The sequence below is a fragment of the Excalfactoria chinensis genome, chromosome 6, assembly GCF_039878825.1.
Source record: "Excalfactoria chinensis isolate bCotChi1 chromosome 6, bCotChi1.hap2, whole genome shotgun sequence".
NCBI classification, from domain to species: Eukaryota; Metazoa; Chordata; class Aves; order Galliformes; family Phasianidae; genus Excalfactoria; species Excalfactoria chinensis.
Genome location: NC_092830.1, coordinates 20,595,302 through 20,665,208, shown reverse-complemented (window position 1 = coordinate 20,665,208; position 69,907 = coordinate 20,595,302). Strand labels below are relative to the sequence as shown.

At 45.5% G+C, this 69,907-nt stretch overlaps 4 protein-coding genes across 7 annotated transcripts in view; 2 read left to right on the top strand and 2 right to left on the bottom strand.

The window, feature by feature from the left end:
* WNT8B (Wnt family member 8B) overlaps positions 1–6,057 on the top strand; it is a 12,479-nt gene extending 6,422 nt beyond the window's left edge. Inside the window, exons 2-6 of one of the 2 annotated variants that reach the window (XM_072340021.1) lie at positions 265–298; positions 1,188–1,326; positions 1,861–1,986; positions 3,670–3,812; positions 4,241–6,057. In XM_072340021.1, the coding sequence (XP_072196122.1) occupies positions 265–298; positions 1,188–1,326; positions 1,861–1,986; positions 3,670–3,812; positions 4,241–4,798 (1,000 nt within the window). In that variant the 3' untranslated portion in view covers positions 4,799–6,057. Of the gene's footprint in view, positions 1–22; positions 299–1,187; positions 1,327–1,860; positions 1,987–3,669; positions 3,813–4,240 lie in introns of those variants that run through there. The other variant, XM_072340020.1, reaches the window with a different exon arrangement.
* A 3,364-nt stretch (positions 6,058–9,421) lies between these two features.
* On the bottom strand, positions 9,422–41,640 carry SEC31B (SEC31 homolog B, COPII coat complex component). 3 transcript variants are annotated; one of them, XM_072340018.1, is made up of 27 exons: positions 41,545–41,640; positions 37,640–37,728; positions 35,992–36,115; positions 35,561–35,756; positions 34,666–34,761; positions 33,657–33,797; positions 33,019–33,161; positions 32,669–32,768; positions 30,600–30,761; positions 29,548–29,700; positions 28,607–28,837; positions 27,535–27,609; positions 26,523–26,606; positions 25,476–25,581; positions 24,875–25,053; positions 24,129–24,255; positions 23,151–23,296; positions 21,470–21,643; positions 20,680–20,868; positions 19,713–19,926; positions 18,978–19,304; positions 17,864–17,902; positions 14,970–15,025; positions 13,619–13,765; positions 13,092–13,208; positions 11,925–11,996; positions 9,422–11,170 (listed from the first exon to the last, which is right to left on the bottom strand). In XM_072340018.1, the coding sequence occupies exons 2-27, from the start codon at positions 37,716–37,718 to the stop codon at positions 10,991–10,993; spliced, it is 3,657 nt and encodes a 1,218-aa protein (XP_072196119.1). In that variant the 5' UTR covers positions 37,719–37,728; positions 41,545–41,640; the 3' UTR covers positions 9,422–10,990. The 3 variants fall into 3 exon arrangements, with proteins under 3 accessions (XP_072196119.1, XP_072196118.1, XP_072196120.1); XM_072340017.1 differs by having other exon boundaries at positions 9,430–11,170; positions 17,798–17,902; XM_072340019.1 differs by lacking the exon at positions 17,864–17,902 and having other exon boundaries at positions 9,430–11,170.
* Positions 41,641–42,538: 898 nt separating this feature from the next.
* NDUFB8 (NADH:ubiquinone oxidoreductase subunit B8) lies at positions 42,539–45,512 on the bottom strand. Its single transcript, XM_072340023.1, has 5 exons — positions 45,269–45,512; positions 44,996–45,122; positions 44,667–44,766; positions 43,464–43,619; positions 42,539–42,768 (listed from the first exon to the last, which is right to left on the bottom strand). The coding sequence occupies exons 1-5, from the start codon at positions 45,366–45,368 to the stop codon at positions 42,676–42,678; spliced, it is 576 nt and encodes a 191-aa protein (XP_072196124.1). The 5' UTR covers positions 45,369–45,512; the 3' UTR covers positions 42,539–42,675.
* A 22-nt stretch (positions 45,513–45,534) lies between these two features.
* On the top strand, positions 45,535–58,161 carry HIF1AN (hypoxia inducible factor 1 subunit alpha inhibitor). The gene is made up of 8 exons (XM_072340022.1): positions 45,535–45,767; positions 46,824–47,074; positions 52,071–52,219; positions 53,204–53,349; positions 53,851–53,957; positions 54,347–54,410; positions 54,647–54,757; positions 55,779–58,161. The coding sequence occupies exons 1-8, from the start codon at positions 45,603–45,605 to the stop codon at positions 55,821–55,823; spliced, it is 1,038 nt and encodes a 345-aa protein (XP_072196123.1). The 5' UTR covers positions 45,535–45,602; the 3' UTR covers positions 55,824–58,161.
* The last annotated feature ends 11,746 nt before the right edge of the window (positions 58,162–69,907 follow it).

Below are 69,907 nucleotides of genomic sequence, written 5' to 3'. Positions count from 1 at the left end.
AGGAAGGAGCAGTGAGTGAGGTCAATGGGAGGGAAGAAGGGGTGCTAGGAGCAGCTGTGGAGAAGATGGAGAGCACAGCCATGGGGAACAGGGGGCCATGGGGTGGGCAGGCAAACAGGACCCCAGCAGGTGTGGACAGGAGAAGCTGCTGAGGGACCAGAGGTGCCTGCAGCCAGGGAGGATGAGAGGAGAGCCCTGGGATGCCAGGCATTCTCCAGGCCCCTCCATCACCCCCTCCCTGCTGACACTGTCTCTGTCTTCCAGGTCAGTGAATAATTTCCTGATGACGGGCCCCAAGGTAAGAGAAATTTCTTTGATCTCGGTCCCTGATCCCACTATACCCAGGGGAGGGAAGGGGGGCTCCTCCTTCCCACTCCTCTCCAACCAGCTTTGGCCAGAGACCCCATCAACCCCATGCAAACAGCAACAAGGCAGGGGAGGGGGCCAGGGATGCCCTCCTGAGAGCTCTGCAGGCTGCAGCAGCCCTCAGCAAAGGGGCCTGGGACCCTCCTAAACTGATTGGGTCAGATTGTGGAAATGTGTCTATTGACCCCAGCTGCCAATCTCACCTGTCATCCATTGTTTCCTTCTGACCAGCTCAGCATTAGGACTCATGTTCATCCAGTTGAAAGAGTATTTGCTTCAGGCCCTGCAGAACACACATTCCCCAAGGAGCACAGCTGGAATTGCCAGGGTTTCGTTCAATGGTTTTGATTTCTTTCCTCCTTGTGCCCCTTTTTCAGAGCCTTTATTTCCTAACCAGGACCAGCTGTGAAATTCACCTCATATTTGTTTGTCTTGAATAAAACATCTTCAAAAACCAAATCCTCTTACATTGGAGAGACAAGAGGTTCCCTCACTGTAGGGCTGGATTCCACACAGCTCCTCACATGGCTGTCAGCCCACAGCTCCACTTGGCCTTCTCTCTCCAGAGCCAGCACAGCAGAAAATGCACTTCCTGCTGCTGTTGGCAACCAGTAGACTTCACAGAACTAAGCTCAGGCCAACCCCTCAGCTCTGCACATCTTGTCTCCATAGATGGTACACAAGTCCTTTGCAGCTGACTGCCAGCCTCCTGGCAAAACTGGGGCTATGCTTCTCAGCACACCTAGACCCCAACACAGCAGGACCCTCAGTGCCAGGCTGATTCTGTCCCCACCTTGATCCACTGCCTTGCTTCTTCCCAGGCCTACCTCATCTACTCCAGCAGTGTGGCTGCTGGGGCACAGAGTGGCATCGAGGAATGCAAGTTCCAGTTCGCCTGGGATCGCTGGAACTGCCCTGAGCGGGCACTGCAGCTCTCCAGCCATGGCGGGCTGCGCAGCGGTAAGGAAAGCATTGGATACCACTACTGGGACACACTTGCTGCAGCTTGGGGCCCAGCAGCCCCTCTTCTCTTCCCAAGTGCCTCCTTTTCTGTCTCATCCCCACCCGGGCATCATCTTTTGGGGCAGGCTGGGCTGAGGTCTGGCAGAAGGCAAGGCTCAGGGGGGCTGTGGGGAAGACCTTTGACCCTTGGAGTGGGCTCCCTCCTCTCTGAGATGTATCGGTAAGATGTGGGTACATTTAGGCATCTATGCTATATGACCACTGGTGAGCACTACAGTGTGGTGCAAAACTCATTCTCACCCTTAGAAATGCCATTGGTTGGTCTGGATCAAAACCAGAACTTCCATTTTCATGCGGTTCAATCCAAAACTAAGCCAATCTGACCTGTAGGGCCTCTTTTCCACCCAACACAACCCTGCTCACTGCAAACGTCATCTGACTCAGTCTCATGCGTGGCAGGAGCAATTCTTAACACCAGTCTTGCCATGAAATCTTTAACATGTTTGCTCTCCTTGTGTTTCTGCTTGACAGCAAACCGAGAAACTGCCTTTGTCCACGCCATCAGCTCTGCAGGTGTCATGTACACACTGACCCGGAACTGCAGCCTGGGGGATTTTGACAACTGTGGCTGTGATGACTCCCGCAATGGGCAGCTTGGTAAGGAAAGACAGCTATCATCCCTCTGTCAAACCCTGGGCTGCTGGAGGAAGCTCTCCTCCACCAAGATTATTGTTGGGGAAAGCAGGATGGCATCTGTAAACCCTTTGAGTATTCATCGGCATGTTGGGTACACAAGAGCAGAGTCATGATAACTGCTGTGGCAGTGCCCAGCATGCATGTCACCCCATCCCTGCTGTCCCCAGCCTGCGGCCACTGGACAGCCTTGGTGGGGAATTCCAGGGCTTCACCACTTTGGCTCTCCCCTCAGATCTCGTACAACAGTGAAGTCTGGGTGTTTTGAAAGGAAAGAAGTCAAATTTCAAATTACCAAAATCTTTTAAAAGCCTCTCCTTACTCAGCTGTACTTGGCAGGCTGTAGGTGGCAATTTGTCACAAATTCCATTGGAGTGCTCACTATTGAGTAATTTGCTTATTGGCTAACAGTTTTTACAACAGCCATTGCTTTGTAGGTGTCTGAGGCCTGGGACGGACCATCTCTCAGACCAAGACTTTGGGGGCAATGACACACCAAATTTTATTTGGGCTAGTCATGCTACAGCTTCTTTCCTCAAAACATGATTGTTTTTCATGAAAATTTTCCAGTGTGAACTTAAAGCCTTGATGGGCAAAGGAAACTTGTCTATGTCCAAAACATTATGGTTCCATTCCAGATATCACTGCACTGACTCTGAGCTGCTGTAGCTGCACATTTCTATTCTCCCTTTGTTATCCACTGCAATCACCCAACCTCCCATCAGATGCACCGCTGCCTTTCCCTGCAAGAGGCAATAGCATGGCCTTGCAGGGACTAAAGGCACAAGACCAGTTAAACCACAATGCCCACGATACACCACCGAGGCACACGAGGCTCAGAATATTTCAGATTTCAATTCTTCCCAGAGCATTTGGTATTTTTCTCAAGGAAGAAAAGAAGAAACCGCATGATGTGTTTCCAGGCAGCTGTGCTAAATTATCAAGCCCACGCTAGGTTAGAAAAAGTACTTTCCACACTTTCCTGCATAGTTTCCCAATCTATGCTGACTTCCTTGTTTCTTTATGATAACTGGAAAATCAGAGTCTTCTGAGATGCCCAACATCAGCCTGAGATTTTGTGTATATCAAAAAGAGGGCTTCCTTCATACAAGTGTACCAGGGCTGGGCTGTTTTTCTGGTGGAAGGGACTCTGTTCCCACTAACCAGGATATACACTCAGGACATCCCTTTCAGCTGTAAGGATTCAGATTCTATGCACACAAGTTGGCTAATCCGTCTCACGAACCTGTTCTGAACAGGCAAGTTGTCCCTGCAACCCAGACCGGACCAGATAAAGTCATGGTTGGAGGGGAGGTGATTAAAATCCAAAGTTCCATCACTGCGGGAGTGCTAACGCATGAATTCTGCATCCTGCTCTATAGAAAGCTGAAAATCCTTGGCATTATCACATAGGTGTGGCATATACTCCTTCACTGCCCGCATGGACCACTTGTCGCCTAAGCCTGAGTAGAAATGGCACAAGCCCAAGGGGAGGGAATCTGGGAGTACCTCTAGGCAAAGGGCTGGCTTCATCTCCCAGCCTTCATTCCTTCCATCACTGCTGGCAATCACCCTTACCCACCCTGGGAGCCACATAACAGCGAGGGGCTGGTTCCCTAGCAGTACATCTCTTATCTCCTTTCCTAGGTGGGCAAGGTTGGCTGTGGGGAGGCTGCAGTGATAACGTGGGCTTTGGGGAAGCCATCTCCAAGCAGTTTGTGGATGCCTTGGAGACTGGACAAGATGCCAGAGCTGCTATGAACCTGCACAACAATGAGGCAGGAAGAAAGGTGAGCCCCTTTCCTCCTTCCAGACCTGGAAGCACTCATCTGATCCATTCTGCCCATTCACTATCAAGTCTCACTACTTGCCGTGACTAAAATTGCATGCAGAGTAGAAGCAACTATTTTGCTGAGGAGGGGGGGAGCAGGGTAACAATACTGATGGTGTTTGTCCTAATGTAGCAAACTTTCCACGCTTACCCTGCTAACTCCTTCGTGTTGCTCTCTTTCTCCCTCTTCAAGAAGTAAAACACGTTGGAGAAACCAATGTGGACCTTCAACCAACCCTCCCTGGGCAGGGCTATTGAACAAGGAGGGGTCATGGCAGACCCCTCCACAATTATAAGCCAGACTTATCCATAAGCTGCACTACAGAAATGACCCTAGTGAACCCTCTGGGCTTTTTCCTGCATCCCCTCTCTTTCCTCACCTCACAGGCTGTCAAAGGGACCATGAAGCGGACTTGCAAATGCCATGGTGTGTCTGGAAGTTGTACCACACAGACCTGCTGGCTGCAGCTGCCCGAGTTCCGCGAGGTGGGCACTTACCTCAAGGAGAGGTACCACAAGGCCTTGAAGGTGGACTTGCTGCAGGGGGTGGGGAACAGCGCTGCCAGCCGGGGGGCCATTGCTGAGACCTTCAGCTCCATCTCCAAGAAGGAGCTGGTCCATCTAGAAGACTCTCCTGACTACTGCCTGGAGAACAAGACGCTGGGGCTGCTGGGCACGGAGGGCCGGGAGTGCCTGAAGAGAGGCAAGGCGCTCAGCAAGTGGGAGAAGCGGAGCTGCCGGCGGCTGTGTGGGGACTGTGGGTTGGCGGTGGAGGAGAGACGGGCTGAGATGGTGTCCAGCTGTAACTGCAAGTTCCACTGGTGCTGTGCCGTGCGGTGTGAGCAGTGCCGCAAACGGGTCACCAAGTACTTCTGTGTCCGCAAAGAGAAGCGGGAGCGGAGCGGGGGTGGTGGGGCCAGCCGCAAGCTCAAGAAGAAGCTCTAACTGCCCCCTGCTCCCACATGGTCCCATCTGCCCCTCCTCTCTTCTCCTTCCTTCCCTTCCTTCTTTTGAGTTAGTTTTATCTCATTTCCAAGCAAGGCTCCTTCACCCAACATCACCTCACTGTGTGGCTTGGACAAGGCTGGGAAGGCACTTAGGTGCTGGCAAAACCAGGTGAGATTTAGTCCCGTCAGCCTAGGATCACTCTATCCAGTGACTATAGTTTTACAGCTGAAAAAGCAGCTGCCCTCTGTTGCTCCTGCTCTTTTCAGCCTGCCTGGTCCCCAGACAAGTACAGCTCACACTGCTCCAGGCCTTTGAGCAATAAGATCAACACTCAGGAAAGCACAAGGAAGCTTAGATGGCATTGCCAGACCACTCAGGGTGGTAGTCCCTAAAAAAAGGTTTCTCATGCCGTAAAAAATAGAGCCCCTTGAAGAAAAATGGTGCCACCTTTTATCAAACCCCGCACTATGAGGAAAATGTATGCAACTGCTTCCTGCAATAAGCCAGTTACCTGGGCATCACCTCCCATCTTTCACAGCTTAATTTGGCTCTTCAGTGCTGCAAGATTCCAGCTCATTAAATATTTATCCTAGGAAGGAGTCACATCAGTTGCCTTTTTACACACTTGTTTTGGATCCTCTACGCCTCCAGGCCTGCCCCCCCACTTCATTCCCACCTCTTTGAGTGATGCCATAGCAATGCCTTCACACTTGTAGAGTCCACCTTCCCTCCCCAATCTCTCCCAGAGAGGAGCTGGCATCTGAGCCCATTCCCCTCCTGGTGTACTTGCTGAGCACTCACCTGTCAGCTAACTGACATAACTATATACTTCCCCCTAGTCTGAGAAAAAGTCAGTTACTATTTAATGGTGTTGTAAATAAGAAAGTGAAGCACTTTGAAGTTTAATTTATTGCACAATTACTGTGATGTACACATAACAGTTTTTCCTCTACATCTTATTGTATATATTCTATAGGCTAAGCAAGCAGCAGGTTAAGATTTGGTTGATGCATCTCTTTTCCCTTGCTGTGGCTGAGGCAGGGTGGGAGGAGGCTGTCAGTTGCAGACCCAGGGGAAGCTCACTGCACCCTCAGTGATCTCCTCAGGGCTGTCAATTTATATTCAACTTTGCTGTTTGAAGTATCTTTGGACAGATAAGAAGCCAGCAGAGTTAAGTTACTGGCCCTTAGACCTGTCTTGTAGCCAATATTTGTAAAGGAATAGCCAATGCAATAAATCAGTAGCCAAGTGCTTGCAAAATTCTGTCGTGTCCAAGTAACTGGGTGTTTTGTCTGTCCAACTGCATGTATGGATGTGCATAGCTACAGCTCTGGAAACTACAACCATGCTGTTCATCTGTTCAGAACAAGAAGAGCTGAGCAGTTTGCCCACCCTGGCCCCTACCAACGTAAGACAGGGCCTGCTGTCTCCTGGAGCTTACCTGAGCCTAGAGGAAAAGAAGGTGGGAGGGAGGCAGAAGGGCACTTGCCCATTTCAGACACATGGAAGGCACTCAGCAGTCTGTATGAATCTCAGTTATCAACTATCCCCTTCATCTCTGGGCTACGTTGCTGGGGATGGACATTCAGACCTGAGGTCTCACCAGAGAAAGAAACCCCACACCATGCAGGAATCTGGCAGATTCCAAGAAACCATCTCAGCCCATTCTCGGGGTAAAGCTGAACACTCCTGCTCCATGCACAACCCCCCAGCTGTGTGCACAAAGGTTCCTATTAAGTCACGGCCCACCACCCTGTCCTCAGCCTCCCCATGCTGGGACTGCATCCCTTGGCAGGAGGGCAAAGAGCCTGACAGAGCTGGCCTGAGGACAGCTGCAAGGCACAGAGCAGAGCTTCCACTCCCTGCTCTCTGTGTCCCCACTGCTGCAGTGTGCCATACCCCACACAGGCACCCCGTGCAGCCCGCAGCCTAGGCTGGGATGCACCCACTGGACACGGCGATGCCTGTCGGCAAAGGGGAACGGGTTTCCATCCCCGCATTGCTGTAGCGAGGAGCACGCAGGCGGCACCGCAAGCAGCCCTGCAAGCAGGGCCCCACCGGCACGCCTGCTTCCTGCGGGACAAAATGGCGACGGCGCAGCTGCAAAATGTGCTGACCTCAGCAGCGGGTCGGGGCCCGGAGAGGTCCCCCTCCCCGGTGAGAGCGGCCCTGAGCAGTAAAGGCACTGCGGCCATTGTGCGGTGGGATTGGATGCTTCCATGTATTCATTTCGGTTTAATGAAGGCGCATTCCTCAGAGGAGAAATATTTACATTCAGCTTCCCAGGTGGTCACCTTCGCCCAGATGACACACAAACACGCACCCCCCGCTCCCTTTTCCAATCCAAACCTCTTTAGAGGTCTCCGGGAGGAGGGGGGGCTGCCGGGGAGCAGAACAGAAAAGGGAACAAAATGCTAATAAATCAGCCAGCCGGCCCTTTTCCCCTCCCCTCTGCGGAGTCAATGGAAAGTGTCATTTCACATGCTAATCCCCCTCCGCTCTCTTCACAACACCTTTTCCGCAAAGTGTTTGGGAAAAGTCCTTGTGGCCCGCTTACAGCTCCCTGCCGCTTCGGATTCCTTCTTGTCTAAGGCCGCGGCCCCCGTGTGGGTCTCTCCCTCCAGCAGGGCTCCATACAAAAAAAATCCCAACAAAGACTTTGGAGTTCATCAGCCTCCCACTGAAATTCACAGCTGCTGAACAAACTAATCCCCTCTCTTGGCCTTTCTTCCTTTCAATGGGTTCTTGGCTTCAAAGACACTTTGGGAAAGGACTTTGTAGGGACTCACACTGCTCCCTCAATAGAAGTTAGTGCAAGCATTATCTTCAGAGCAAGTGGCTTTACAAACAAATACTGCCTAACAATCTCTGCCCCTGCAGCTCCCCCAAACACACACAAGCCTAGCCCGCAGACATGATGTTATCTGCAACAGGATTAGAGCCCTGTTCTCCATGCCCAGGGATCCCTTCCTCCTACCTCCCCCCACACCCCCCCTCCATATTCTTTGTCAACCCAAAGGCCTTCTTCTCACCCAACAGAAAATGCTTTTTCCATGCTGAGCCGCACAGGGATGCTGCGGCAACATGTGCCCGTGTGGGGGAAAGCATGGCTGCGTACTGGTACCAACTGAAGCAGTGCTTTCCAGCAGCATCTGCAATGCAGCAGAAAGCCCCAGAGCCACAGAGACGGAGGTCTGGCCACCAGTCTCCCAAAGAACCCTGAGCGGGTCACCTTGCTGTCTGATTTCCCTAATAAATTTTAAGGATGGAGCTCACCTGAAGCAGAACTGAGCAACAGTGAGACAGAGGGGACAAGAAAGGACTCACAGCAAAGGAAGGATAAACAGCTGGTCTCTGCATGAACCCATGGGTAGCGCATGCAGAAGGAAACTGAAGTCCAGGGCATCCAAGAAACACTTGGAAAAGAAATCCTTACTTCTCAGTGTTACAAGTAGCCTGAGTCAAAGAAGCAAAAGGGCTGGGCTGCACAGGTGCTACAACAAAGTCCAGAATGACAGAGTCTACCAACCATTGGGTTTGTTAAATTACCTCAGAATGCCTAAGGACTTTCCTTATATACTCACTAAACAAATGGATGTCACTGGCTACTTGTGCAGTCCTTAATCATCAGCCTGCAACTCCCTGAGAGCTGGGAGGCCACACTAGCTGCTAACTGCTCCCACTTGGCTGCTTCACCTCTGTAAAGTCTCCCTGACACTTGCCATTTACCTCTGGGTGCAGAAATAACAAAGGCTGGTTTTCCCTGAATGCATGTACTGTCACTCTATAACCTTAAGAGTCTCATAAGCTCTGCTCCTTTCCCTGCAATGAGTCTTTTTATTTTCCCCATCCAATGTTTTTCAACCTTTACTACCTTGCAAGTCCTCCAACCACAATCTGCGTAATACAGCCCTGCATGTTTCAGAGTTTTCTGTCTGCTGATGGCTGGCCCGTACAAGCATACTAGCTAGCCACCTGGCAGCAGAGAGAGAGAGATTATAGCGTTCTCCCCACTTTATCTTAGTACTGATGTTCCACTTCAGCCTTCTTACATCCTTAAAAGATTACCTGAAATCAGCCAACAGATTTAGATGTTATTAACTAGAGGCAAGGACTGACAATTCAGTGGATACATTTGATTTCTGCAGAGGAGGTCAGATCAGCATACTAGTTTAAGCATAACTGCTTCAGCGGCATAACACTGTCTTCCAACAAGAGAGGATCTTATCAAGGGCTCTTTACTTACTGACACCTTTCCAACTCCTAAAGTGAAGTATAAAATCTCCAACACCACTGTGATTCCCCTGGGGAACTCCAGCCATCTCATGAACCCTCCTGTGCCCGATGCAGACGGACAGTCACAGCTAAGGATGATGACTGAAGAACAGATCTCTGGCCCTGCAGACCTGGGAGCAAGTAAGGCCCGAGGTCTCACCACACCAGGATATTAGCTGCCCACACCAGCAGAGCCCATGGATCTGGCTTGCCCCATACCATTCAAAATCTGCTCCCTCAACCCAAGCAGAGAACTCTGTGGGTGACCCTGAAAACCGAGAGGAACAACCCTTTAGTCAGACATGACAGGCAACTGCCTTCAGATCAACGCTATGAAAAAAAGCTAGCACCATCACAAAACACAGCTTTTATTTCACTGTTCTGTAATCTCTCAGTGCATCAAACTGCAGTAATAGAAACAGAACAAAGCAGCAACAAGGAGGCACTTTGACCTGGAAAGGAGAGAATGAGATGTACCCTCTCCCTCCCTTCTCTGATCCCCCTCCCTCCTAAGTCTTATAGTAGAGCAGGCTGAATTGTGTAAGTCACTGAACCACAGACCCACGATGGCATTATCACTCAAGCAGCAAGCAGAGGAAGCAGGGGCTGGCTGCAGCCGAACACTGAGAAGAAGCCTCACTCCCAGCTGGGGTCCAAGGACTGCACTGCCTGGTTAGAGGGCAAGGAGGGAGGAACAGAAGGAAAGATGCACATGGAAGTGCTCTAAAATCCCATCTGCTTTCCCAGACTTCTTCCATAGGACAGGCATGCTTCATTCACTTATTTTACCTCAGAGGAAATGCCACTGTAATGGAAAGCATCAGTACAGCCATGTCCCTGGTACCTGACAATGCCACCTACTGCAGCACATTTCTACTATCGTGTCAGGAGGCTTCTCCTTCTGCTCAAGCCTGGGCTGGTCTTTAAGGGACCTGTACAATCCCTGTTGCTTCTAAAGCCATTAGACTGCCTGGAAATCCCAAGGTAGAAAGCCTTTAGACATCAGCTGGCAATAAGCCCACTGTGCTAAAGAAAGTGAAAAAGGCCAGCCAGCCAGTGCAGCTTTTAGCCTAAACACAAGGCTGCTGGCTCTGGGGAGGAGTATACAGAGCATCCCAACCTGCTATTATTCCTGAATGGGAGAATTCCAGGAGAAGGGGGAGAAATAAGCTTTGGCCTAAAACAAAGGCTCAAGCCTTCAGCTTATGGGAGGGAAAAAGGATACTGGAGGATGCAGGGGATAGCTGTCTTCTGTTTACTTTCTATGAAAAGAGAGCTGGGTGAAGAAGAAAGAGAGAACCAAAGTCAGCCCAGAGTAGGCTGGCAGGTAACCTTAGTTGTAGCATGTATGGGAGCAGAGGGGCAAGAGATGAGTTGAAAATTAGAATGAAGATAAAGGTGGAACCAGAGGAGAGACCCTGACTGCAGCCCAATGGAGCAGAGGCACCCCAGCTTAGGACCCAAAACAGGCAGCTGTGACTGATGCACAGCAGGGAGTAGAGCCCAAGGTGTCAGCTATTTGTCTCCTACACGAAAGCATTATCAACCTGGAAGGGGTTTCCCCTTTGTCTTAGGGGAACAGGGAAAAGGAGTCTAACAGAGAGCAGTCCTTGGGGATTTCTGTGCTACCTGGGCACCTGAAACTGAGAGCCCTGGGCTCGGAAGTGGACTTGAGGGGAATGTGAGGGGATAGAGAAAGAGAAAAGGAGGGACAGACAGACAGAGAGCAGTCTCCAGGATATCCAGACTTCTGGTTGTCTGGAGAGTAGAAGGGGCCAGGTATGCTGGTCCAGCACGGTTCCAGGCACAGACTTATTTCTTCAGAGTAAGAAGAAAAGTCCGCAACCAGCAGCACAACGACAGGTGAGGGAGTCCACCAGCTCAGTATGTGCACTGTACCAGCTGTTCCACATGTTACACATTCAGCTTGCCAGCAATGGTCATTAGAACTTTCAGAACAGGCATGAAACCGGACACTTCACTGAAACTGCTGCTGCTCACCACTTGGGTGTGAACCACGAGACCCTGTTGGTAGTTCCTAGCTTCAATGCAGCGGGCAATTTCATGGAGACCCATGAGGATAGCTGGAGAGAGCTGTGGGGAGAAGCAGAAATGAGTCAGCATCCTTAGTGCTGTGACACAGGACCCCAACTCCCTCCATGCCCTCCCCTCCTGCTCTCTACCTGATCCTCAAATGCAGCACCTACAAAGCCAGGCATTGACAGGAGGTGCAGACTGCCCCATCCCTCAGTTTCCTAGCCCATAGCAAACATTAATCCAATACCTAGGTTAAGTTATAGTTAACACAGGTCCTATGTAATGACACTTCAACATTAAATGAATATTCAATGTATTTGAGGAGATTAAAGGTCCATCTAGCACAGAATCTCATCTCTATTCAGACATAAAATAGACACTCACAGAAAATATATCATAGAGGTCCTTCCCTTAATTGATAACCCTCCAGCAACTGACATCAGCAGCATCCCCTTAGCTGGAAGATACATTCAGTTCATAACCACCCCCAGAACATTCCTTTACAAATGCCCCTCCCCATCTAGAACCTGTGTATGTACACACACATATGTATCAGTGTACTTCCTGGGAGGAAAACCACCCTACAAATAGCCCCTAACAGCTCTTCCTTACTCTATTTCTGGACCAAGGTTAAGGAAGAATAGTTAAAGTTGGCTAGACTCAAAGAGAATTATAAGGTTTTGCAATCCCTTTGCTTTCTTAAGAGGGTATGTACTGGAAATACTGGAACAGACACAAGGGCCCACAGCACAGTTCAGAAATGGGATCAAGAAACCAGCCTGATAACAAGGATTGCAGGCAATACACTTACTGCCTGCTCACGGAGTTTGTCATACAAGGTCTCCAGCCGCTGCAGTGCATCCTCTAGCTTCCTTCGGGTTTTCTAAAGTAAAACAGACATTACTAGCTCAGACAGGGCTTCAAACACACTATTCCCTGTATCACATTGCTCTTGCTCAGATCTCCCCTCAGCACCTTGCAATTTCAGTGGCATCTCAACCTCTACCAAACAGTTTACAGCCAGAGACTGCGATATAAACTGGCCGTGCCCTTGCTGTGCACATATACATGCATACATTGTGTCCAAGACAGGAAGCTAGATTTGTCCCATTTTCTGCCTCACAGCCTAAACATTTGTCCCTTCTAACAGTGCCTTCAGGCTACTGGACAGAACAATTACTTTCAAAGCTGGGAAAATGTTCATCAACTGACCCACTGGACATTCACATAACCTCACCGTGGTTCACCTAAGCAGAAGCTTTGACGCAGAAGCCCTTGTCCCCTTGAGGACGGGAGGAAACATTCTTCCTACTCTAGGTAACCACCAAGAGAAGGATCTCAGTACTTCAGATCTGGTTGCCCCACTTTGGGTAATCCACTCAAAAGTACTTAACATTGTGGATAGAAATGCCTAGCTCTGGGCAATGCTGGGACAGGGCTGGCAGGCTTAGGAACTCAGGTGTATTGCATTGCTCTACCAGTCCAGCCTCTCAAATTCCACATCAGCTTACAGCTTCAGACTATTAAGTCCAAACTACAGGTCTTTCCATCCCTAGGGGGAACACTTTCCAGGAGATGGGCTGGAAAGTTACAGTGACTCAAACACAATGCTCATATGGCTTTCTCTTTCAGCATATCTCAGCCTTTCCCTCTGAAAAGCTCGTACTGCCAGCCATTCTGCAGTAACTACCTAAGCATCAAAACCACGGAAAAGGAAGTTAAATTAGTTGGGTCATTTCTTCTGCTTTCCTCAAAGAGTTCGGAATACAGAACCATTGCCCCAGAGAGGCAATAAGAGGTAGTGGATAACTTAGAGAATGCATCTCAGATCCCATGAGATGGACAAGCCCACAGCCTAAAGGAGGGAAGCAAATGGAAAATAGCCTGGTTATGCCTCTTCCTCTCTGTAGCTGACAGAAACATCAGTCAAACATCAGTGAGGACAAGAAAGCCAAAGACCAGAGAAGGGAGGACTTACTGGATCGGTGGCAACAGCAGAGCAGCGTTGCACCAACCCTTCAAGTGTGGTCTTCAGACCCTGGTGTTCAGGAGGCACCTCCTTCTTCTCAACTCTCTCTGCAGGTAGCTGGTGATACTGACAGAGAGAGAAATAGATGAATAAATACAACAGGAGCACAAAAGGTGGGAGTAGGTAAACTCCCTTCCTGCAACTACCAACAGGAAGAATTTCACCCTTTGGCAAACTCAGAGAATACCTGGAAGCAAAGACTGCAGTATAGCTTCAGGTCTCTGTGGATTCCCATCTTTCAGAAAGCTGATAGCCTGTCTGGCCTGTCTCCCTTCTAGTCACAGACAAGTGTCATTTTCCACCCTGCTAGCAATTCTAGCAATTCCTCTAGCACTCAGGTAGAAATGTTTTGTAAGGGCTGAGAAGCAGGCACATAAGCCCTGCAGCTGCCAAGAAATAAGTATCTCAAAAGCCAAGATGATTTTCTATTTGACAAGGAGCTGATGGCTGGGGAATATCACACTTTCCCTTGATACCTGCAGGCTGCCTTCCTTGGGTGCTCCTGGGGGTGACTGGCCAGATTCTTGCAACCTGGAGAGCTGAGGATGGATCCCTTGGGGCTCAGTCGGCAGGTTCATTACTGGAGCTGTGATAGGAGCTAGAGGAGCAAATTTCTCAGGCAGCTGTCAGAAAAATAAAAGAAAGAAAGAAAGAAAAAAAAAACTGCGCTGAAAACAAACAAAAATACAAGTCTGAGGAAAGAGGGCTGGTTACTCTCTCCACAATCAAATGCAACTTCCTTTATAACTTTCAGAGAGCTTAGTTCTCAAGATGTGTAACGCATCTCTGTTCTTTCAAGCCCTCTCAAGAGCATGGGGCCCTTCCTCTTGCATCCTAGATGAACAGTCAAAGCAACAGCAAAAAAAACCACTCTGGAATTGTTCAGACAAAGAGATCCGTTGCCCCCGAAAGCATTGGTCCTCAGAAAGCCGCCTTGGCTCTGCAACGGCACGAGTCCTGAATGTAGAGATTAGCAGCAGTAAAGTGTCCAGCAGAGCAAGTGCTGGGGAAAATCCCACGACATGGGGGGAGAATCCTCTTGCAAACACTTCATCGCGCCCCTGCTAAGCCAGAGAGTCAGGATAGATTCACTTTGACAGGGCTAGATCAAAAGGAGATGGCTTTAACAAGAGGCTAATCCTGTTGTAGTGAGCACAGCCTGAAGCAGGTTCCCAGCTATGCTGCCAGAAAAAGGGTGAGAAGTCTCTTCCAAGCTAAAGAAGAGGAGTGGGGGGTAGGAATGGTGCCAAAGAAGCTTCTTGTCACACCTGCAAGCAGGCATCAGTTACAGAAATGGGGTATTGAGAGCATTTGTTGCAAAATTGCTCATCTTACAGGCCCTCCAACGCATTGACTACAAAGCAGGGAGCAGCAGGGCCAACATGGTGCCATATCAGCCCGTATCAAGCTTCTGAGGAAAATCACTGTAGCTCTCACTGTGCTGAGGGGAAATGCTGCCCCCAGCTGTCAGGTGTGAATTGACCACGATCTTCTAATCCAAAAAACGTATGTGTGCACAGGAGTAAGGTTAATCTGTATTTCAAGCAATAGGTGGCTACAGTCAGTCTGAGAAGTAATGAGAGAGTATGCTACATCACAGATGATAACCACATTATAAAAAAAGCCACCTTGGATAACGGTATATAAGTTTGGATGGCAGAGTTGAGATGATTCAGATTGCAGTCCTAGTGTTGCACATCATGTAGAACTGGAAAGGGTCAACATGAGAGCAGCTGAGTGTGACGATAAGCATTTAAAGGAACATATCTTCTGCATGCAGTTCCCTAGCTAAAAGACAACCAGCAAATATTCCAGCCCAAAGCTTACCTTTTTCTTCTGATGGCCTCCTCTTGCAGCAGAGGGATCAGTCCACGAGTCCTGAGCTGCCAGGAGAACAAACAAGACACAGATGTCAGGCTTTAAGAACATGGCCACAGCAGCAGTTCATGGCTTGACATTCCCCTTAGCTAAAGGGCTCACAGCTCCAGTTCCCCCACCACTGTACCTTCATACCATTTCAGCTGAGGAATTTAAAGTCCAGTTGGCAGACCAGAAACTGTTCTTTCTTCCTTTTCTTTCTTAATTACATTCTCAGCACCTGAGTACATACACATGCTTCACGAGGCAACGTCTGATCAGACTGTCCTGGCACACCCTCAGTCCCACACAGAAAGCCTTTTCTGCAGCTACCTGAAGCTTTCCACATATTGCATAGGCTGAACAAGTCAGTCTCAGAGTCAGGGTGGAACCTTGCATGCATGTGTGTTCAGGGACTTCCCTGGGGTTCCCTAGACAGAAAAATCTAATGCTGTGATACTGCTACAAAAGCTGTGCTATTTTAAGCTGTTAGTGAGAAGTTTTCTCACTAATGCTTGCACAAGTACCTCACTGGGAAATTCCACAGTGGTAGAGGTTGCTGTGATGGAAGGAGGAAGGGTTTAGGGGTGGGTTGAATTTTTCCCCTTTCAAAAGGATGTTTGGGACCAAAGCTTAGGAAAATTCGCTGGCTTCCCACCTAGAAAGGAACAGACTTGGCCAATTAATACCTTGGGATCAGAGGGGCTTCTCAGCAGACATTTTTGTGGTGCATAGCCTCAAACCTCACTCCAGGTAATTAAAAATCCATCAGGTCACATGACATCAAAAGACCTGCAACCACACTTCATTCAGCTAAGGTCAAATTCCAACTACCTTGTCTGCTGCTGTGTTGTAAGAGTATCTGGATCTCTACAGAAAATCTCAGTGCTTTTTTTGTCATGTCGATCTTAATAACCTCAGTCCATGAGATGGGAAGAATCTGCGAGAAAGCAGCATAATTCTAAGGGGCAATATCAAAATTGCTGGAGCTCAGTGCCACACTTAATGAGCCACTGATCCTCAGCTGAGCTTTAAAAAAATCACAGAGGAAAGATGCTAAAGGTGCTTCATTACTTTAATTACCATTATTATTAAAATTCTGGCAGCCTCTTTTTGCCTTCCCTTTTCCCATGATTTCAAGACTCGCTCTCTGATGAGTTTGGATCAGCAGTTTAATTAAATTGGCACTTATTTGTAGCTTGGGGATTCTGTGCCCTAGAACTCTGCTGGCCCCCACCAAGCTTGTGGTCTAGCAGTCCCTGGCACTCTTCCAGTCCAGTGGCACTTTGAATCCTCACAGGAAACAGCTATTTAAATTATAGTCTTTAAGCCAGGCACTCAATCAGCAGACACGAGATGACAGGACTCTGCTTCATTTTACTGGGATAAAACCCTGACTGCCTGGACTATGCTACTTAGGAAAGACAATTCCTCATCAACTCTGAACGGAATGCTCCATGGCAGCAGTTTCTGGCAATGCTTAAGCTAGAAAACCCACAACTGTCACAAGATGGAATCAGGGATTATCCTAGCCAGAAATGAGATCAGCCAACATATTATTATCCTTTACCCTATCTTTGGTGCTCTCTGAGAGCATGGGATTTCTACAAGTGAAGAACCTCCTTCAGCATACCAGTGAGAACTTCTCCACGAGCCTGCATTCAGGAGTTTACAAAGCTCTAAGTTTGGCTAGATTGCAAGATCTTACAGTTTTTTAAGGTTGGGAAAAAAAACGTACCTATCAAAACCAGGACAGCAGCAGGCAAGAAAGCACTCTCAAGGAAACTTATCTGCACTGCTCATCCATATGAGCATGCCATACTGTCCCATCAGTACTTACTGGGGCTAAATGCTGCCAGGAGAAGGGAACTTCTTAGCAGTAAATTATCACAGAGCATCTTCAGCCCAAGAAAGTGTTTGCTGTCCTTGCCTTGGAACCACCTTTCCTTTAACAGGGAATCATCAAGCCCTTTGTTTCCCTGTTGAAAGGACAATTCCCTTTCTGGACTCCCTGTTCTACAAAGCAAGGACAGTGAGGATTGCTGAGTGCTGTAAGCTTGTACTCAATGTTCAGATTTCCTACACAAAGCTGAGACTCTCTAGATAATCTTTTGTGCCTGGCAGATGGTCTCTAGTACAATCAATCACTGCACAGAGCCACACCAATAAGACATTGATTCTTACCCTACTGATAGTATAGATTGGGAGATATCTATTTTCCATCATCAGTGAATTCCAAAGAGTTTAATCAGTACCAAGCACCAGTCTAAAAAGCTCTGCAGTTTGACTTTACCCCAAAAGATGGAGATTCAGACCCCAGCTTTATCCAATAACTAAAGCCAAGAGGACTTTTCCCTTGGAAGAGGGTCCTCAGATTCTGCTTGGGAAGCTCTACTTCATCATTGTCTATGTTAGACCTCCTTTCTTTCAGTCTAGCCAGGGAAAGCACAAACAAAGCCATGCATGAGTCTGAAAGTGTAACAGGGAGAAAACGAGGTGAGTTACGGCCACTGGACTGTTCATTGTCTGGAGAACCAAGAAAGGAGCAGGCTGTGCCCCACTGGCCCAGTATCTGACACAGATCTTCCAAAACTGGAGGCAAATAGAGAAGTCCCAGTCTTCTGTACTCAGACTCATGAGTAACAGTAGTTTTTTCATTTTACTTGCAGCACCCACAACTGTTGCTTACCAGTCCCCTGAACAAGTATATTCTCTACCTTGGTTGTATAGCTCCACAGTCATGCAGTGAATAACAATGAACATGCATGCATGCACGCACACTAAACATGCACACACACCCCACGTTTCACTGGAAGCAGCAACACTGCCTCCCCAACAGGTCTGGAAGCTTCTCTGTGTACTACCTGCATGATCCACGTGGGGATCTAGCCAAGGGAAGAAACCTGAAAATCAAGGCAGGGTGGGACAGTCATCATCACCAACAGCTTTTACTCAGCAAGTAATGCCCCTGGACTACCATCCATTAGCTTTTCAGAAGAAATGTGAACAGCCTTAGACTCTTTGTGTTTAGTCCCCATAGGCTCTACAGAGCGGGATTTGCTATCTTTGGTTAAACCAGCAAACGATTCCAGGCAGAGGCAAACCTCAAAACCACAATTCGTTCATTTAACAGAATATGTGTAGCTTGAAAAAGCATCTGCTCAAAGATCTAAGGACTGTCAGCTTTGTTGTTAGGGGTTGAGAACAGACTGGCTAAACCCACCCCTTAGAGAGCAAGCAAAGAACTATCAAGCACCAGCTTGGCTGATGGTGTGGGAAACAGAGTGAATGCCCATTCACTAGGAACTAGGACCAACACTATGCTGCTTCCTCATCATGCTTGTAAGGACTTCACACATCTCACAGGCTGGGCTGGACACAACCCACAAACCCAGAGGGGACAGGCTCCAGATTTAGTGCACTGCATAGAGGAAACCAGAAGAGAATTCTAGGGCAAGGACTTATGGCAACAGGAAACAATGAGGAGAGTTGTAGCACAGTGCACAAGAACTTTCATCTTGAAGCTAGGCAAGGCGTATCCCACGTACAGAGAAGAACCACCTTTCTATCCCAGCATTTCAACTGCACTTCTTATTTAAGTTACAGGAAGAAGAAGCAGGGATAAGATCAGCAAGCCTTCCACCATGCATTTCCTGGGAACTACCATCCTTTCAGTCAAACCAGATGCCTCTGGAGTAAACCACTGCTCAAAGGCGCACTGGGAACCTGAAAAGACAGCATCTTGTGACCATAGCCAGAGGGACAGAGTGGCTGAACAGCCTGAATAAAATGTAATTACTGCTGTATTTCACGACCACAGTAGAACTCAGCACAATGTGTCTATTAGGTTGGCCTCAGATAACATCACATCCGGCCCCTAAGGTGGCAGACCAGAGCTCAAAAGGCCCACATCCACTACTTACAGCAAACAGTATCCAGGAGCATCCTGCACACACAGGTCACACAGGAAGTACTTACCTATGGGAGGAGGAGGAAGGCTGGCTGCTGGCAGAGGCTTAGCAGATGGAGCTCCAGGACCTCCCTGAGGGTAGCCCAAATTCACAGGGCTGCTGAACTGTGTTGATGAAAAACCTAGAGGAGACTGGCTTGCCACTGGGAGAGGACAGGCTGCAGGAAGCTGAGATGATGGGATCGAGGCCGGAGTGAGCAGAGCAGGTCCAGATGGTAGAACACCAGGAGATGCCATGGGCATGGACTGTCCTGACAGAGGTGGCTGGCTGGGGAAGACAGCAGGACCAACAGGTCTGGCTCCTACTGGGCTGAATGGCTGAGACTGTGACAGAACTACAAAACAAGAAAAAGAGTACATCTGCATCATTTGTTCTATGTCTAAAGTACTAATGATACTCTCATTCATGCCAGTAAGCCCCTTCTTCTTCAAGTCATGCCCTAGATGATCCACATCAGGAGTATTCCCCGTAGCTCAAGCAACATCAGTCAAATAGTGCTGCAAGGTTAGCAGGGCCTTCTCCATTCCTACATGTGCTTAACAACAGTAGAAGGACAACAACAGTTTCTAGAAAACTAGATATGGCAGAAGTGCTGAGAAACTTCTCTGTCTGCTAATTTGTTTTTTGCAAGTAAAACAGACCTGTGAGAAAGAGGCAAAGCAGTCACTTGTGCCTACGGCCTTGGTCTAAGAAAATCTAAGGAATTTCTGGATGATGGAAACAGCTATCAGGAAACGCTTACCTGTCCCTGAAGCTGTTGCTGGAACCATGCCCACGTTGTACTGTGGGTATGGCGGTCCTCTGGAATAGAGGCTTGTTTGTGGACTAGTGCTGGTCTGAGGAGGGACATTATGGTGAGGTGCTGCAGACATGGCTGGCACTGGCTGAGGTGGGAAGAAGGAAGGCACTGAAGGCTGAGAGGGTGCTGAAGGGGCAAATGATGGCTGATAATTGGGCTGCAATTAAAAAACAAAGAAATTTGAAATGGTCAGAGACATATAGGACACATGTGAGCACATGCACACAAAACAGCCTCACTTTCTATCTGTCACTTCTCAGATAAGAGAAGATACTGCTTTTTATCAGTGCTCTCAGTGGATTGGATCAGAGGCCTCACTGCTATCAGGAGCACAGTGGACCTCTCTCCACCCCTAAGTGTGGCTGGCAGGACAAGGCAAAGAGCAGAAGGCTGGGTGCTGTCCTCCCTGCTGTTACGAGGCTTGATGACCCTTCTTTTCACACCACATAGCTTTTCCATGAAGCTGGGAACCACACTTCATAGTATACTCAAGCTTTCACAGGGATTAGCCTTTAGGAACCAGTTCCCATGCTGTGATTTCCCAGAAGCATAACCAGAGGAAATAACAAAGGAGTAATAATGAAATAATGGTAGCAAAACCTTCTGAACATAAATTTCTTGTGCAAGAACTGAAATGAAGCAGAAGTGCACTAATTTTACTGAGATCCAAGGGTGAGGTGGATATAAAAGAGCAATTCCTTTCCTTATCATGTGGGTAAGAGCTTTGTGAAAAGAAGCCATCTAGCCCACTTCTGAATCATCAAAGAACTTGTGTTTAATTCAGGAATGGATGTATCACTGATGAGTTCCTCGACGCCTGCAGTCTGCATCATCTCATAGCTCTTCATACATTTTCCCCAACCCAGTAGCCTTCCTCCTTCTCCCACAAGGGCTTGAATTTCAGGTTTACCTTCTCTGGATGTCTGTGATCTGTTTTGTGCACTGCTCCTTCAGGGGTGGAACCCCTCTGGGCTGCTGGAGATGTGTGCTTCATGACACCTACATTGACACGAGTGTAGGGGAAAGGTGGTGGTGGCTGATCTCCCACATTCTCTCCTTGAGCGTGGAAGAGCCGGTCTCGGAGCTGCTCGATCAGGAGCTGAAACAAACCATACATCAGAATTGCCGCAAGAGTCTCAAATGGAGGATACAAGGGGGGTGGGGGCATTCAAAGCAGACTGATCCAGAGCACTGGGCATCAGTTTGCAAAACAAGCACTTACACAATAGTCAGCAGTAAAGAAAGAACCTGTAGGTGACAGAACCTAGGACATATTTCCTTGCAGATGAAGTCTCACCGATCCTTCCTCCAACATTTACAGTATACTTTCTCCAGATCCCGCTTGCATTTGGGCACTGGGCAGATTTACTTTAAATTATAAAGTAACCTCCCCACCCCCCTCTTCTATCAGGTAGTTTCAGGACTAGATGTAGGAAAACTACCTTCCAGCAATGCTCCCCAGGAACCATTTTACAGTTCTAAAGTTTCTCTCCTTTTCCCCAAATCAAAAGGGGCTACAAAGAAAAAAAAGCCACAAATGAATACAGATGCTATGTCTTAGAAAAACAAAACACCACTGCTACTCCCGAGTTACCATAATTAAGATGAAACCTTAAGTCTTGACACAAGTAAAACCCAAAGCTCACTTGAAAAAAGTATCACTTCCCCCACTTTCCTACAAAAACCTGTTTCTCACTTACCTCTTTAGAGTTGTTGGGTAGGTAATTCATTGCAGCTGCCAAGCATCCTTGTGATGCCAGGAGACTGGCATACTGGGTGATTTGTTCTGCCAACACAGGGCCTGGCACTGTTTCTGCTGTGCCTCGGAGCATCTCAATGGACCTGCTCAGCACCATCACTTTCTCTATGAGATCCTGAATAGGCAGGGAGGGGGGGACAAAACAAACCATTTAGAATCTGATTTCTTTTACTGGCCCATCTCATACTGAGACAACACCAGATGGCTCCTCTCTTTCAAACTGCCATTGGGTCCAATGTAAACAGAAGTCACTCTACTTGGCACCACATACTACCACTGATAACTATTTCCTAAGGTGCACTTTGTGCAGAAAAGTCAGGAACCAGGAAGCATATCCTGACAGTTACTTTTACAGTAAAGGAAAAAGAAAATGAGAAACCACAAGAACATTACCATCAGCTATGATCTTTTCACTAAGTAATTACTCCCATAAGTCTAGGAGTCCAAGGTATCAGCTTAGAAGAGAAAGGTTTATAACTATACCAGGAGAAATTCACTAAGACAAACTACTACTACAGACAAACAGACCAGGAAGTTCTTAGTTATTCAAAGCCCCTTTAAATCCTACAAATCAAAGCAAGGTTTGTATCTATTCAATGATGTGTGTTATCATGACTGGGAGGAAGCCAGTTTCAAACAATCAGAAATGCTTAAAAGGCCTTTTTGTTGCTGTTATTTACTAGCAGGCTTCAAGACCAGGGAGTTCTGTAGCAGAGGGTGTTATCAGCACGTCAGAGTTGAAGACTTGACTAATTCATCCTAGTGATTGACAGACACAGCACAGGTTAGCAACTTAGCAAGGACTGCTTTAAGCGTAACAGGCAACAACGCTGACTTAAGACTTAGAAACCCTGATTCACCTTTAAGGTCTGACTTTCCACACAAGGTTATTTTACCTGCAATGCAAAGAACACAAACTAGACTTCATTTTGCCAGAGTGTTCTGGATGAAGAGTGAGATTACCTTAGCATTATAGCTATACAGTTAAATTCAGCAGCGAATATGCTCCCAGGTAACTACCAGTCAGATTATAGATATAGTCTAAGGAAGTTGAGACATGCCACCAGTGTACAAAGGCAGGTGTGCAAGCCATAACTCCCGTCCATAGCTGGATTTATGCATAACACGAGCTGTATTCTGCAAACACACAGACTCATAAATTTTTAAGAGTGTATGTCACCTCCAGATGTAAGCCCATAGTCCAGGCTAGGAGATACCTTGGTGACTGTGAATAGCTCTTCACTGTCTTTTGGAAGCCAGCAGCTAGTCTATTTCTAAGGGCAGTTAGCTAAAGAACAAGGGGGGAAGGTTTTAAACTAGAAAAGGGCAGATTTAGATTAGGAAGAAATTCTTTACTGTGAAGTTGGTGAGACATGGGAACAAGTTGCCCAGTGAGGTTGTGAATGCCCTCTCCTCAGATGCATTCAAGGCCAGGCTGGATGGGGCTTTGAGCAACCTGGCTTAGAGGGAAATGTCCCTGCCTATAGCAGAGAGGTTGGAATGAGATGATATTCAAGGTCCCTTCCATCCAAACCATTCTATGATTTGATGTGATAATGCAAGCAGATTAATGTTACCAAACTGGCCTAGAGAGAGTCAAATCAACATCATAACACTGGTACCTGCAAGGCAAGGGGCGATGAAGTCTCATGGTTTTTTACCCAGCATTCCACCAACCTCTCCACATTGCCTGATGAGATATAACAGAGGCAGGCATCATTGGATAGAGCTGCATCTCCTTCCAATTCTAGGCGGGAACCCAGCATGTCTAAAAGGAAGAAACACAGTTGATATTTAACACTTGTATTTTGAAGAGTTCTTTAACCCTCACTGTCCTCTCTTAGCAATCTTACACTGCCCTGGTATAAAAAGGTATTTACCACTTTGGATCTGCATCCAATTCTAGGATAACGCAGAAAAATGGGCACTAAGGAATCACAAAGTCAATTTGGTTGAAAAGAGAAGTCATTTCTTACACATCTTTCACTTTTTATGTCCGTCTGGTCATAAAAAAGAAGGAAAAACCCTTAAAAATAATGAACGTGACAAGAAACCTCAACACTCTTTTTTTCCAAAAGATGTGGGTATTTGGAGGCAACAGCAGTGTGTAATGGTAGAGACAGTAATGGTAGTTATCCATGTTTAGCAAAAGCTAAGAGATAAAAGGTAAGCTGCAACAACCATATCACCACAGCTACGGCAACTTTCCCACCCTACTATTTGGCCTGTATTAGATGCCATGTTCTCATGCATTTCAAGATATCATCTCACACGCATGAAATGATGGAACCTCTCTGATGTTGTCAAGCCGTTTCTGTTTGCTAGGTGCTATTCACCAGCTAAACGGTATTTTTTTAGCAGCAGGATTGGACTTAATGATCTCTTGAGGTCACTTCCAACCCCTGCGACTTTGTGATTCAGACTCAGTTAGTAGGTTGCCCCCTAACTCTGCCTTCTCAGAACAACCAGTTGCTGAGCACGTTTGGCTTTTTAACAAGACTGAGGAAACTACTGAATTCAAACTATCAATAATCCATCTCTGAAACTTAAAAAGGGAGGGGAAGCCCTTTCAGGCAGAATATACACAATTCATTGCATACCACAGAGCTGAGCATAGTCCTCATGCTTTGAGTATGTTAACAAGATGGCCAGTGCCTCCTTCCAGCTCTGTAGATCACATGTGCAAACAATATCTTGCCACTTCTGCTGCACAATGGAGGAAAGTAGCTGCAAGGGGAAAAAGAAGGCCTATCACTCACTGAAGACTAAGACAGTCTGACTGCTCAAGCAAGCACATCCACAGAAGAGGTCACTTTCAGGCATACTTCATAGTGTGTGTAGTAACCACCTCACTGCACAAGGGTTCACCAATCCCAGTATTATAATGTTAACAGTAATTGGAACCTTATACTTCTAAGGAAAAAGCCCAAAGTATTTAAGAAATGAAAGCAGCTGCACTAGGCAAGACTAAAAATCTAATACATACCCTGCTTCAGAGCACTTAGTACTGATGACTGTGAATACAAATTCCCATTGCCTTTTACACTCTGCCATACGGCAATTACCAAGCTAGGATCCTCCTAGTTGAGCTAGAAAAGGGCTGTATATTCAACAGGATACAAGCATGGGGAACTAAGGCACAAACTGCCAAATGAGAAGAAACAGAACAAACATTCTAGGTGGGAAATACAATGTCATCATAAAGCCATCAGGAGATAAAAATTAAAGTCTAGACAAGAGGACATTCCACTTCCTGCCTAAGCATTTCAATATATACTCAGACAAACATCTGCCATGATATCAACCATCATATCCTGTTCAGTGAGCACACAAAACGGTCACTAACCAGGGAGAGTTTAGTCTTCTGCTTGGCAAAGTAGCGCTTCTGGGTCTCTTTTAGGAGGTTCTCCCCACCGGCTATAGCTAAGATGATGGCATCAGCAAATCGCTCTGCCCGCATGCACAGCTCCACAGCACCCTCAAAATTCCCCAATAAAAGAGCTTGGCTGATCAGTCCATCGGTATCTATAGAGGTGAGAAAGCAGAGTCAGACATCAGGGGCATCATCCAGATGCATGATCACGACTGTAGGAAAGAGCAGACAGTAAGAAACAGCAACATATGGAAGCCCAAATAAAAGAAGATTTGGAAACACAAATCAGGTTTTGCACCTAGAAACCAAAGCAATCAAACAAAAAAACTCCACTGACTTGACAGTAAGTCCTCCATCATCTATATGATTTTCCTATGCTTTAAATAGGTTTCTTATCTGTGAAGAGTATTTATTTACAAAATACATATAAACGTTGCATGACAGTGGAGTGGGTGTTCTATTTAATAGATAATCATTTGCTGGAGTGGACCAGATTCTTCCTGGTGTTTATAGAATTTCGTGTTACCATCTTCCCTTTTTCTGTGGTGGCAAAAATGCATTTCAGGTAACATACCTTCTGTGACAGGAATATCCAACGTGCTCATATTCTGTGGGACAAGGTTGTCAAAAAAGGCTGAAGAGGAAACAGCAGCTACATCATCACTGGAATTCATTAAAAGCTGTGCAAAGAGCACAAGAGGTTAATTTATTCATTGAACACACAGATCCTACCCAGAACATTTTGATGGTTTGCAGGGTGGGATAAGGCTGCTTCACATTTGGTTGACAATGATTGCAGAAATCTGGATTTCAACTTGGAAACCCTTTGTGCCTCCTGCTGCTGCTCTATCAGTGTGCTTAGTTTTACTGAGGCACCAAGAAGTGCAGTATTGCTATTGACCGTGCTTTAGGAGAACGACAGCGTAAGACATGCAGTGACAACAAGAATGCTGTCCAGTTTCCCTGCATTCAACGGCCTGCCTGTAAGCAAGCTGAACAATTTTCATGGAATAGGGATAAGCCCAGCAGGAGATGTGTATAATTAACAGGTAGGACCACATACATGCTTGGTGCTCATGTAGGACACAACTGCTATCCCTAGAGTATCTCAACAAGTGCTCAAAATTACTACGTTGAGGATAGCAGCTTTAGATTCCTTAGAAGAACATAATTTACAGAGAACGCTGAAGCAGGCATTGCGAGGCATTTGAAGATAACCTTCTCAAAATCACACGAAAATACAGTTCAAAGGATAGAAGTGAAAAGGAAAGAAATGCAAAACAAATACCACAGCAGAATCTTCACAGAGGAAATCCAGAACTGCAGCACGAAGTTAAGCAAGGCTGAGGCTAAGTCTATCACTGAAGAAATCTACGCTGGTGAAGCAAGCCCTCTTGCAGTGTTAATAGCCAGGAGTCCATCTTTATCATTTGCCGATTTGTTTAAAAACTAGAAGGGACAGCTTGGATCACTTAGTCTAACCCTGTGTAAGTCTGACAGGCCTGTGAACTGCCTTCCGTGATTCCTGCATTGAGCCCAACAACTTGTGGTTGGAACTAAACCTTTCTGTTCACTCTACCTTCCTCTGATCTCCCAGACTGGTAAGAGGTACAGAACATACCTGATCTGGATGTGCAGTGTTTGTATCATCTGCCTCAGGAAGGGGCTGCTTATCTGGGATTCCATTACTCAAACACGAGGTGATCTAGAAAAGAAACAAATATTCACAAGGTAAAGGTTAACCATGATAGCAGAAAAGACACCAAGTGACCAACAATTTCTAGACAATTCCCTGGCTTTTCCACCTGTGTGAAAAGTTCTGTTTCCCTGTTCCTGGCTGGCCACATGGCAGACATTACTTAGCCTTTTCAGAGACTTGTCCACACTGCTGCAGTTCCAACTAGTGTGATATCTTTATCTGTCACCTTCCTGGCTGAGAAACTCTCTGAGATGCAGAGCTTGATGCTAGAAGCTCTCACAGCTGTGCTGCTGTTATATACCTCTCCGAGCATCAACTGGCAGTAAGATAATAGGGCTCAAGACCATTTTTGTCTGATCCACTAAAGCTACTGCTGTACTCTTACTAGAGTCTACATATTCATTTTAATGGGAACTCTGAGAACTTGGGTTCAGTTGACCAGCACAATCAGAAAAAAAGATGTGAACAGTCATTTTGGACTTCCTTTCCACCATGCCTCTCTCAAAGCACCTCTTTGTGATAAACAGTTCATCTTTGAGCTCTGAGGACAAGGACTCTCTGTAGAGGTTTAGTTACACTTGTTACATGTCTTGATCAACTTTACCATTTAAGATCTAAAAAGAAAATTGCCAAGTGCAATGCAGGACAAGTAGGCCTTTGTACAGCTTCAGGTCAGGAGGAATGAATCTGGGCTGATCCAGCATTCCTAGTGCAGTCCTAAAAGAAACCACAGAATAACTCTTCCTTATGTTCCCTACTCGCTGCAGCAGGTTTCAGTCTGAGGGATACTACAAGTGCCCTTCATCTGAAATATCATACAGTTTGGTCCTTTGTGTACCATGAGGACATGAGCTCATTTCCAATAGGAATCCTATAATGTTCCAGCAGAAGATTTAGCCCTGTAAAGGCCTCTCTATAACAAAAGTCTCCTTACCTTTTTTTGCAGATCCTCTTTACTGTAGCCCAGCAGCTTGAGGAGTTTAGTCCTAGATTCCTGCTCCAGGTTCACCTGAATCCCAAAGGACATTGAAAAAGACAAGAAAATGTGTAAAATCCTACACATCTACACACTTCCAATAGCTAGCTACTTCTAGCAGCAACAAAGTCTAGAGCTCAGCTTACAGATAAATAACTATGACAAGTACACCCAGTACACAGTGGGAAATCCTATAGAATTTAAACTGCGGTAACAATAAGAGGTTAACATTCAAGCTTGTTATAAAGTTAAAAGTAAGTGGCAACCAAGCATCAGGTCTATGCAGGTGCATATTTAGTACTCTTGGCCATTAATTCCATGGATAGTCCAGAATTTCCTGATCTAATCTCTGCACAGAGACAGTGGACCAATCTAAGCTTGGATGAAAATTAAAGCGTGGTTGCACGAACTCCTATCTGGCTTCAACAGAAAAAGCAGCAAACTAGTTGTTAGAGAAGCTTTCTGAGCAGAAATTTCAGACAGACTCAGAAATTCCCTCAGGCTGTACACAGCCCAGCGCATGTGCTACCTCTATGGTTTAATGACTGATTAATATCCTGCAAGGAGATCCAACTATTTCAGTAACTATTTGAGGTCATTCCTCTACTACAAGACTGAACAATCTGTACATAGACCTGATACTTGTAAACAGTCAAAAATTGTTCCTGCAAATGCAGAAATGGTCACGTGGGACATTCTTTTGAACAGAATTTACATGTTTGGTTTGTAGTTTAAGATAGTAGTATTGAATCTTGCCTGCCCTGGAGTGGTTTCACAGGACCAAAGGCTAGTTGGATTATAGAAACTCAGCAGAGTGACAGTTTGAGATATCTCACCCAATGCTACTAAAGACATGGTTGCAATGATCCTTGCAATGGAGATTCCTGTCACCACTTAAGACAGCAATTGGTCACCTTATTCAAGAGATCAAATTGACTATGCAAATGTTGTACTATTGAAAAGATCCCAATATTTCCCCATACACAGACACATAACAGAATTGACCCCTGTGCTTCACCAGATATCCCACCTTAAGGAATTTCCACAGGTTCTCCTCATACTTCAACTTGGCTGTATGGATCTTGCTCTTGCAGTAATCAAGGAGGTTTCCTGACTGCAGAGCCATCTGCAGTTCTCTGGACCGGAGCAGAAATTCTGTTTCAGTAGTGACTTGACTGATAAAAACTTGGTGTGAGCAAGTCTGCTGTATTTGCTGTCCAGGAGCTTTGGTAAAACCAAAGGTAATCAGTTTTCCTCCAAACTGAGAAAGACAGAAAGAGACAAAATAAGCATTTTTACATTTAACAATTTTACTTAACTCTTCATTTATCAAAGCTGACTCAAGCTCCAGCTGTGATCAAATAGAACCCAAAGTTTCATGTATATGTATAGCAGGAACACAGACGGAGTCCTTCAAATGAAGGATCAATAATTCCTTCTGATAAACATGTCACACATGTATGTGTTGTCAGGCACTGCTAATTGCAAATGTCAGAGATGCACAAAGGAAAAAGTACCATTTGGAACTGTTTGTTCTCTTCTGAGAGGCAGGCTGCAACAAGGAAAACCATCACGCAAATGGTAGGCACCAGACAGAGAACAAGTTAAGACAGGCTGAAGGAATAAGGAGTTTTGATTTAGGAGGAAAAGAGGGGAGGAAAAGTTAAATACTGGATGGAGAGGAGAAAGACAGAATAGAAATACATATCAGAGCCTACATAGGACAGGATTTATGAGTATCTTATCTCTGTTAACTTCTACTTAGACTCAGTTTCTCTGCCACAGGACACTTGTGGAAATAAACTCAAATGTTGGGCAGAAGAGCTTCCCCAGGTGGGAAAACTTGCTGTACCTTAAGCAAACACTAAAACAACTAGCAGCAGGAAAATCAGAAGGTTTTGCTAAAGAAAGGGGTTACATCACTAGAAGACACTAGAAGCATTTTTAGTGAAGGATACTCCATTTACTTACTGCAAATGAAACACCCACAGGTCTGCGAATCCACTTGGGTGGCTTTTTTAATGGTGGAATCAAGGTGGTTTGAGCTACTTGCTCAGGCACCTGCAAGGGAGGAAGGGTCTGTCCTGTGCCAAAAGGATCCAGGTTGTTGAAAGAGGAAGAGATCTAGGATCAGATGGAAAAGGGGATAAGATATAATTCAGTTTCTCTCTGTAATGGACTAAGCACAAAAAAACACTGCTAATAATTAACTACTTTCTTCATCAGTAAGGAGAGAAACAATGACAGAACATCTTTCTGAAATACACCCAAGCCCTTTGTAAGACAAATGGTTTACCAAACAGTCCTCAAGATTCTCTCAAAGCTTCACCTTCTGAGACTTTTTAAGTTTTCCTTAGTGAGACAAAACTCCCCAACAAACACTGCTTGGCGTAGCATCCAGCTCATAAGAAATAGAGATTACAAAATTACTTGTTTTATGCAAGACAGTGACAAAACATGGTCAAAAGTTGTCGGTCTGTCTCCTGTATTGCACATTGGTGGGTCTTTCAAATGAGTTTGTTTTAAGGACTTTCTCAAGCTTTTATAAAACTTTGTCGAGGCTGGTGAAATAATTTCTCCAGACTTTATTGCCCAGGCAGAAGTATGTCAAAAGTGACCCCTGATCTGGATTTCTGACATTTAGGAAGTTGGTGAGAATATATACAATGCTGTTACAAGCATTCTTTACTTTTAAAATTATTGGAATAGATTTGGTGTTTGCTAAGGATAAGTTTGACTGGATCATAGGACATGGCTCCAAAATGCAGCTGACTAGAATGTCTGAAAGGAAGCAACACAAACCTCAGACAGGTAAGGTTGCCAGAGGTTCACAGGCAAAATCTATTTGTTTTATTTTTCAAGTCACTCAGTCACTTGAAAGGAAGCTCATTCCAAAGAAAGACTGTTTACCTAAAGGAACGGCTAAAATCTAATAGAACAGTTTCCCTAAACCTTAAAATAACTAACAAATCATACTACCACACTATGGAGGTACCAGTAATATTAACCTCTGGGTCCTTTACCTTGTCAGCCTGTGTCTTCTGCTGAGCTTCTAAGTTCCCACCCATAACAGAGTAAATGTTGATCCATCCATCAAAAGTGGCAGCAGAAAAGACTGAAGGGTTTCTAGGACACCACTGGACATCAAAGCACCACTGACTACGAATGGGCAACTCATAGACCACCTATCACAGAAACGGAGAAGAAAGAAGCATATAACATAATTTGCTTTCCCCAAATTACTAGCCCACCCTTAATTTACATATCACTGTTGTATACAAGTGCGACACGAGTATTCTTTTACTTCTTGAAGAATGTATTTGCAATATGAGAACTGTAGCAGACTGAGCCCAAACAGCAGAAAGCTGTTAACACTAGGATTCTACTGTAGAGCACAACTGACTCACTACTTTTGGGTTTTGTCCTGCTTTCTAAGTATCAGAGCTCAATAACATTGTTGCAACTGCTGTTAACCAAGGGAGAAACATCAGAAAACAATGCAAGAAAGCTAGAAGTCAACAAGCAAGAAGGTATCATGAACAAGAACGTGTAGGCAGAAATAAATAGATAGATAGAAATAAAAGCCTATGGAAGAAAAAAATGTAGAACAAGAAAAGAGGATTGTAATAGCTGCAGACAAACTATGAAGGATATTACAGCCAACAAATCTCTGGTCCAGCAATCAAAAATACAAAATTCAGTTCATGGCCCATTCACACATTTCTTGCCTGTCTCGGGGCAACTTGCTAACACGACCTTGACCTCAAACCTCCAGTCTGTAAAATGACAGGATCTGTTTCGTGCCTCATAGGTACAAAACTTTCCACCATAAAGAATTCCAGTTTTGTTCTGTGTGATGATCATTTGTGCTCTCTGTTCCCAGGTATAAAACCTTGCAATTACTTATATTAAGTAAAATAATGCTCTAAAGTAAAGGAAGAAATCCCCTCTCCCCCAAAAAGCAAAGAAACCCCAAGATTACATGATCAGCCTTTCTATGTAAATGCCCTTCCCTTACTATTGAAAACTCCCAGTTCTGGTATCATCTGAAAATTTTCTAATCATTGGTACTAAGTCAAACAAGCACCTAAAAGTTATTTTTATTATTTTATAACCACCCAAATTAATGCCTTAACTTGAATTTAGACTCTGCAAATCTATATCTGGACACATAAAGATGAGCCAGATGTGCTAAAATTGCATTTTTAATTCTTCCTCTAAAACAAAGCTAAAAGACTTCGGTAAGAATTAGACATCAGAAACATTTCAGAGTCTGATTCTCTTCTAATCATCAGCTATCCGTACAGAGTTAGCTCCAAAGCCCACATAACGGCAACAGCACATTTAGTGTCTTTTACAAAAGGGGCAACCTTTTTTCATGCCTCCAAGGCAAGAGGTCAGATATCAAGTTGTCCCATGAGATGAATCCATCCAGGAGCTCACAGATGTACTTTGCTCAGTATTGTAAAAGTACTTTCCCTGTGCTACCGCCAAGATCCACACAGCAAATTTAGTTCAAAGTTCAAATTCCAGTTTTATCCAGGAACTGAGCACCAAACCAGGAGGTATGTTGAGAATTTTTTACACAGATATATTTTATATGTTTAATGTTACTGTGAAGCTTAAATACTTCAACAGTGTTAATTCTGAGATACACGACTGGGTAAGCAACTACCTGTGAAGCCACTGTGCTCTGAATAAAGTTTGCAAGCATATTTAACTATACTGTTCCCTTCTCAATGACCATAACAAATGATCCTCATTTCCATTCAAGTTCCCCCCCATTTTCTAGTACTCTCGCAGAAGGAGAAAGAAACAAACAGACATAGAGAACACTGTGTGTGAACACAGAGTAGTCTTGATTTGCTTAAATTAAGTTCTAGTCAAAGATTTCTTCCTCGTACAACCTCTGGACACAGATACATCAGAGGAAATCTCTGCCTGTTTCTTTTCAGTTTATCCAAAAAGGATAAAGACATACCAAAGGAAAAGACATTGACACTCCACACAAATACAAAAAAAGGGGCAAACATATAGTATAGCACACGGTTTTGTATGAAGAAGATGAGGTGTATTTATAGCTGTTAAGTACCTCCCCTGTACTTGGGTTCCAGCACAAGATCCGGTTGTCTTTGGCGCTACTCAACAGCAATTCAGGGTCAGCCTGGCACCAGGAGAGAGACAGAACTCCCCTAAAACAGACCAGAAAGAAATCAGTGGTACTTCATACTCAGCCCTCTCTCCCACTCTGCCAATAAGAAATGCTGGTGCATGTCGGTTTAAGTTCAGAAACACCAGTTTTCGTATCTGCAAAACCAGATTCATCTGTGAAACAAAGCAATCAAAAATAAATAACCTTGCTTCTCCAAAACCAGTCTTGCAGATGCTGGCCTCTAAAAGATGAAGATCCTTGAAAAGGCAACATGACAAGCAGGTCCTCACCTAGTATGTCCTTCCAGTTGGCTCAAAGGTGAGGTAGCAAAACGTAAGTCCCATATTTGGATCACTGGCAAGCGGTCATCCTCAGAGGAAAGAACTAGCTGGGTTGCAACTTCTGGGTGCCAGGCCATTCCTGAGCAATGCATCTCGAGACAAAAACAGCATAGGATGAAAATTCAGCAATGCAAGCTGGCAATGGCACAAATGGCCAAGAGTCACTTCTCTCTGCAAATAACTTAACTAGAATGCTTGACAAAGGGTAAGTCTAGCAATACCTTACTATGAGAAGCAAGAATTCCTACTTTCCCCATACAGCCAAAAGACTCTAACCAATAGAAGCTGGAGGACTAGTTCAAAGTTGCTTGAGGATAACAGCTAGGATTAAAATGCAGGAGGTTTCTCATAAACAAGACATGAACACAAATGTAAAACAAGGGCACTCTGTATTACAGGAATAAGTAAGAGGCTTGTTTTTGCAGTTTGTTAGGAAAAAAAGAGAGATGTGCTTTGACGCTGTAGCTCCAAGAGAACCAGTCACAACAGCTCCCAAAACACAAGCACTTGAACCCAAGAGCTGTGCTATTGCTTTGCTGTCACTTTGTTGCCATGTCATAAGCAAGTCAAAATCAGTCTTCACTCACTCTGTTACTGTGGTCACTGACTTTGATGATAGGTTCGTTCTTCCTGAGGTCCCAAACCACTGCCTTCCCACTGGGGTGAGCAGAGGACAGAATATGCTGCACCTGCCGATTCCAAGACACCACACTGATGTCTTCATGAGGCTGTAAAGATAGAAACAGACACAGGTCTATTACCTCTGTGTTGAGGAAACACTAATCACTGGATTCTGACACCAGACTAACTAGAACCTGCAAAACATGTGAGACCAGGCTGCAGACTAGAGAGAACTACAGCTGAGAAAATATAAATGCTTCTACTTGGACTCCCACGAGAAACAAAAATGGAAATATGACCTTGTGCAACATTTCAGGAGTGCAATGAGATGGAAAACGGTACAGCACTCAAGGCTAATTGATGTTACTGTATCTCCTGCAATGCACGAGATAGACAGGCAAGGAGACAAATGCAAGGCTTATTGAAGAAAAAGCTGACCTTCTTTTAGACAAGTTTACTACGATTGTCCTGAACAATGTGATCATAATCAGAATCTTATTCCCCTTCAGACTCAGGAAAAATTATCTAGGAATAATAGCTGAGAATCACTAAATGACTCACTGGCCACACTGGGTATATTTTGACTTCATGAAATATGAAAAGCTTCACATGAAGCCTGAAGTAAATTCACTCCTCAGAGAAGGCCCAATAAAGCACTGTTAATCCAAAACACATGCCCCAGCTGGATCTTAAGACAAACTGGTCAGGTACTTGATGCAAATTCACAAAGAGCTTACTCATCCATGCAAAGTGCATTCTTCCACAGTTTATAGCCTACCTCACCTTCCTCACAACACTCTTTCCACCCCCTTAAAATGAAGCCTATCAGTTATGATTCATCTTCCTGACAAAGGTCAAGCTCATTCCCCCTTCACAGAGTAGCTACACCAGGATGATTCCATTCAGTCACACCTTTTAACTTCCATACTGAGATATAAGACTGCAAGGCTATTGCCTGGAGGAAAACACATTTACCTGTGATTTAGTCCCTGGAGTCATAGGCACACTAAAGTTATTCAGGTCCCAGATGAAAATTTCAGAATCATTGGCTCCAGAGGCCAAAAGGTTGCTCTGCAGAAAAAATAAAAGGTCATCTGAATTTCCTGCTTATGGGGAAGGAGGACAGATTTCTTAAGAATAAGTCTAAATAAAAAAACTCAAAACTTCCACAGCCAGATAAGAACTGCATTTAAACAATGCACCTAAGATTATAAACTGAGCATGTTTCTGGCCTCTGTGTCTTTATCTGTGCTGTGATAGAAGCCTGTTTAAAATTTGTCTAGCAAGCTAGATTTGCAATTGGATAGTGCTATTCACCGTGAAACTTTGCCACAGGTCTGGAAGCCACTGGCTCTGGCCAGCTGAGCCTTTGCTCTGCATGCAGGCATCAGGGACATTACTTTTCAGAAAGTGCAGGCTTCCCAAGAGGGTCTGTGTTCACAGAACAATTTGCCTTTTTGCTGCCACAAGAACTTGTGCTCCATTTACTCTTTGCTTATTTTGCACCCTCTTCAAGTGTGATCAAAACCCCACTGAATTAAACACTAAGTGAAATAATAATAATAATAATAGTAAATGATGTCCTGCCTTCAGATGGGTAACAGTCCAATATGCAACAGCTTTACAAAATAAGTTTTGTCCTGAGGTAAAATGACTCAGTCAAGGTCACAGTGTAATACAGTGACAAAGCTGTGAACAGTGCCCTAATCAAAGTTCCAAATCAATACCGTGGCATAACTATCATGTCTCTTTCATATTAAATGTTGTTCCTTCAGTTAATAAATTTGTATACACAAGGGAAAAAAAAAAAACAACAACAAAAAAACACATTTGTTTATAAGCATTTGTTTATAAGCTTTATGTTACACACCTGGAAAGGATTGAAGTCAAGGGCTCGAACAGGCCCCGAATGCTTCTCCGTCTGCCCAATTACAGGATCACTCTTTGAGGCCAAGATCCGGTGTGCACTGTACATTGTCAGTACACCATTATCCCCTCCACCAATGATCACTCCAGAGGACTCTGGGGAACCATTTCCAAAGTTACCCCAGATCAGCTTATGAAACCTAAAGAAGAAAATAAAGCCAGTGTAGGCTACAGTATCTGGTGGAAGTCAAGATGTTCTGCATTACCAAATGACCAACATGATTTGTGTGAAGTCAAAAATGTTTAGTCCTTGATGACAAAAAAAACTGATTCAAAAAGATCACTTTATACCTTGAAGACAAATTCCCTCTCTCCTTTTTTGTACCAGAAAAGCTCTCTTCAGTTCCAGTGATAAATAGCATGAGACTCCAATACCTGTTTGAGGCAGGAAGTGTTCCTTTCTGCTTCATGTCCAGAGAGGGATCCCTGAAGTCAACCTCAAATATTTCCAAGGTGGCATTTGTACTGAAGGATGCATCCAGTTGCTGGGCAGATGTTCCTAGCAGAAATACAAGGGTAGTACTTAGAATTGGCCACTTTTTCAAATCACAAGGTATAAACAAGGCACTGGCAACCTTAGTAGCCAACACATCATCAGTGCTGTGCCTATTCAGGGAGAGGACATACACAAGTACCTCAGAAAAAGGAAGTATTACAACAAAAACTTAAAAGAAATCAAAAACTCCTTAAGAAATTCTGGGAACCAGGGTCACTGCTATGCATAGACATAACACTTATACCTTATCCAAACAACCACGGTTTCTGATATTAAATCATAATCAAAATTACAACTACAGTTGCTTCTTCAAATGCAGGTAAAATTATGATCCTAAATATTTCTGTATACTACTCAACTCTGACCAGAAGTCATGACTGTAACTTCTATGGTTAGCCTACAGCAAAAATTCTCCAGTTTTAAGCCAACAAAGCATTCCTTAGCAACCCACACAGAGACAGAAGTCACTTAGTAATGGCTTCCTTCTCTCTGGTTTGGAGAATAAAAGTTAAAAATAGATTTAACATTGCCTAATGAGACACTGCCACACAAATAATTACCCGGCTACAACAGGGATGCTTTGTAACTGCCTATGGCAAGAAAAGAGCCCAAGGGACCATAAAAAAAGCAGGACAAACAATAAACTGTGCAGCTTCTGATCTAAAGCAGACTGAAGCCAAGGCCTTTGGTCCAATCAAAACTCTGGTCTTATGAGAGAAACTCAAAATAGAAAATCTACCCCAAAAACAGTAATGCTGCTTTTAAGGCAAAAGCCAAACTTTAGTCAGTTTCTTTTGACAGCCATTCCTGAAAAAAAAATAAAATTAAATTAAAAAAAAAAGCAGGACAATATGTCAACCCCTCACAACCCAGACAGCAGGCAGGCCTGATTGCTTCCCACGTTGGGTAGACAACACAAGCTGTTAGACCCACACAGACACTAAAGTCACCTACTTCCAACTCAGCGAATGAGATGATTTTGCACTTCAGGAAATAAAAACTGTTATAAAAACTGTAAATGATGGTTCTGCAGAAGCATTAAAAACTGAACGTAAACCAAACCAAGTGATATTGAGAAGAATTTTATTCTTTGGTTGTCAAGCTACTTGATAATGATTGAAAACCAACAAACTGAAAGTGAGCTTAAATGGACACAATTAGGGTGAACTTAGTTCCACAGATACACTAAGTAACTTCATTTTATTTTTTATAGCAAGCAGGCGCTGGAGTTTGTGCAGACCTAATTAGAAGCTAGATCAAAAAGCAATGTATTCACCCTCTGAAAAATGACTGCTCTTTAAGGTGATAATGCCAGGCATAAAACATAACTTCCATAAGAGTGTCACTTTAAAGAAAGTGATAAAATTCCCAGCATATCATTTGAAAGCAGCTTTCAAGAGATATTTAAAGTGGGAATTCCTGAAAGTCTTTTATTTTATTTTTTTTTTCCTTTTTACCAATACAGCTCTACATAAAGTCTCCCTGTGATTCATACTCTAGAATTTATTGAATTGTGAAGAACTTTACCTGTTGCTAGATAAATGGGGTGGTTGTTTGCAGGACTCCATGCCTCTACAGCTGTTCGCTCAATTTCCTTTAGCTTCATTTTCTAGGTTCTAGAAGAAATTTCACACAGCAGTTAGAACAGCTAGACAAAGCCAACATGAACAGTACACACAACAGTAACAAAGCAAACTCCTTACATTGGTATCAAGAAAAAAAAGCCTTCTCTCTAGTGAGAGAAATTATCTGCTGCTTCCTTAGTTAGTACTGTTTTACTGGTAGGAATTAATGGAAAAAACAATCCCTGCTGTCTGAGCCCAGATTTTCCTTACTAAAGTCTCTTTTTCATATATCCCAGTTACAGAAGAATTTCAGTGAAAGGAAGTGGATTTAAATTAAACAACATACTCAAGTCGTCAGCCCAGGATGGTTTAAATCAGATGCCGAAATTCACTTAAATGTATTTGCAAAGTACCAGTTGCTCTCTTGGAACACGCTGGTGTCAGTACACACATTAGCAAAAATGGAGCAGATGGAATCTAAGGACGGGGTAAAATCCAAACAGCCAAGTGATGTGGCAACAGAAAACAAAGTGCAATGCTACCACGTGCCAATTTAATTAGCGTACTTTGTTCTCACGCCTCAGAGAAGCCAAAGGAAAAATCATTTGACCTTCCACTTCAGTTTGTAAATGGTAGCAAAAGGTGAGAGGAAGTGATCCAGAAGTACCCACTGGGTTTCAAGCCCAGATCTGACAGTAATCCTTTTTACTGAGAATGAGCAGAGGGACACAAACCTACAGAAGGGCAACACAACCACCCCATATCACTACAGTGACCGTTGGGCAATAATGTAGCGAGATAACTGAAAAACAAACATCAACAGTACTCAGTCAGGAGGCTGCAACATTGGGTACAAATATAAACAAACTGCTGTTCCAGGTAGGAACGTAACCATTAGCCGGGCTGTTGGTTCAGTCACATCCTGAGTCCACGTGGTCCCTCTTTCCAGATGCAGAATAACAAATGTCAATCATACAGAGTTTGTTTATAGACCAGAACATGGATGCTCCTTCCTAGTCTCTTTCATAAAGGTAGCTTGCTGTACCCAGCCCACTGCCTGGCCAAAGCATATTAAAAAAAGCTTTGAAAAAGTCCTCCATCATTTTGAGGCTTATCTGAAGCCATGGCCTCCAACTGACAGTTTTCCCATACAGAGAAATTTGGTCAGCAGCATTTCTAGGGCCCAGACCTCATGTCTAGTAACTCCAGATCCTCTTTAGGGTCTTCTCTGTTGCCAGTCAGAAGGGTAAGGATGTACTCCCACTTCCCCCTGTCACGTCAGGACATGCTGTTTGATTAGAATTGATTGAATGCTTTTTAGCATTCACACTCATAGAGGAATGCTGTCCTGGCCTGCTCCCCTTATCAGCAGAGGTGAATGAAAGCATCCCCAGAAGAATCCACAGGAGCCTGCTAGCAAGGCCCAATGCAAAAAGCATCCTGACTCTATCAGAACAGGGGTGTCAGACAGCTGGCATGTTCCCTACCAGTTCCTCCCTGCCTCTTCCTCCTCCACTAGTGTTCCATCAGTTGCAGGAGCTGGATGCACACACAAGCCTCGTTGCTTCACTTTTGGGATGACAACCTCCTACTGAGCCACTAACATTACTAGAGAACGGCCAAGAGACCCCCTCCTTCTGGTAAAGAAACAATGAAGAGTATAACCACCACACTACTGGCTAGTTGAATGGTCTAGGCTCTCTCCCACTGCTTACTGTCTGTGCTGGATAGGCTGTGGGGATGGCTACCACAGTCTGTATTTAACAGGCAAACTCAAAGTCAAAAAACCATGCAAAACCTTACTGACTGATTGCCCAGCTCCTCTTATCACAATAAAGCGCTAAACACTTTGCATAAGAAAGTCAGTATTATTGTTCTCTTTTCATAAAATTATGTTAGAACAGAACTGGAAGGTGAAATGTCTTGCCCGTGGTATCTCACTCAGATACAGGAAAGCAAACAAGCGGCTTGCCTAATAGATTGGCTCAGCATCAACAGGCCAAACACAGGAGTGTTAGCAGGAACTGGACAGCTTCTACATCATTGACCATCAGGGCAAAGCAGCAGCAGGGCCAACAGATGACACACAGAAGCCAGAAGGTTGCAGTACCACGTCCTAAAGCAACTCCTACTATTTCAGTTCCATTGCAGCTGAGGTTTTGTATCAATGCAGCAACACTTCCTTAAATCACTGGGCTCTAAGTCTGGAAGGTAAGAAGCCCTGATTTGAGTCTTCCACAATCCCTACAGAAAGAAAAGGCTCTTTAGCAACCTCTTGTGGTTGTCTGAGAAAAACTCACCAGCGGACTCTCCCACAGGAGAATTTTTAGGGAGAGATTGCCACCTGCTGTCACCTCCCAAAATAGCACCTAAGACGTCTGAGAAAGCTCATGCTTTTCTTACGACCTCTAATTAATTAGCCATGACAATTCCACCTCCCGCTCCTCCAGAGGAACATCCGATTACAGACACAATGCATCAGCGGATCTCAGCCCCATTGGCAATAGCAGGACAGAAGCAGCGCTCCCCCAAAGCCTGCCCCAGCCTTGCTTTCCTACACAGTGTCCTTAAATGGTAACGCCGCCAGCAAAGCCAAACCCAGCACTGCCGGGCACTGCTCGCTGTTGGGAAATGAAGGGCACGGGTAGGAGCACATGCTCTAACACCACGATGGATTACACACAGTGCTGACAGGGGCAGAATTCCTTATCTACAGTAGCCTAAAACACTTGCAAAAGACCAAGCTTCTATCTTCTGGTTGAATCTCAGAGCTGCCATGATAACCAACGCCGGTGCCACTCTTGCAAGGCCTTCTCTCACCCTACCCACCCAGGGCTGTCAGTATGGACCTACTAACTTTTCCATTCCCCCACACGACCAGGCATCTAACCATTGCCCTTTCACAGGATCACAGAATCATTAAGGTTGGAAAAGACCTCTAAGATCACTGAGTCCAATCATCCTGTGACCACCACCATGCCCACCAACTGTATCTCTCAGTGTCACATCTCCACAGTTCTTGAACACCTCCGGGGATGGTGACACCACACCTCCCTGCACATCCCACTCCTTTGTACATCTGCTGATGCTGCCCTCCTGCACAGTGCATGAAGGAAGCTGCCAGCCTGATCCCCTGTAACCAAGCACACAGCAGAGCAGAACACTCAGCCAAGGTCACCCGGCAGAAAAGCAGCCCCCCCCCCGATACTAACTGACAGAGGCCATACGGCCACGACACGGGAGCTGAGATGCAAACTGTGTGACACTCCACGTCCCGGGATCAACCCCAAGCTCTCGCACCACTCCTTCCTTTCCTCAGCTCTCCGGCACCGCGGCCTGCAGCTCTCCCAGGTGCTTATTATAGACCCAGATTACAGGAGGCACAGGCACTAATCGCAGCTAATCGCAGGCACTGCCGAGGCGGGGTTGTAGCAGGGCAGGGCTCAGCATTCCTCCATGACACTATCACGGCACAGCAAAAAAACACTTCTGAGTTCCGTGTGCTTCAACCACACGCCTAACGAAACTTTTTAGGCTGCGAGTACACTCCAACTATCCCAGGTGCGCTGCGTGCACAGCAGCGCCTACACGTACCGGGGCAGCGCCGCGCTGCCAGGCAGAGGGCCGCTCTGAAGGGAGGGCACGGGCGCAGGGCCGGCCTGCCGCACCCAGCAGCCACGCACACCGTGCCGCCGGGACAGGGGCGGCAACAGAGGCCCGGTGACGCCGCGCCGGGCAGCGGAGGCGGCCGGCTCCGAGGCCATGGGGTCGGCCCGGGGGTGGCTCCTGGGGCTGAGGGGTGCGGAGCAGAAGCGGCCGCTCGGTGCCAGCCCAGGCGAGGCGAGGCGGAGAGGCCGCGGCCCTTACCGGCTACCGGCTGTCCCGCCGCTCGGTCCCGCAGCTGAACCCTACGACGGTGGCCGCCGGGAGCCCAAAAGGCGCCGCCTCCACGGGAACGCGCCCCGCCCGCTGCACTGCGCATGCGCCGGCGGCACCTCGCAGCGGTTCAGCCGCAGCTGGAGCGTCGGAAGAGCTGCGCAGCTGTGCCTACACCTGAGCATCCCCACGGAGCGCCTTCACCCGCACAACACTTTGGTTCGTGGCTCCCGCAGCTCGAAACGTTACCTGGAAAACCCAAACCCTGCTGAGGTAACGCACCGTTGTTTCCAGCTTAAAAGGAGGCAGCGTGGGGACTGCTCAGCACCGCCAAGAGGTCAGTCAGCCTTGTTTAAACATTTGCATGTCCTAGTACTTGGTCACCTCATTTCCCTACATACACGTCCCTACAGAAATGAGAGACCAAACTGCCCTGTAGAATCCGCCCTTAAGAGGTGTTTTCTTGCACTGCTAACTGTGAACCCTTTCCTGTAAATGCCCACTTCCCTTAAAGCACACAACTGAGTGACGGCAGTGCTGAGAGCAGAGCAGGGAAATGGAACTTCTATCACACAGCTGTATGGAATGTATTTTTCCCTTCAACAACAGAGGGAAAAGCTTGTGGCTTTTTTGGCAGACTTCACTGAAGTCATCTAGAGTAGGAAAAGATCAAAGCCAATTCCCACTGAGGAAGGAGAGTTATTCACATGGAACGAGACTCCCAAGAACTAGCACTTAGGCAGAACCAGCCTCTCGTTTCACATCCAGTGATACGCTCTGGTTCAATTCCAACCAGCACCTCCAATAAGCCCCTCAGTAACAGGCAATATCTCCTGCATAAACAGGTTTAGCAAATACACCTCGTACAGAAACATTTATAAGCCAGATGTTTGCCCCACATCACAGCCTGTGTAGAAAAATGGCAAATACCAATTGATTCAATTTGCCATTGCTTCACCTTTTCAAAACAACATAAGACAACGAGCACAGTAAGTATCATTGATATATTTCACTGCAGTTAGTGGTTCAGTGTTGAAGAACAGCCATTGACAGCTGCAGTGAAAACTAAAGATGCGAACCCCAGCAGAACTGGTGCTGGAGAAAAAGCACTTCCAGCAGCTTTCAGATTTTGTAGTGCGTCACAACTGGTGGCTCTTTATTGGGGTCCCCTCCTTTCTCCAGGTACAGGTCATTGAAGGGATACTGCTTCGGTCCCTACAGAGACAAAAACAGCAGCAAACACAACACATTCAAACAAGCTATTTAAGAGGGAGGGAAGAAACATCTCATCCAACTTGCCCCCGGTCTCCTCTAACACCCCTAACCTCCCCCCCTTAAAAAAGAAGGCATGAAGGCATGTCAGCCACTCCTTAAATTTCAGTGTAACTGCTTCAGAAGAAATATCAGATCAGGAAATTCAGACATTAGAGGTTGGGTTGTTGTTTTTCATAAAAACCCATGCCCTTCAGCAGGGAAACATTTAATCAACCAACAGTTCATCTCGCAGTGTGAGGATAACATGCTGCAAGAACTGTTTGTGTGTTCAGACTCGTTTATCAGAGGTATTCAAAATGATTTAAGAGAATGAAAACCATAGCACTAGAGAAGAGGAAAAAAGCATTTCTCATGCACATGGGCACACAGGCAGGAGAAAGCCAAGACCAAAGGAGCGATCTTGTAAGAGAACTGAAAATGAGTTCCCTGAAAATGAGAACTGCCCATTATGAAACAACCTGCGAACTAAACTGAGCCAGCCAACAGAGTAACTCGGGTTGAATAAAATGCCTCTTGTTGCCAGCAGGGTTTCACATCCACACTCACCCAACTGCAGAAGGAAATACTCTTTTGGCTATCAGCAGTGACAAGCAGCACAGCTATTTTTCCTCCCTCTACCCAAGAGTATCACTCACCACGGGCCTGTAAGATGGATAGATCTCTCCAATAGCAAACATGACCATCATGGTACCAAAAAAAATCAGGAAGTGGTTGCGCATAGTATGCCATGGAACTGGAGTAGGGGATGTATCAACACGGTTCCGAATATACATGTCAAAGTCCCAGTGCATCTAGAAAATAACAACAAAAAAGGATACAGATTTACCATCAGTACTCAGGTTGCTTTTACCTACAACTACTTACAACATTCTCAATCACAAAACTGCCAGAAGTTACCTATCACCTCCACCACACAAGTGGAGATAAAGCCACAGGGGCAGTAATTGTTTACGGTTAAACAAGGCTCCAATTTCCATCCTATGTTCATACCATACCATGGTCCATACCAATCATGCTTAATTATAAGACAGGAGCAATGTTTATTTATATACATAATCACTCTACCTTAGATGTATTCCACAACACTGTTGAGAAGCCATGGTTGAAACTGGGACCCTTTCTTTTTTAATGAAAGATCAGTCACACATCCAAACAGAATCAGCAGCTGTATTCCAAACGAAGAAGCAGCCACTTGCTATTTTGGTCCTCAAAACAGGTAAAGCACCTGTTGCTACTCCTTAAGAGAAAGCCAACTCAAGTAGTAGCAAGAGCCAGTTCTTACAAGTAAAAATCTTACCCATCTTAAGGGCAGCATTACCTATACAAGCCTTCATGTGGTGACCAGCACAAAAATACAGAATCACCACAAGGTTTTCTATGTGACAGCTCCTACAGACACTGCAATACAAACCTTAAACTCCGTGATACACATGCTAGCAAACTTTTACATATTTATACTATATAACATACATATGCTTATATAAATTCTACTTTCGGTAAAAGGAACTCAAGTCAACTACTAAACTAAATAATAACAGCTAAATTCCACTTCTTCAAAGAAAGGCCACATACTAACTGAAAAACTACTCCTAACCAGGAGCTTGAGGAGCTTAAGATAATGCAAGTTGATGCAGATGCTTTATTTGAGCAGGTTCCTTAAATTACTTGGCCTGATGACCGCAGCCTTTACTTCTGACTGTCCCCGCGCTATGTGTAACACCCCCATGTTTGCAGATGTGTTTGAACATAGAAATACAAGGCAAGCATAGTAAGGACGCCAATGTCAGCATTCAGTAACAGCAGCACTGATGCCTGAACACTGCTGCAGGCGCTCTCACCGGCTCTCCCCAGTTGCGCCTCATGTCCGGCTGGTCCCACTGGTACCAGGGGTCTCGCTCATGTAAGGACTTATTAGGGAGCATAGGATAATCACCGTACCTGTGAGAAGCAGACAAAATCCCACACATTCAAGAAACCTGCATTAATTTTGGCACATTTAGCATACAATATATATCTCTGAAAACGGACCTATATGCATAGATACCTTTTTAAACACACCTACACCAACACACCCACCACTGCAATACCCCCGTGATCCCAAGCCCAGACACACACAGCAGGTTGCAGCCAGGCCCCGGCTGCAATGGACACGAGGCCCCCCACTCACCCGAAGCCCTCATCTGGGTAGGGCTGGTAATCCTCCACCCGCATGTTGTACTTCTTGGCGGCGGCCGCACGTTCCTCCGCCGTCCGTGGGTAGGGCCCGGGCAGCTGATCCTTGGTCAGACCCGAAGCTGGAGAAGAGCGGCACGGTGAACACGGGCTCAGCCGCAATGCCCTCACAGCCCGCAATGCCCCCACAGCCCGCAGGCCTCAAGGACGTCGCCCATCCCGCCGCCGTTCGCGGCCTCCCAGCCGTCCCTTACCAGCCGTCCCTTACCAGCCCGCGCTCCCGGAGGCAGCGCCGCTGCAGCCCGAGCTGCCCACAGCCAGCCCGCCGCCTGCCGCCAGAGGACACCTCCGCGCCCGGCCGCCGCCATCGCCCTGCCGCGCAGACGCCGCCGACGGTGGCCGGCAGGGACAGAAAGGACGAGCAGGAAAAACAGAGCCCAGGCAGGCCCTCTATCGGCACCGCCAGCACACACGAGGGAACCACTCGCCTCCGCTCCCTCCTCCCGTCTTCATGGTGACCTTCCCCTCGTTTCCGGGGTTGCTATGTGAGAGCAACTTCCGCTTCCGGTTTTCTAGTTCCGGGTTCCCCGGCCGAGGCGGTGATGGCGGCGGCCTCTTCCTCCTCCTCCTCGGCGACGGGGTGCCGGGACGGCCCAGCGGGGCCTGGCTGGAGCGAATCCCAGTTCCGCCACTACTCTTTCGAGACGCGACCCATCCCGCGCCTCAGCCACAGCGACCCCCGCGCCGAGGAGCTCATCGAGAACGAGGTGAGGCGGTGAGCGGGCGGCCCTCCTCCTCCGGCCGTGCGGACCGGGGCGCGCAGGGCAGCTTACGGGCTACGGGGCTCTCCTGGCGCCGGTATCCTCCGTTCCGCTCTCGACTCCGTCCCTCGAGGCTGCCGCCTGTTCGCTCTCCGTGCTCTGTTTGTCCCCTTCCCGCGCGGTCTTGCAGCCTGCCAGGTTCCCGGTGCCGTTATTTGTAGTGAATGCTTCTCTTTGGCCTTGCAGTCTTGGCTTGTGTGCGTGCAGGAGCTTTTGCTATCTTTACTTCAGCTTTTGAGTGGAAATCACGAAAGTATTGCATAAAATTGTGTGCACGCGGTTATTCTTGACGTAAGCGTGGCCACAGATGTGAAGTTTGCATGACAGTGGCTGCTCTTCTGTTTGTTCTGGAGGACGAGCTCTGAGGTTGGTAAGATTGCTGGGTTTGGGGGCAGCAATCTGGCAGAAAGGTGTGTTGTGCTTGTTCAGTTTGAGAACATAGCAGCTGTCATTCTTGTTTAGGTCTCTTACTGTTTATACACAAGGAGGCAAGTGACATTCCTTGCTTTACTTCTGTAGTTTTTTGGGGGACAGAAGGGAGGGTATAATCTCAGGTTTTGGATGTAGTTTACAGTTATTCACCAAGAAAAAGAGATAAGTGCTGTCTCTTTTTCTGGATTTACATTTACCTTTTTTAAACCAATATTTACCCCTTAGTAGTTAAAGCTGGAAATGATGAGGCAGAAATTACTGTTTCCTTGCTACACGACAGAACCAAGCAACAGCTCCCAGCTTCTGTTTGCCTAACATCCCATGTTGGAGATTAGCTACATAGATAGCAGAGTCTGTCCTGTTGCTACTAGGGCCTGGCTGTGGGAGCAGCCACCACTCACTTATAAGTCATGTTTTGCATGTTTTTCTCTCCAGGCCAAGACGTCATTGCTCTAAGGGCCTTTTCCAATTATTCATGTTAAAAGAGAGTTTGTAGGGCTGCAGTAACAAACATGATAGTTCTGAAGTTTAAAAGATCCTTGAATCGATGAACTTCCTATTTCTCCCCAGGAGCCAGTGGTGCTGACAGATACAAATCTGGTTTATCCTGCCCTGAAATGGGACCTGGACTACCTCCAGGAAAACATTGGCAATGGGGACTTCTCAGTGTACAGTGCCAGCACACACAAATTTTTGTACTATGATGAAAAGAAGATGGCCAATTTCAAGAATTTCAAACCCAAGTCAAGCAGGGAAGAGATGAAGTTTGCTGAGTTTGTGGACAGACTTCAAGAAATACAACAAAAAGGGAGTGCTGAGAGGTAAGTGATATGCAGAAATTCCTCCATTTCTTCAGGTCTCCATGGGGTACATTTCAGTGAGTGCTATTGATAAAAGCCATCATTTTTATAGGCATTTCCCACATGACTGCCATTTGACTGTGTTAGCTTACTAAAGAAATACGTGCCTTTAGTTCATGAAACTGTTTTCTTCTCTCCCCCTTCCGGGGTTTAAGCAGAGAAGGCATTATGCATCACTTGACTATGCCAAACTGTGATATTGCTAGATAACCACACAATAAAAATGTAGAGGCTATAGAACTCAACCTTTTTACAGAATATTGAGGTAAACTGTCTTAACTTGTTTCTCACAGAGATGAAGAAGAATTGTCTGTGTGCTGTGTGTTGGTAGGTGATGTCAGCCTACACCTCTGAGACGGATCTCTAACTTACTGAGTGGAGCACTGTTTTATATAGAACATACCCATTAGCCACTAAAACTTCTTGGTTAATTTCATCTGTCTCCAGTCACCTAAAAACACTTAAGAATGCGTAGTTACATCTTAGTTTGAGGCAGCTCTATGTGTCCATGCCCACTCTATCTGTGCCTTTCCCTTTTTTCTCAGCTTCAGGTGTACTTTCTTCTAAGAGAGAAGCAAAGAAACACATTTTTCTCTGGGCATCTGTACAGTTGTAATTATACAAATGTATAGTTGTAATTACAAATTGAATGGATAGCCAGAAGGTATATAAGGAAAAGACTTACCAATGCTGAGGCTTTCAGTTGAGATGGATGCTCACCACAAAAACTCCACACAGAAGCAACATCCAGGAAGAGATGCTACCTTAGTGGTGGTCAGCCCTTAAATGGAATTTGGGAAAGGGGGAGTCAGGCTCCACCCCTTCTGGGATCCCAGCTAAATTACCTTCACCTGTGCTCCTGCAGCTGACCTGTCACTTGCTTCAGATGGTTAATCAGAGGTTCAGTCTGTGATTAATAGTTTCCCATACACTCCACCAGCATGAATCGATGGTTAGGTGAGCTTTTCCTTATTACAGAAATCTAATGAGGTGCTTATACAATTTCCCATCACAATATATGCTGACATAATTCAAGCAATGGTAGATAGAAGTTCACAGTCTTCCACGAACCAGTGCCTGACTGATGTTGCTGGAGGCAAGCAATTATGAGGTGCATGTCCATTTGTGTTCCATCAGTCCCATGTGAGTTGTTATCAGGTATCCTATTCATTCCTGCAATTCTGGAAGCTCAGAGACTCATGGGGAGTAATACAGATGTTTCAAAGGTACCAGGAGGGGAAAGTCTTCCCTCCAGAGTAGGATACAGGCCACATTTCTATCCTGGGTCAATACTTCAGCTTGTACCAGAGCATGCCTCAGTCACCTTTACCATGTCCTTTGGCCAGATATCTGTGTTTGCATGACTATATCTGGTACCAAAAGAGGCATCCTGATCTGCCATAGGGACATGATGGGCATCCCTTTGGCAATAAAGATTGGAGTATTGACCACAGTGTCTGTAGGCCATGTAGCTATCACCGAGGGGCTACTGAGCCTTCCACCTCCAACAGTCTCTTAGGTGCAAGTAGGCCACACCTCTTGGGACCTACCTGCACCTTCCAGGGCCACTTCATCTTATGGATTCCTGGTTCTAAATTCTCTGGGGCAGGGAGCAGAAAGTTATTTTCATTACCAATCTGGGGTCTTACCTGATTATCAGTGCCCGTAATTTGGATCCTAAGCAGGGAGGCCCATATTGTTTGTAGCATTTTCAGGGCACTAAGTCTGCCATCTCGAGGTCTTTCATTCAGGTCCCGCAGGGTTTCATATAATCTCTTTGTCCACCCCTGCAGGGACTGGGAGTCTGTCTTCAGGGCAGCCTTGACAATACCATTATAATGTTCAATAAGGCCTGCCCGAGTTGGATTTTATGGCAGATGGAATCACCATTCAATGTTGTTCTCTTCTGCCCAACACTGTATTGTTGTACCAGTAAAATGAGTCCCTTGGTCACTCTCGATAACTTGAGGTGTACCCGAGGCAGACATCAGTTTAGTAAGTGCCTTAATTGTGTATGCCTGATTTGCCTTTGGTACTGAATAGCCCTGCAGTAGCCCACTTACAGTATCGATGCAGGTTAGGGCATATCTCACCCCCTCAGACCGAAGGAGGGGCATGATGTAATCAACCTGCCATCGCTGGAGAGGACTGTATCCTCTAGCAAGGTGGGCTGTTGTTTCAGGCAACAGTCTCAGTCTCATCTTCGAGCAAGCGTCGCAATCTCAACATTCCCGGGCCATGTCAGATAGTTGTACTGGCAGCCCCCATGCTTTAGCATCTGCCCACATTATCTTTGTCCAGCATGCTGTAGTTTCTGATGTAACCAACAGGCAATGTTCTCAGACTGTGAACTTTCAATCCATCAAAGTTGGACCAGTGTGTCAGCGTCATCATTTCCCGGTGACTGTTGGGGTTGGTGACCAGAGACATGGTAGACATGTACAGTCCTGTGTTTAACTGCATTCCATATGTCTAACCACATGTCTTTACCCTAGATTGGTTGGGCGTGGATAGTCCATTCCTGGGTAGTCCATTATGCGATCCAAAGAGTGAGCCCCCAGAACAGCCCAACTATCTGTACAGATAGTCAGGATACCGTCACTGGATTCCTTGGCTATAACCATCCACACAGCTTGCAATTCTGCCCATCAGCTGCTCTGACCATCCCGCTCATCAAACCAGATTGTCTCAGTAGGGGGATGATAAGCTATTGCTCTCCACTTGCTTGGGTTGCCCTTGCTGGATCCATCTGTGTACCATGCATCTTCAGGAATAGGATATTTTCCTATTGATCAATTTTTGCAGATTGAACACCGGCCCTGAGATCATTAAACATCTGTTTTCAGGACACCTTTATGGGTCCCAATTGAGGGGCTTGTGAAGCCAGCCTCTCGGTTCTTATTATTGGCAAAACCTCACAGCTTCTTTCAATACTCAGACATTATGTTTAGTCCTCAGGCGCTCCATTTCTCCCAGATCAGCCACTAACTGAGCTGCTTGCTGGACCACCGCCTCTGATGCCACTAGAGGATTTAGTATTGACACCAGAGTACCATACATGTGGGAAGGGGCCTGTTGTAAAATTAGGTCCCTCATTCCCACTGAAAATTAAACCATATCTGGGCTATCAAAGGTGTCTTCATAGATGGCCTCTCTCATTCCTAACTCTGATATAGTTTTGAAGATCCTTCGTGGAGGATCATAACCCCGCATTTAGTGGCATGTCAGTTTTATTTGGCCAGACCATAAGACAGGTGGCCATTAACCAATCCAGAATAGAATGGGTGTCTTCTGGAAATTGGGTCCCTCCATATAATCTCTGCCTAAGGGCAGGATAAATGGTCACACTGGCCAGTTTAGATACTTCAGGTCCACTGACCGTGACACTTTCTGCCCCTGAGTCCCACAGGTGTAGCAGCCAGGTTGGTACACTTTCCCTGGGTCTTTGTTGGAATCATTGTACCAAATCCATTAACTCTGTGGCCGTGTATGGTTGGGCCATGACATGAAAGTGTGTTTCAGCAGGGGGCCATTGATCACGGGGCACCCCTGCTGGTTTATCTTGGACTTTTTTTGTTTTTTTATGTTATAATAGGATGGAGTTGTAACAGATCTATCCCAAGAGGTTCTTCTAAGTCCACCGTAATGATTTCATCTTCTTGTTTAACCAAATCCATTGTTTCAGGTACCTGGTTATTGTCTATCAAAACATTACGGATCTGAGAGATTGGGGAATGTAATAAAGGTCTTTTCCCCATTAATATACTGAGCTCTTGTTCTAGTTTTCCAATATGATCTTTTAATAATTGATTTTCACTTTCTAATGCATTTGATCCAACTCCTGCCTGATTTAAAGCAGTTAATAGTGGCCATACCACTGTAAAAGCAGCTAATCGTCTTTCCTTTGTAATCAAGAAATTATTATTTAAACCTTCAAACTATTCCACCAAACAGAATGTTGTTCAATTATAGTAGCAATTTGATAATAGGGGGAACCCATAAATCCTGGGATCTGCCCTGGAATCATTTTTTCTAAGGGGGTAATATTCTCCCCCTTGACCCATTTCTACAGATTCCATAAGAAGGACATTATAGGCATGAATCCTACCTGGCTCATCAAATGCATAGTTGTAATTAATACAAATGTATAGTTGTAATTACAAAGTGAATGGATAGCCAGAGGATATATAAGGAAGAGACTCACCAATGCTGAGGCTCACAGTCAAGATGGATGCTCTCCAGTGTTGAAGCTTGCCACAAAAACTCCACACAGGAGCAATCTCCAGAAAGAGATGCTACCTTAGTGGTGGTCAGCCCTTAAATGGGATCTAGGAGAGGTGGAGTCAAGCTCCACCCCTTCCAAGAGCACAGATGAATTACCTTCACCTGTGCTGACCTGTCACTTGCCTCAGATGGTTAATCAGAGGTACAGGCTGTGATTAATAGTTTCCCATACAGCATCGTAGACAACAGTCAGTAATATGAAGATTGTTAATACAGATGTTTGATTCCTTTGATCCTCTGAGTCTAAACAGCAGCTCGATACTGAAACATGCTGGATTTTCTGTGCCTTTACACACTTCTATTGCATTGCAGATAACTTATAGTGCTAACATTTATCTGAGGATTATTTGTGTTTTTGTGAGCCAGTCTGTTTAGGGCTTCTTCATCCAGCACCCGTGTGGTGGTGTTTTTGATTAAAATTCCAGTTTTCCTCCTGTGATTGTTCACATGGAGTCGTGTTCTGCTTCACTGTGTACCAGGGAATCATTTGGCAAACTGTGGGGACTTTCTGAAGCCATTCCTTTTCACAGCAATTTACAGTGCTGTTAAAACAAAATCTCTAGGAGTTATATTTCTTTGTCTTTGAAGTCTTTCTTAAGAGATGTGGAGATGCGTTTCTGTGTTCATCACAAAGCTTAACATTTGCTTTCTGCCTGTCATTGGGGAAATGCAGACTATACCTGCAGCAAACTCTGAATGACACAGTTGGAAGGAAGATTGTGGTGGACTTCCTTGGCTTCAACTGGAACTGGATTAACAAGCAGCAGGGGAAACGTGGCTGGGGTCAACTGACTTCTAACTTGTTGCTCATTGGTATGGAAGGTAAGTAGCTTCCTATGACTTGGGGAGAAGATTTGGTCAGCAATTCTCTTTGAGTTCCAGAAAGTCTTTCAAATGGATTTTCAGCTAGTTCCTAAGTGTTCTTCCCAAGCAAACAATTAAAAGCTTTCAGTTGTAATGGGACTGTTGTCACAACTTGGGTTATAAAAATGAAAAAACAAACAAACAAACAAAAGGAATAGCTTGCTAATTGTGAATGTCTGGAGGTAATCTTCTGCTTGTAGAAAGGCTCTGCTTGATATAGGGTGATTGCTGTGATCCTATTTTGAGATCTGTTTTTTGTTTGAATACTTTGGATGCCATAGATGTAAAATGCCTGCAGTCTAAGAGTTTGTAAGATGAGCAAAATTGGCCTTCTGGACTTTTGTTAGGAGTGACCAATGTCTACCCTAAAGAAAAAAAACAGATGTGGCTCACTGTATTTTAAAATTTAATTATATTTTAGATCTAGTAATAATAGTCAGGCTTCATAACTGTTGATCAGTGCCTGAGACAGTAGGAGGGGGTTGTATTATGAAGCCCCAATGACAAGGAGGTTTGTTTACTTGTTTTGCAGAATTACTAGGACTTTTTCCAAAATCAGACTATTAGACTCCTTTTCTCTAGATTAATAATAAGTTGTGGAATTGACTATAAAAAATTCTCAGCTAAACAGAATATTTTATGCAAAAGCTTCCCATCGACGTTTGCCATCTGCTGTTCATGGAGACAAGCTGGAAATCCTAATCCTGCAGAGCATAAATTGCTGAATATGGATTCAGAATGGAAATTGTTAAGTGGGGTAGCAACTGTTCAGTAATGACCGACTGATAAAATGACCAGATTGTAACATTCCTGGAGTTATTTTCCCTACTTAGTTTTCTTGATATGTGGAAGAATATTTACTGTCTCCAGCAAGGAGCAGAACTTGCTTCAGTCTCTCATAACTGCACAGAAGTGTCTTGATTATCTTTTCTCTCTGCGTAGGGAATGTGACACCAGCTCACTATGATGAGCAGCAGAACTTCTTCGCTCAGATTAAGGGTTACAAGAGGTGCATCCTTTTCCCTCCTGATCAGTTTGAATGCCTCTACCCTTATCCTGTGCACCACCCATGTGACAGACAGAGCCAGGTGAGAGTTGCAGATCTATTTTCTGCTCCATGAGAAAACAAGGGTATTTGTGAAGAAGCTATGTGGGAAGAACATCTACTACAGTTAAAGATGCACAGCACTTCTGAGCTTTGCAGCACATGTGTTCAGATCTGTTAACTATTGAGTATATTGAGTATAGATGGAAGGACAGGAGGTGATTCTGTCTGTGTGTGGCCCTGACTTGCAAGCGCTAGGATTATCAACTTCTCCCACTGATAACACATCTGGTCTTCAGCAGCTGCTTCCTCTATTCTGATTCATAGATCACTTGGCCAAAGACAGATTTGCTCAGAGAGATTTCAGGACTCTAACTGAGTTGGTGTTACTTTCAGGATATGCAGGAGCTTACTATGGAGTTAAGATAGAAATGGGAATTTACAAGCCAGAAAGGAAAGATAGGGAGGAACTTCATACTGTGGCCAAATAAGGACTGTCACAGCAGGAAGTTTTTCTAAGTTCCTTAATGTTTTGTTGTGTTAGGTGGATTTTGACAATCCCGACTATGAGAAGTTCCCAAATTTCCGGAGCGTGGTTGGCTATGAGACGGTGGTGGGTCCAGGGGATGTGCTATACATACCTATGTACTGGTAAGAAAGATGGTAGGACTGCACAGGGACCAGCAAGTAGGGGATAAAAAATTCTCTTTAAATTCTTGGGCTGGCTCTTATGAGAATTTTGCTTTGCCTCTTCCAGCAGCTAAGTCATTTTCTGTTATATCTTGGGCCAACCTGCTTCCTGGCTTTAAGATGGGAGTGATAATTCTTCCTGTTGTGTGTATTCTCTACTAATGTGCAAAAAAAATAAATCTATATTTAAGAAAGGAGTTCTCCAGAAGTTCTGAGTTCTTCATGCTGGAGGTACAGGGGCAGTTTTGTCCAGTGCAGTCAATTCACTCAGCCAAATATTTGCTTATAAGCTGCAGAAATAACTTCTCAGTATTTCTTTTTTATTTTTTTCTTTCAATCTTTCCATGCAGGTGGCACCACATTGAATCCCTCCTGAATGGTGGGATTACTATCACTGTGAACTTCTGGTACAAGGTGAGTACAAACACCTTCCTACACACCTTGGATATCTCTGTCCCAGAAGATTGTTTCAAATAGAGCTATACTGGCACGTGCTGTCATTGCAAGATCTTCTTTGCAAGAAACTGTGTGCTTTAATGTTGAAAACTACTTTGTGTGTTTCATGTGGTGTGAAAAGCTGAGTGGCTGGGAGAAGACTGAATAAACTGCCAACTCAGCAAGCATGCAGTGAGCTACTTTTGGTATTTCAGGGTGCCCCGACCCCAAAGAGAATTGAATATCCATTAAAGGCTCATCAGAAAGTGGCAATAATGAGAAACATTGAGAAGATGTTGGGAGAAGCCTTAGGAAGTCCACAAGAGGTAACAAATGAGAACCAGATAGTCACTGCTGTTGGAATGTGCATAATTGTAATTATATAAATGTATAGTTGTAATTACAAAGTGAATGGATAGCCAGAGAGTATATAAGAAAAAACTCACCAGTGCTGAGGCTCACAGTCAAGATGGATGCTCACCAACATTGAGGTTTACCACAAAAACTCCATACAGGAGCAATCTCCAGAAAGAGATGCTACCTTAGTGGTGGTCAGCCCTTAAATGGGATCTAGGAGAGATGGAGTCAGGCTCCACCCCTCCTGGGAGCAGAGCTGAATTACTTTCACCTGTTAAATTGTTAACTCCAAATCTCTTAAATCGGAAATAGCTCTTCCATAGTTATGTGCTTTCCCCTCAATCCCAGTTATCTCAGCTTTTTTCTTCCCAATTTTAATTAACTGATATTTCAAAAAACAGTAGACTAAAGTACTCATATATGCTTTTGAAGATGTCATTTTGATCTGAAAGTGAAAATACTGGATGTGAATAGAGATGCCTTCGTGGTTTCTATCACTTACCACTGTGCAGGAACTCTTCTTTAGCTCAGTAATGTGAAGTCAGTCTGTCCCCTGCAAGTATCTTGCTGTCTTAGCATGCTTAAGGTCTTCCCATCAGGCAGTGCTGAGAAATAGGAGTGGCCTTGCTGGAAAACTGTCAGTACTAGCCTTCCTTCCAAGTGACTCCAATGACCAAAGTGGATTTAGTGGGTAAGAATATTCCTTCTCTAACATGCGAAAAGCAACCCCTGATGAAGGTTGGCTGCTTTTAATAGCATGTTCTGAGAAATCATAAATCTATGCAGGGAAGTGAAAAAATGTCAAACCAATACTATGCATGTAGTACTTTGGTTGTGTCTGAAGCTGAATACTGTCTGAGAACTCAGTGCTGACATCCTCCACCCTTGGGCACTTGGCTCTTAAACTGTCCAGATGTGGGAGGAGCATGCTGTGCATTTGCCTCTTCTGTTTAACTGTCTTGGCTAACAGTATGTTTTTGCTTTGAACAGGTCGGTCCCTTGTTGAATATGATGATTAAAGGACGGTATGACTAATGCCTGGCTGCCCAGGTGACTGATGTTGCAGCTGCTTTGTTCACAAGCAATGGAAGATACTGAGAGCTAGTATTGCACGCAGCACTTAACAGACTGATGGGTTTCCTGACCCATCCCTATCCCTGCCCCTACAATAAAGGGGGCTACTGGAACTGCAAAACCATTAGTACCCCGATCATCCTCCACTGTCATCTAATCGAACCTCCCAAGAAAGAGTCTGCACTTACTGGAAGCTGGATTCATGCTCACTAACTTTTTTTTCTTCCTCTGCTCTGTTTGCCACAAAAAGAAGCATGGCTTCTGGCATTCAGATGTTGCTTCAGGATTTTCAGGCATTTGAAGAAGAGCTTGAAGGGGAACTGGGATCGATTGTGTTTCCTCAGCCTTGTGGGGTTTGGGCCTCATGGCTGGTTACATGTTGGTGCCTGCAGTGGATATGGAATGGGAAGTGACAGGTTTCACAGTTCTTTGTTGTTAGAGGACCTGTCCATGCTCAACTCTGGCACCTTGTTGTATAGCGGAGGTGAAAAAGTGAAATGATCTGTGTATGATGAGTAACTGGACAAATGATTCAGTTTCTACAACTCAAGATATCTGTGCTTGAGACTTTGTACAGGGTAGAGAGATAAAAGTGAATTAATCAAGTATGTGAGCACCAAGTCCTGTGCTCTCCAGGTATCTGTTGTAGGAGTCTAAATAAACCTCCTTCATTCTGACAGCAGCTTTGGGGGGTGAAGACTTCTCTCCCACTCGTATGCTGCAGTGTGTTAAAAGGGGATGAAGCATTATGAAATGAGATAGGTAAATGTCAGGCCAGTCTTCGAGTCTTGACTGATCAAGCCACATCTGAAAAATTACTGAGGGAGTGCTGAGAGAAACTGTAGAGAGACAGCGTCAGACAGGTACAAAGCCTCCTTTATCCCCATCAGGGATGCCAGCTCCTCAGACACTTTGCCCTTTCTACCAAACCTGCAAGAACTCGAGCGTGTGTGGCTGCACACGTGTGCGCATGTTTGATGAATGGTTCCTGTCCGTCAGTTTAATCCATGCCAGTGTGGTGTTCCCTTCCTTGTACAGTCACTTGAAAGAGATCAGGGTTTTCTGTTTAATTGTGATTAAGTTTATCTTAATCCTTCTTGCATTCTGGAACTTGGCATGGCTCGAAGTGACAAGACCAGGGCAGAGGAACAAGAGGAACCTCTGGTTGAGTTCTCAGCGGTCACCCTAAAAAATCATTTTGCTTTCCACCATCTCTGCTGCAAAAAAAACCCACCTTAGGCTCATATGGAGTCTGGCTTTTTATTCCCTGGGGTGCACTGCAGTGCTGTTCCTGATTTGGAGTTAGTGCCAAGGACTTGTATATTTAATGCAGTTGTAATAGGTCCTAAGAGTATAGATGGGAGAAGCTATTGTATTTTATTCAAGAAAATAGTGAGGGATTGTTCTTCCTGTTGAGACTTCCCCTTACTTTCCCATTTCTTCAGGTCTTATTCTGACACAGGATTCTGATAAGTGTTGAGAAGATGCTGCTCGATAAGTGCTCTGGCATTAGCCTCAGGCCTCATCTTTTGCAGGGATAGCTCATGCACAACATGCTGTGAGCTTTTCTTGCACAAAGGTGATAGGCTCCTTGAACTGGAGGTTCTACAGGCTAGTTTTATGGCTGCTTCCAGGTCAGAGCAAATGAAGTGTTAATTGGCAGCTACAAAGCCCTTGTTCAGAAAATGTACATGTCACTGAATAGTCTGACTGCCGTGTTACTTGTTGCAGACTCTGCCAAACGAAGGTCACTCACCTGGATGCTTCTCAATGCTCAGCCTTTGGGCAGGTGGGGAAGAAGGCTAGGCTGCTGACTGGCCCAAAAGAAGGCCTTCCCAGGAATCCTGGGCACACTTGCAGTCTCTGCCCTTGCTCGAAAGATGCTCAAATGAAATCCCATCTCTGCGCTATTTATTTTATCATGCAGTAGTCTCCAGTGCTACTTGTTAGACACCATCAATTCTTGGAGCTCAGGGTGGGAGTTCATGTCCCATGTGGAGAGAGAATGGTACTTAGGGAACTTTAGGATCCTTTTTATTTGCCAAAGGTCTAACTTTTTAAGTGTCTGAACAGTTTTTGCTGCACTTGACTTTGTGAAAGCTCAGTTACAATGCACTGATGGACTGACTCTCCCCTTCCGTTTTCACCTTGTGCTTTCAATGCCCCTTGCCATGGTATTGGGAAGCTGTGTGTGTTCTCTGCTAGGGGTGTGTGTGTGTGTGCAGGGGGTGGGGTGTGACAAACACACGGTACCTTCTGAAGTGTAGTTCTTAAATACAACCAATGTTGAACAACAGAACTGTGTGGCTTCTATTTTATGAGTGGCTGTATCTGAAAGCTGCATAAAGGGATGTGCATATAGAGTTATTTTTCAGTCTAATAACATTTTTTTCTTAGCTACCAGTCTGCTGGTCTCAGAAACTTCACAACATCAATACTAACTGCATTTTCATATCTTTTCCCAAGCTCATCCCCATAAGCCTGAAAGGAAAGCTGGGTATAAGATGATATCCTTGAAAATGGTTTGCAAGGGAACTATTAAAATACAGCCTAAACTGATTGAGCACCTGGGGTAGGGGGCGGCCAGCTCAGGGGACACGGGTGCAATCAATTCACCTGTACCTCCCACATGACTGAAAGGGGTGGGTGCTGGGCCCACCCCTCCCTGGGCTCGTTTAAGGACTATCCTCTAGGACAATGTCAATGGTTTACGGGCTGGCCCTGCCCAGTTCCATGACAAGTGGGACAGAGGGATTTCACAAAATCCACACCTCCGGAAAAGGGGACCCCAAAATAATTAAAAACAGCAGCAATGATCTGAGGAGAAACAAACTAACTTACTGAATATGGTATCAGAATGCAAGATAACACACTATAATACAATATAATTAGAATTGAAGCTAATAAATGTAATGAAAGTGAGACTGTCCAAATAGCTGAAGGCCTTACACTGATACTGAAGCGATGCACGCAGTCAGGACAGGCAGCAGCAAGGAGAGGTGAAGGAGAGGAGCACCAAGACAAAAAGCCCCATCAGGTGACCTTGCCAGGAGTTCAATCTTCTCTCTGACCGCAAAGCCCCCTGGAGAATGTAGTTCTTCTCCTCCGGGCAGGAACCTGGAACAGGAATATTAACACTTTAACTCCCAGTGCAACACATGATGTTATGATGTGGAATACCAGTAACCAAAAATCATCAAACCATGACAGGAGAACATCTGAATAAAGGCTACTTCCTGAGAAGGAGTGTTTTGTAGCCAGAGACCCTATCACCAGTTGGTTGAGTTACCTTTTCCCCCCATACGTGATTATCAACATTGCTAACAATGCTTTGCTTAGTATCACAAAGAATTTATCAGAAGCAGTGTCACAGCTTCTAAGGACTAACATTTGTCAACAGCAAACATTGTTGGGGAAGCAATGAATTTCCTTTCCTGATGACTTGAGAGGTATTGCTGTGCTCTGATCACCGATGGGTCCAAAGGAGCAAACTGAACTATCTAATGAGTTCTTTACCAATTGCTTTTTCCTCTGTGTGTCTTTTTCTCTCTATGGTCAAAGTAATCTTAGTGAGAAGCTTTCTGTTTGCAGAGGCACAGAGCTGTGGGTGGTGCAGTACTCTCAGTAAGCTGAAGACACGGACCCACTTTCTGGTGTTAATAACACCACAGTGACCTTAGCATCTAACCATCAGTGAGAAAGCCTTGGCCAAATCAGAACAAAGTTCTAATGCGTAGTAAAATGGGGAAGAGTTGAACAGAGGATAGGGATGTTGGAGGGTGCTGAGAGAGACAGCTGTCTGACCCTGGGGTTCTGCAACATTCATTCTTTCCTCGCACCCTCAAGGGACAGCTTGAATGTGGAGGGACTAGGAAAGACCAGCAAATACATTTTCTGTGGCCATGAGCATTCTCCCTTCCCTGCTGTGCCTGCTGGGATCCTCACCTCTTTGAATACATAGTTGCTTCTGTTCTGCTGGGCATAGTTGTCTCCATTTGTTCATTGCTGTAGTCTGTTTTGCACATACCTCTTGAGTAATACGCACAGCCGGTACATAAGGATCAGGCACGTCTCAGGTCCTGCAAAGAAGTAACACTCAGGGTGCGTGCAGAAGGAGGTGGGTCTCTGTCCAGCAATGAGCGGTAGCAGGCTGCTCCAGCAGGCAGGCAGCAGGTGACCTTGCTGATTAATAAATCCAGAACTTCTCAGTGGGTCAGGATCTGGTCCAGGCTTAGTGATCACAGTCAGCCTCAGCGCCGTGATTGCTCAAGAAATTTGGGATGATAAAGTAAGTGTGAGCAGAAGCTAACAGGTCAGGATCAGAGTCAAAACTGAGAAGGTGAGAGATCAGGTGCAGGAAAGGCTGCAATGCAAGGACAAGCCAATGCAGATGGGGATGAGGGGTGAGCCCTTCAGCTTCAAAGCAGCTCTTGATGGGGGTGGAGAGAAAGGGCAGCCCCTGGCTAAGGCAGCTACTGCTTTTCTTTGCAGCAGTTCTTACCAAGGGACAAGGTGCACTCCAGCTTGGCAGGCCTCAATTGGTGCTCATGCATTGTCAAGTCATGCTGTTGTCCCTCTCCCCAAAGCATAGCAGCAGCTGCAGTAGGGAGTACTGCCATTGTACAAGTTTTGGTTTTTGTTTTTTTTTTTTCAGAGGGCTTTTCTCTAAGCTTTCCTTCTGCCACATGTGCCTGAAAGGCTTTCTTGCACTTTGCTTGTTTTATGATCTTTGCCTTCTCATCCCAGCTGAGAGATGGTATCTTTCCTATCAGTGTCCCAGGATGTTCTGAAGTTGCCATCTTCGCTGCATGATTTTCCATATTGGAGCTGCCTAGGAGTTCTCGTTCAAGGAAAGTAAGAGAGAGGCTATTACTGTGGCAAACACATGCAAAGTAAGTTCTAATTACTGCCTTGCAAAGTCAAATATTTGTTGCAAGCAGAGGACTAATTGTGGGGGGAGGGAGCGGAAGTAGAGCCTCTTGGAGTGTAAGTGGAACAGATGCCCGGACGCCTTGGGGAAACGCAGCTTTCCTCTACAAATCAGAGCTTTAAATTACAAGGCTTTTACCAAAGAGAACAGTTGTGGGAAGTCGTCTGCTCTCATTTGCGTAATGGCTTCTGTCACTGGTGATTAGACACAGGATGAAGGAAAAGAAATTTGACAATTAGGAATGAGCGATCATTAATCAGAATCTTTGTTAGAAGGAGGAAAGGGGGGAGAATATCCCTCAAACAATGGAAACAGCCATAGGAGCCACATGAAGTCCATGAGAGCATAACTGAGTACTACTGCTGCTCTACAGAGCCCCCTCCGCCTAGGTGTGGAGTGGCAGCAAGGGTTTCAGCTCAGCTGACAGCAGGGTAAAATCCTTGTGCTGCCCAGGAAGTCTCTGCTGTCTGCTTAGTATGGGAGAGCTCTTATCTTGGAGCCCTCTCCTGGTGCCATCAACACATTCTGCCTCCTTCTCAGCACCCGACCCCAAATGGCCAGTAGAGCCACAGGATCAGTTTTTAACTTCTGCCGAGTCGCCTTTCCCTCAATGTTATAAGCTACTTTGCAGTACAACAGAGTTGGAATGGGCCTTGGGTGGCATGTGGAAAGATCAGGATGATCAGCATGAGAAGTTCCAGCTCTTCTGTTAATGTCATTTCTTATAAGAACGACGGGGAACCTGTTGGACTACATGGCAGGTATATAAAAGAAGGCAGCTGTGACTTCTGTGTTTGTCATTTGCAGGCTTAGCTCATTATCCAAGCATGCACAATTCAGCACATGTATTTGTTTGTATTTCTGTGGGGTTTGATCACATTAACACTATTCACAGGAGTACAAGTAACATACATTTCTACAACTGCCATCTTTGAAAGTATCCTGTGCAACTGCTACTGCAAGGAGTCACCAATGGAGGTATAGTGAACAGAACAGCATCTATCTATTACTGGTTGGCAGATCCCACACCTCAGGTGAAGGTTTAGCTTTGTCCAGACAAGGCACATGTATAGTTAGAATAATACAAGTGTATAATTGTAATTACAAAGTGAATGGATAGCCAGAGGATACCTAAGGAAAAGACTCACCAGGGCTGAGGTCTTCAGTTGAGACAGATGCTCACCACAAGAACTCCACACAGGAGCAATGTCCAGAAAGAGATGCTACCTTAGTGGTGGTCAGCCCTTAAATGGGATCTGGGAGAGGTGAAGTCAGGCTCCACCCCTTCTCGGAGCACAGCTGGATTACCTTCACCTGTGCTCCCACAGCTGACTCGTTGCTTGCCTCACATGGTTAATCAGAGGTTCAGGCTGTGATCAACAGTTTCCCTTACAGCATGGCTGACAGATAGGTGAGGTGCAGTGCCCTTGCAGTTCTACAGTGATAGACACATTTGTTAAACCCCATCCTTTCACAGGAATGACACATAGACCTCAATACGTGCCCAATCTGTAATGCTCTTTGTTTACCGAATGTAAAGTTATGCTTCTCAGCACCTACAAGGAGGTTATTAAACCAGACAGAGCAAGAGTTAGAAGGAATATTCCTTGTGTGTTATCTTGTGGCATAATAGTGTGCTCCTAAATAGGCTGCTCATGCTTTGCTGGCTCTCAGCCTTCCATGCCACCTTTTCACTGCTTAACCATTGACTGTATTTTTGATCCAAGCGTGAAATCATGCTTGAGAACACGGCTGTGAGTTAACCTTTTTCTTTTTTTTAAAGAGCACCTAATGGAACAAGGATCATACAACACAGCAAGGGACTGTTTTAAGCTACAAGCCACAATTAATTCTATTGATCACAAAGGTCCTGTGCTGAAACTAATGCAGCAGTAGTACATTTGAGCATGGTGTCTATATTGCAATAAAACCAATTCTGAAGCACCAGCTTGGAGTTCTTCACTGAACCTGTCCTTATCATGCAGAGTCACAGCTGTACTCTTCTGACTATTTTTAGGAGACTAGATTTTATGAGCAGGATGTCATCAGTTTATACCATTTTATCTAATGCTCAACTCGGTCAGTAAGCCAATGGCCAGCGAGGTACGGAGCAACAATCAACAGGCTTGCTGGTTTGCTTTCAGGTTTACAGTCTAGACTGCTCTGTCAAGCCAATCGCAATAGCCCAACTCTGTTTGAAATTTCCTATCCATGGGAAAACAATTATGTGGAGAAAAGGGTAAAGTAGGTAAGTATTTTAGTGTTCTCAAAGCAAGCAGTTTTGGTTTTTTTCTTCATGTGATAAGTCTATCAGTAGCTCCCCATAGCTCTTCAACCATTTCCCTGTCCCAGCCAGAGCTCTGTCACAATCACCTTAAATGTATGCAACTGGTAGGGGCATGTAACTGCAGCCTGGGTGCAGGAGACTGAGTACTTTTACTGGGTGTGATTACAAGGACAAATTTGTATTAATCAGCTGGAGAAGGCAGCAGCTTCATATATGTGTACACACGCGGTGCCTGTTGCATGGGCAAACAGCAGGGTAAAGGTTAAGCACAGGAAGGGTGTTTAGGAGAGAGTAGCTAGCTAAAATCAAAGGACAAGAAGGCATCATGAGGTTATGGCAGATGTTGGGAGCTTTAGGCATATTGCAGTAGAGTTAATGTGAGCTGAATTTAGTGTTATTGCAGAGCAAGGCCATAGGTCACATTTTTGGTTCTCTAACTTAATTGACATGTTGTATATGTATTTCCAAGCCTTGTCACGCTAAACATTTTGGTGTGGTTTGCAGGAAGAGACGCTGCCTCTGATTAGATAAACAGATACAGCTTGGGAGGGAGGCTGGCAGATTATCTGTGGAACATACAAGGTTGCTGGGTGTATCATCTCAAGATTGGAGCTTACTGGATTTATTGATTTCGGTGACTTCTTTCTTTGAGGGCTGGGCCATTCACTTGAGGCAGAGAATCATAGAATCATAGAATTACCCAGGTTGGAAAAGACCTTGAAGATCATCAAGTCCAACCGCAGCCTAACCAGTACTCCATCTCTAAAAAAACAACAACAACAACAACAACAACAACAACAACAACAACAAAAACTCTGCTAAATCATATCCCTGAGTACCACATCCAAACGGCTCTTAAACACATCCAGGGATGGTGATTCAACCACCTCCCTGGGGAGCCTATTCCAGTACCTAACCACCCTTTCTGTAAAGAAGTTCTTCCTAATATCCAAACTGAACTTGACCTGGCGCAACTTGAGGCCATTTCCCCTTGTCCTGTCACTTGTCACTAGTGAGAAGAGACCTGCCCCACTCTCACTGTAAGAACCTTTCAGGTACTGGAAGACAACAATAAGGTCTCCCCTCAGCCTCCTCTTCCTCAGACTAAACAGCCCCAGCTTCCTTAGCCTCTCCTCGTAGGGCTGATTCTCCAAGCCCTTCACAAGCCTCGTTGCCCTTCTCTGGACCTGCTCCAGTACTTCCATATCTTTCTTGTGCTGAGGTGCCCAAAACTGGACACAGTACTCAAGGTGAGGCCTCACCAATGCCGAGTACAGGGGCAGGATGACTTCCTTAGTCCTGCTCAGCACACCATTCTTGATACAGAGGTCTCTGTTGGGGTGATTATTCTTTCTGTGACTGGAGATCAAAGAAGATATCTCCAAAGGGGAGAGCTGAATCTATTTCACTTCATTCCTAACTGGCTCCAATTGCAAAGAAATGACAGCCTAGATTCTCCCAGTGGCTTGTGTCGTTCACCAGAGGATCTCAAAATGAAGGAGAAAACAGCAGGTCCCAGGACAGGATCTACCATGGTCTCATTGCACTGGGAGTGTGAGCATTTCTGGTGGAAACTTTGCAGGCAGCAAAATCTAGTGCTGGTAGGTGTTCAGGTCAAATGCCAGCCCCTGCCAGCTGTGGAGCTGGAGAGTGTAGGGCCAGTAAGGCCTTCCTTGGTGTAAGAGGCAATGAGCTCCTGATCTGTCAGCTCATTTGTGAGCTTGTGGAGCTGGGGAGTTGCAGAGTTGTGTCACTCGGTCTGTCAGGTCTGACCCTGCTCTGGAAGAACAGCCCTTAAGGCTCTGTGGCTATGTTTGGGGTGGAGTGGCTATGTTCAGTCTGCAGAGTGAGCAGAGGTGAGAGTGTCAAGTGGGAGCTGTGGGCTCAGAAGGACCAATTCATCTGCCACCAGCTGACCCTAAGCACAGCCTGGAGCCCTTGCTTCTACCTCCTCCCCAGTACAGAGTCAGACATGTCTCCTGCTTTTGCTGTTCACTCATAGCTCTCTCCATCCCGTCTGTCTTTCTCTCCTCCTTCCTCTCCTTCCTTCTCCCTCCCTCTTCCACCTCCCCCCTCATTCCCTGTAAACGATTAATCATTTTGACAGGCTCAGCAATGGCCTTTATTTTCTTGAGGCAGCCAAGAACTGCCTGTGAGCACCTTCTCTGACACTCCTCGTGCTCTCTCAGCAATCAAATTGGCCACTTCTGGAGTGGCACTGCCAGTGTAGTGAGGAGACCAGGGAGGAAGGAAATTCCAATAGATCCAGCTGTGCAAGTGGACAGTGGAGCAGAATCCAGTTAGGGTGCCATGAGGTACACCATTAGCTGTGATGAATGTCATCTCACTGTAGCTTGAATGTGTTGTACTTCTCTCCCTCTTCTCAGGCTCCCCTTCACATCTTGGTTTCGGTACAAAGGCAGTCAGGAAGAAAGCAGGCTGCTCAGAAAAAAATATCAGCCTTCAAAAGAAAGGCTGGAGGGAAAAGCTGTTGGAGAAGAAGAGCTGGGAAGGAACTTCTTGTAAGGGCAGGTAGCAACAGGACAAGGGGAAATGTTTTTAAAGAAGAAGAGGATTGATTTAGACTAGATATTAGGAAGAAATTCTTTACTGTGAGGGTGGTGAGACACTGAAACAGGTTGCCCAATAAGGCTGTGAAGACCTTTGTCTGTCTCTCTGCTTTGGTTCACCTGGACTTGTATTATAATGAGGATGCCTTCCATTTACCTGCAGCCAGGGAAGCTCTTAGGCCAGTGTACATGCTATTGCAAATGCTTTTCCACCTATCTAGAGGAAAGGGTGCATCACATTCCCTGATCTGCTCTAATCAAGTTTTACAGTGTCTTCCATCCCCTCACCATGGAACCGAGGCATTTCACAATTCTAGATTTACTTCTCTTCGCACGAAAGCAAAAACTGTCTGCAGCAGGAAGGAGAGGCCCTCAAATGCCCAATCTGCCCACAGCTTCTGGGGAGGTCTAAAGACTTTGTGGAGAGCAACGGAATGTAACAGTTACAGAAGTACAGGAGATAATGAAGGAGAACAACTAGAAGTAAGACAGAATATGATGTAAAGACCTTGTGACGGCTTGATGTGAATGTCAAGTCACATATCATAAGGCAGGAGACTGCATATACTGACCAAAGTGTTCCCCTCTAGTCTCGTGTTCCTGTCAGACAAATAACAAGCCCTAAGCTCAGAAGGCAGTGAGCAGACTCATCCTGGATGAAAAGCCATGGAATAAGTCTGCACCAGCTCCTCAGTAACAGCAAAGAGCAGGATGGATTAAAGGTGCTGCTTGCGTTTGGAAGGCAGCACCTCTTTTTCGGTGCCACCTTCAGCTCAATGCAGCTATGCCTCTGGAAGGAGCAGTCAGACTACTGATAGTTTCCCCAGAGTCAGCTGACAGCTCACACCCTGTTATGAGATACTGCTACCCACTATTCACTGCATGAGCTTGGGTTCTTGTTGTATGGGATACGTGAGTGTCAGCAGAACCCCCCCCAGAGTGGGTTCAGAGAAAGCACTGAGGGAAGACCACAACCTCATTCCTACACCTCTCTGTTATTTGTTTTGCCCTGAGTGGAAAGGTTGTCCTTCAGATGCAGACCTAAGAAGCTGTTACAGCCCAAGCCCAAAGGGAAGCAATAACCTCATCTGGATGCTTTGCTCCCAGTGAGCTGACTGCATCAGATCTCTTGAAGGTAAGAAGACCTGAGCAGAAGAGGAGTTAACAGGCACACTCCAGGCCAAAGGGCAGCATGCACTCCCTTTGACAGACATGCTGCCCCACGTCTCAGGAGCGATTTCTGCCAAAGTCACTGTTGAGTTTCTCTAAACTAACCCTCAGAAGAAAACATTGATTTTTTCTTTTTGTGCTGGTGATGCTAAGCATGTTGTTGAATGAAAGGCTGTAAATGCTTGGCAGAGCAGCTGTGGCCAGGCCGTTGACTTGACTTGCTTTCTATAGGCTTGTACTCATGAGGAATGCAGGCATTGTGACTCCAGGCTAGTGGCTGCTGCTGATGGCTTCAACGCCTCTTCTCTGGCAAGGGATGTGCTCCCTTGTGTGCAGTCAGCAGTGGGACTCATTCATTGGCAGGGCTTTATTTTCCAGCAGAAGATAGCCAGGACAGTTTATGTCTAGTATGGGAAGCAACTTTTTTTTCTTGAGTGTAATGTAAGAAGAGAAAATGCTGAAGGTCTTGAACAGTTCATCTCAGTTGGAGTTTTCAGAGTTTTTCTAAGAATTAAATGTAATTTGAATGGCCAAGGCTCTGTTTGATCTAAGGTTACCTTATTTAAGCAGGAAGTTGAAGCAGATGATTAGGAGATCCAAAGGGTTTACCCCGGAGAGCTCATCACCTGATGTGTGGTATTTTATCCCAACATGTAAAATGATGGTTGGATAAGATGATCTTAGTGGTCTTTTCCAGTATTAATGTTTCTGTGATTAACTGAAACGGCCTCAGAGCCTGATGAATTTATAACGCGTCCAGGGTTTCATCTCCAGGGTTATGAAGACTTTTCTCAGTGAACCTGAGTATGTCTGTCAGCAGGGCTTGTTAGTATAGCAGGCTAGGGTGGATGATATCTGATTGAGAGCACTTAATCATCACATGGCAGATGCTTGTCACTTCCCCACACTGGGCATCCAGTGCTCGGTGGGAAAGCTGGAGCGTGAGGCAACGTCACGTGCTCCTTTTAGGTGGCAGACATGCTTGTGCTTCTGGGAGCTTTGGGGCTAGTTTGAGTGAACTGGAGTTAGGAATCCAACATTTTGAGGTGCCCTCACCAGTATGGAGATATTTCTGTCTGGGCACTGTCTATCTGGGCTGCTCTGAATGTTATGGATGTGTTGCTGCTGTCTTTGCGGAGTGGATGAAAGTGTTTGTGGTAAAATGTAATCAAGTGGAAAATTGCAGTGCATATAAACACATATGGCACTCAATGACTGGGCATTAGGCACAGTGACTGCAGGCAAAAAAAATTATCTGTAAACGTTTCGCAGCAAGTTTCGAAATCTTAAAGAACAATAAGATATTAGCAATTTAATGGGGTGATTCAGCGAAGCAGCGATCCTTGGGTTGGGAGAACGAGGATGCATGCAGCTGCAGTGATGGAGAGGCTGGAATTACTCAGCCACGCTCAGCAAGCCCTGTCTCTCAGCACAAGACAGCTGCCAAAGGTTTCCTTCCCATGGCAAGGTGGCTGTGCTTGGAGAGGGGAGCCAGGAGATGGCCCGTGAACCTCACCAGTGCCACCTTCCAGCCTCCTCCAAGAGCCTGCTGTTTACAGCAGCGTATGGAAGAGGCTGTGTGCAGTCAATGAGGCAGAACTGATGGGCTAGGTGGATCAGACCTGGCTCAGACTGGGAGCTGCAGAGTCACTGTAGGTTAATGGCTGCCTTGGCCTCCTGGAAAGGGAGTGTTGGGCCCTGAGTCACTTTCTGTGCCTCCAGGTTCCATCTGCTTTTGCAGCCCAGGGCAGTGCATTCTCAGCATCTGCAGAGCCTGCAGCAGTCAGATCCTTCCTGGGAGCAATTGTTTTTCACCCTGCCAAGATGTCACCTACTGTAACTGAACTTGAGTCTTTCATGACTAATACCATGAGATTTCACTCCATGAGCTTGCTGTCAGTCTCCAAACCTCTCGCTTTGATATAACTATCCAAAGAGGACAAGGACATGCCAGGGCAGTGTGTGAAAGTGATTCTTTTATGAGTAACAGAAGTATCAGAAAGGTGTTTTTCTTCTTCTTTCTGTACAATAAATTCCCTTCATATGACATTGAAGAAGGTTGCCTTTGAGTGGGAGGAAAGGAAAAATGCACCTTGCTAGCGTTGCATGGCTGTGATGGGGCCCCAGGAAAGTGGCTTCAGTAGTAGAAGGTATATAGCCCAGGTGCCCCCGCTGACTGCCCTGAGTCCTGGGTCTAGTGGCCAGACCTGCTGAGCAGTTGATGAGTGAATTACTTCAGAAGGAACGAGGGTGCCAAAATGGGAAATCCCATTGGATTTGAGGTATTAGCAGTTCTGTCCAGCAAGGCCTGGCTGACTCCAGTCCTATCTGGGGAGAAACCTCCTCAGACTAAATAGTGACAGTAAGAACTACCTAAATGGAAAATAGACAAAAATCAGTGCTTCTGATCTGTAACTGACTGCTTATCAGGAATATAAGGAACATAGTGGGGAGCCAGACTAGTGTGCAAGAGCAGTAAGTTCTTTCTGCCTCTCACCATAGGACCTTTCATTTCCATGCTAACTTGTCCACAGCCATGTGAGCATGTCTTATCTTGGATGTGGTGTCTGATTGTGGAACCTGAGACCCAAGTGCCTGGATCATTAGCAAAGTGTGACTTCGGTGAGATCCCAGGCAGGCTGGGATGGATGTCTCTGGCTTTGTATGGCAGGCTGCCAAAGGCCTGGCTTGAGTAAGGCACAATGCTTTGTCAAGGTGTGCATACAGCTCCGGATAGAGTTGGTGAGAGTAATGATGGGAGAAGTGATGCTTTTCTTCATCCCATGTTTTATCTTTTCAATAAACTGCTTTTAATCTCATCTCCTTAAACATGGTATATTAGATTATATTTATTGCTTGGTGTGTCTACTGGTTTAGGCATTTGCAGCTCCACGTTGCATTTAGACATTTGCAGCTCCACAATGCTTGCCTTTGCTGATACATAAGTCCCACAGAGAAGTTGTTGTACCAAATCAATCTAAGGCATGCCTACCTCTATGAGAACAGATACATTTACCTACAGAATTCCTCTCGATCTTAACCTTCAGAGGAAGGCAACTCTCAAAGGACACCCCTCCAAATATATATA

Excerpts from the sequence above, each read along its gene's own strand:
- HIF1AN (XM_072340022.1), top strand. The coding sequence starts at position 45,603 with ATGGCGGCGGCCTCTTCCTCCTCCTCCTCGGCGACGGGGTGCCGGGAC. Across the intron at positions 52,220-53,203 it reads GTTGCTCATTGGTATGGAAG|GGAATGTGACACCAGCTCAC; the intron begins GTAAGTAGCTTC and ends CTCTCTGCGTAG. Across the intron at positions 54,758-55,778 it reads CCTTAGGAAGTCCACAAGAG|GTCGGTCCCTTGTTGAATAT; the intron begins GTAACAAATGAG and ends TGCTTTGAACAG.
- SEC31B (XM_072340017.1), bottom strand. The coding sequence starts at position 37,718 with ATGAAGCTAAAGGAAATTGAGCGAACAGCTGTAGAGGCATGGAGTCCT. Across the intron at positions 36,116-37,639 it reads CCCCATTTATCTAGCAACAG|GAACATCTGCCCAGCAACTG; the intron begins GTAAAGTTCTTC and ends TATTTCTGCTAG. Across the intron at positions 25,582-26,522 it reads ACACTGCACATCCAGATCAG|CTTTTAATGAATTCCAGTGA; the intron begins GTATGTTCTGTA and ends CTCTTTGCACAG.
- NDUFB8 (XM_072340023.1), bottom strand. The coding sequence starts at position 45,368 with ATGGCGGCGGCCGGGCGCGGAGGTGTCCTCTGGCGGCAGGCGGCGGGC. Across the intron at positions 43,620-44,666 it reads GGCGCAACTGGGGAGAGCCG|ATGCACTGGGACTTTGACAT; the intron begins GTGAGAGCGCCT and ends GTTATTTTCTAG. Across the intron at positions 42,769-43,463 it reads ATCCATCTTACAGGCCCGTG|GGACCGAAGCAGTATCCCTT; the intron begins GTGAGTGATACT and ends TTGTCTCTGTAG.